This window comes from Lonchura striata, chromosome 19, assembly GCF_046129695.1.
Source record: "Lonchura striata isolate bLonStr1 chromosome 19, bLonStr1.mat, whole genome shotgun sequence".
Taxonomy (NCBI): Eukaryota; Metazoa; Chordata; class Aves; order Passeriformes; family Estrildidae; genus Lonchura; species Lonchura striata.
Window position 1 is genome coordinate 2240716 of NC_134621.1, and position 71034 is coordinate 2311749.

Here is a 71034-nt window from a genome sequence, read left to right on the forward strand (position 1 = left end):
CTTCTATAGCCGAGGCAGCAAAGAGGTTTTTCTGTAATCACTTTATTCCAGGAACTGGCACTCTAAAAAAAAAATCCCAAGCATCACAAAGCTTGGCATAAAACTGTACAAATTGGCAACACTACATTCAGAGTGAGGCAAGCTAAGGAAAGCCTAATCCAATCTTCTGCTTTAGAGTAACAGCATCGTGGCAGCAGACTGCCTGGGGTGGCTGGGAAAGAAGGGCTTGTCCCAGCATGGGATGTGTCCAGGTTCTCAGCAGAGCAGAAAGATTCACAGAAGAAGCCCCAGTGTTTGAACCTCTGCAGGCAGAGACATCTCCTGCCATGGCTGATTTGTCTGATCAAACAGAGCAAATCCCTCACTCTGATCCTGCTGATGGCTCTGAATTGCTTTAACCATTGTGAAATGAGCCACACAATACATTTCCAATGTAAGCAATTTTCTTTTTTCCTCCTTAACAGCTCTTTGGGCTGACTTCAGCAGGAGGCTCAGCTCCCTTGGAAGGTGCTGCTGGGGATTTGGGGTGTGTGAAGACTCACCTGAATTTCTTGCACTTGTTTTGTTTCCTCCTCTGGATTACTCAAATGCCTTCAATGACACAGCTCCAGCTGTTGCCAGGGATTTCTTGCTGTGGATGCTGCACACACTCACACGAAGGCACCTTTGTTTGGAAGGGTGTAATTACAGCCTCGTTAGGCAAGAGGGAAAAGGGTGACCTGAACGGGGTCGGATGCCACACTGGGGCTGGACACCTCTGAAAGCGTCTGCCTCTTCCCAAAAACAGGGTCCCCCTTGGGACCTGATGGAAAACATTGGGAGTTGTCACCCCTCCCATAAATCCTGGTTGTTGCAGCTCCTCCTTCTCTGCAGCATCACTTCTCCTCAATGGATACAAGCAACAAGAAGAGTTGTGTCTTGAACTGTGGGAAAACACCAGCACATGTTACTCTGAGTTTTCTTCACCCCTTCCAGTTTTCAGGATCCCTGTGCCCTTAGACATTACATTTTTTATGTTACTTTTAGAAATGGTAAAAATTTCAATACCAACACTTTGAGAAAAATTAAAATGGCAGCATTTGTCAACCACAATTAAATTTTTGCTGCTGGGAAAGATATTACTTGAAAGCCCAAAATTTCCTCGCAGTGTGAATTTTCCAGTCAAATGGCTCCCAATTCAAATTTTTCATGAAATGTAAAAAAAAATCCTAGCCATACATAGCTATATTTCCCTTAAAATGCTGAATGTTGCTGCTTTTCAAGTCAAATTTGAGGAAAGAATATCTGATTGGAAAATCCCAGAGGAATGTTCTACTGGAAAACAGTGTCCTCCCTGGCAGAGGAGCTTCCCAAAGGGACACCTCAGACTTCTCACAAGGCAAAGAACATTTCCCTGGGGAGCTGCTGTTGGTCTGATGTTGGACGCTGGGCATTTCTCAGGGGCTGGGTGTTGGGATGACCCCAGGAGTGTAAAAGTCCTTCCCTGTGCACTGCATGTCTGGAAGCAGCTCCATCCCATCACCTCCCAGTGGTTTTTCTTACACCATGAGGCTTTTGATGCCCAGCATGGGCTCCCAGAGCACCTGCAGCTCACCTTGAGCGTTTCTTCCTTCAAGGATCCTTGCAAAGCATCTGCTGGTGGCAGCAGCTTTCCTGGGAGAGCTGAGGCTGTGCCTGGGCACCTCTCTGGGCAGCCTGGATGCCAGGCCAGCTGCTATCACTGGCATCAGGACCTGGATCACATCGATTCGTGTGACATTGCCCAGCTGAAACCCTGCTCCCTGAGGGAGGCTCAGCTTCACTGGCTGTGGTTGTTGTTAATGTGTTGTTGGCAGCCAGATGGTCCAGAGACAGACAGTTTTCCTACATTTCACTGATATCCCTCAGTGGAGAATTATTTCCGCTTATCTTTCACCCTCACAGGCTTCAGCTGGAGCAAAGTGTTAGGAGCAGAACCCTCCACCACAGGCAGAGCCACCAGGAGGAAGAGCCTGGCTGGCAGACAGATGGGAAGAGGTGTCTGTGCTGGGTTCAATTGAAACAGCTCCGTGGGATGCCTGGGGAGCAGGAAGAGGTGGTGGCTCCTTCCTGCCCAGCCTGGAAACACCTGCAGTGGTACTGCTGGAAGGGCTTTGCTCCTTGCTCCTTTTGTCTCTCTGTTCCTGACTTCTGGAATGATGCTCAAAGAGCTCGCAGTGTTGGGTGCTCAAAACACAAAACCCCCAGAAGCATCACCAACAACTTCCCAGGTGAAGCCTCCTGGGAGCTACACAAGTTTCTGAGCCCATCAAAGTCTAAAGCTCATGGAAGTTTAGGTTAGACACCAGGAAAAAATTCTTCACTGAAAGAACAATTTGGACTGGAATAGTGGTGGAGTCACCATCCCTGGAGGTGTTAAAAAAGGCCTGGATGTGGCACTCAGGGCCATGGTTTAGTTGATGAGGAGGTGTTTGGTCAGATGATTTCAAAGTTCTCTTCCAGCTTGTGGAATTAGTGAATTAATTCTGTGATTCTGTGATAGTCCTGGGTAGAAAAAGTGAGAGGTTCTTCAGGGCAGTTTTTAACCAAAAGGTTTTCTGGCTCCCAGAGGAGATTCAATCAGATGGGTACCTCTCCGTAGGTCATTTCTCTTGATCCTAATTCTGCCATCACCTCCTACCCTTGAGATGCCAATGCTGGTTGAGATAAACAGAAAGAAGATCCTGGGTTTATATTGCCCTGGATGGTTCTGTGTGCCCTGGGCTGCCCTCATTGCAGCTCTCCAGAGCTGCTCTAAGCCCTGGCTCTGACACCAGCTCACCTGCTGGCCCTTGGCATTCCCTCAGTGCCACTGCCACCCCAGCCCCACCTCTGCCTCATCCACCTCCGAGGTGCTGGGGTCTGCCAGGACCTGCAGGAGAGCATCTCCCCGAGGTGTGGTGGGGACAGGGATAACTGGTGGCAGTCCAGGACCTGCAGGAGAGCAGCTCCCCGAGGCGTGGTGGGGACAGGGATAACTGGTGGCAGTCCAGGACTTGCAGGAGAGCATCTCCCCGAGGCGTGGTGGGGACAGGGATAACTGGTGGCAGTCCAGGACCTGCAGGAGAGCATCTCCCTGAGGTGTGGTGGGGACAGGGATAACTGGTGCCAGTCCAGCAGCTCCCTCAGAGCCCCAGCACACATCAGCTCTGTCATTAACTCCCTCCTCGTGAGCATTGCTGCTGGCAGCTCCAGCAGGACCTCAGAGGAGGTTTGGGGGTGGGCTGGGGGCTCCAGGGTGTCAGGAAAAAGTGTTGGTGGCACCAAGAGCTGTGGGGAAGGAGCTGCACTCAGACCCATGGCGTTACAGAAATGTAAAAAATGTAATGTCTCTGCTGTTCCTGTGCCAACTGCAGCTTCAGCCCAGCCTCTGGCAGTGGCAAGGGGGAAACCTGGGGGATTTGCCAGGCTTTAGGGCACCCGTGTGCCCAGCCATCCTCCCTGCTGGGCAGCCTTCAGCTCTGGGAGCTCTTGGAGCACTCCTCCTGCCCCTCCAGCCTCCCCCTGTGCCCTGCTTCCCTCCCTGAAACACAGATGAGGATGGGGACAGGACCACGGGGGGATCCTGCCAGCCCAAAGTGGGCAGGTGCCACTCATCTCCTGCTGGCCAGGCCACCAGAGCCTGGGGGAAGCCTCTGAACAGACATCAGGTCTCTAACATCAACAGATGCTTTGGATCCTACTCAGCATTGCTGGGGTTTGTGGTGCCCTGGGGAAGTTTTGGGAAGAAATCTCCCCAAAGAGAAATGGGCATTTCTGAAATGTTCACCCTGCCTCGGGCACAGCTTTAGCAAACAAAAAAATTGCAAATTGCTCAGTGCAGGCAGCAGGGCAAGGCCAGGACGAGGAATGCCTGTTCAGGGACCTCAGCAAAGTGCTTACAACTCTTCAAGGTGTTCTCAAAAGATTCATTCACAAGGTGAGCTGAATCCTCTCTGAGTGATAGCTCTCAGAACAGCATGATGGCATTTTTGGGACATTGGATGACTCAAGGCATTTTGTGATTTGCTGTGGAGGCTTTCACTCCACGCCCAGTGCAGTGATTTGGCTGAGCTCAGCAGAGGGGTCCTGTTTCCCCCACAGCCCTTTTCAGCCTGTGCTGTTCCAGACCCCACAGTCACAGGCTCCAAGCACCCCCTGCCCTTCCCAAGCCACCACACATGGGGACATGGGGCACATCTTTGTGTCAGCACCATAACTCTCTCCTGGCACAAACACTTTAGGGCTTGGCCATCATATTTCACTGCTTTGCCCAAGCCTCAAGTAGCTCATCCTTCCTATATTTGCCTCTTGGATAAAGTTTCCCCTCCTCCTGGGACCAGCTGGTGAGGAGAGCTGGTACAGAGCAGGTTTCTGTGCAAGAAACCAGCCCCAGGTTCAGCTGAAACCTTGGTAAACCCAGCTTTAAGTCCTGCTTAGCCTCAGACAGCTCATCCTGGGTGAGGCTCCTCATGTGTCTGGACCAGCCCAGGGCCATGCTGCCAGGCAGCAGCTGGGACCTGCTCGAGGATGGAGCAGCTGAGCCCTGGTTTATTTTATTTTATTTTATTTTATTTTATTTTATTTTATTTTATTTTATTTTATTTTATTTTATTTTATTTTATTTTATATTTTATTTTATTTTATAATTTATTTTATAATTTATTTTATAATTTATTTTATTTTATTTTCCTGCTGACCCACCAGTGAGAGCCTCACTGCCACAAGCAGCATGTGCTCCCCAGGTCAGCCACTCACCGGGAACATCACCAGCAAAATAGCAAACAGATGTCATCCAAGATCATTCATAAATATTTTATAGCAGCCTGTGAGCCCTTTGGTGAAAGACAGAGACCTCAGCCCTGCTCCAAGCTAATTACTGAATGCCAACAAATGCTTCTAATTGGGTCGGTGGCAGTGACAATGTTATTGACAGCGACAGAGAGAACAGCCTGCTGGTGCTGATTTGCTTTGCTGTGGGTACCCGTGGTGATAAAATGGAAATTGAGGGTGATGCACAAGACTTGGGCACTTCTGTCTGCCTGAATGAACACAGAAAGCTAAGGAGAGAGGAGAGGTGAGGGGACACAGGCAGGAGCCACTTTGCATTGGGTGTTTCCAGCCAGCTGAACCCCAACAGGCACCGTGGAGGGAGGAAAGGGAGATTTTCCAGCAGTTTAACCAGTTTGCTGTCAGACTGAGCATCCTGAAACCACCGTGCTGCAGGGTGTTTTCCAAAAGGGATCTTGCTGCAATCAGAGCAAAAATCCCATTTTCTCAGCTCCTTCCCAGTGACAGAGATGTCAGCAAAGAGGAGTTATGAGATGAAGGGGGAGAGGGGGCAGGATTCAAAGAGGCTTCTGTGCTGGGCTGCCATGTATTTGCCACACACCACTCGTTTCTCAGAGGCTGCAGAGCTGTCCCCATGTCACCAGGGATGATGTGACACTTGATTTGTTGCTGTTTCCAGAGCATTTTGAGCTCTTTGTTTGAAAGGAGCTTTTATTAAACTTCCTGCATGCTAAGAATCGCCTGGAACTAATAAACAGGGTTTAAAGAAAGTGATTTGGGGACATGACAGCAGCTTGGTTCTGCGTGCTCTTGGGGGTGTGTGTGTGTACAAGTGCCTGCAGTTCCCAAATTCTCTTGAGAACCCCCTCCTTTTGGAAGCAAAAGACTCCTCTATGAACATAAGAGTTGAAATGGCAATATTTGATATGCGAGCATTAATTCCCTCTTCAAGCAGCCCGTTTATTAAAGCTCGGCAAGTTTCATTTTTGAAGCCGGCTTCTCAAGATGTCATTATCCTCCTGCTGCAGCAGATTAGCGGATTGCTGGGAGGATGCAATTTGAGCTCAATTAATTCTGCTTCAAGTCCCAATTCAGTGGTGCTAAATAGCTCTCAAGGCCTCTCATCAGCCTCTCCAGCACTGCACTGCCCCAGGAATGCTGCCCTGGGACTGGGCTGGCACCCCATGCCAGCCACTGTTTCACCATCACTCCCTCTTCTCTAGAGGACTTTTTGGCTTAATTACTCAACCTTATGTTCAGGGAGCAAACATCGACCTGAAATTGCAAAATACCAACCTCAGCATTCAGTTTTTTCTTTTTTTTTTCCTTTTGGTATCACTGGTTGGCACAGTGATTTCCATGTCTGCTCGCACACAGCAGAGAGGGAATGGCAGAGCTAAGCAGATAAACTGTAAAGAAGTGAAATAAAAGTCACTTCACAAGCAGGGTTTGGTTTGTTGTTTTTTATTCCTTGGGTTGATAGTAAAAGGGTTTAAAATCATGAGGATTCAGGGCTAAAAGGAAAATTAAGCTTAGTAGGCCCTGAAAAGAAAATAAATACCCCAAGTACACAAAGACTTTGTACCTTGCTAGAACTGCACCTGTGTAGCTAGTACATGATAAATGATATAATTGTTAGATGTGATGATTATTTAGTAATTAAATATAATTACTGTTTAATCTTAAGAATAATCATGACAAAGTGTGGTCAGAGGCCTAAGAAAGATCACGAGAAACTCATGTCTATGTATACAATAGAACAATATAAGTTTAATAATTAATATGTAAGTTATATAAGGATAGAATATAAAATATGTTCAGCTCGAAAGCCACATTGGAGTCAGATTTGGGGCTGTACCCCTGATTCCCAGAGCTCCCAAAAAATCACCTGCAGATAATCATGTTCTGTGATTCTGTGTGTTCCTGAACGCTGACAGGGTAAGACTTTTCTTGACTGACATAAGCAGGATTAAACCAGAGCACTGACTTAACCTGCCATGCCCAGAGCCTGCAAATCCTCGCCCGTGTGCTCGGGTTTGTGAGAGTAAAATTGGGGTCCTGGCACATGTGAAGTGAAGACTGTGTAAATCACAGCTCATTCTTCCAGGCAGCAATTGTCATTTCTTTATATGTCTTTGCAAAACATGTCAGACTGGGCCTGGAGCCAAGACTACCTAAATCATTATTAATCCTGACCTAGTTTACAAACAGGTATCAAGTCTGTTTCCTCTGCTCCTGTCCTTCCTCTCTCCTTCCTTGCTCTCCCTCTTGTGCTCACAAATACATACTGCACATCCTCTCTCCTGCTTCCAGACAGCATCTCTTACAACGAGCCCACCTTATATATTTATTTGTTTAATATGAATTCAGACCTTACCAGGACATTCAGCAGCCTCCCAGTCTGACGTATCTGTTTTCACTGGATGCTCAAGAGAGGAGAGTTTGGGTACCAGAATGCCACTTAAAGCATCACCATCAGCATGAGTATGGAGAAGGTGACTCTTGGAGCTGCTTTGTTTTCGAGCAGGGAGGATTTTGAGATGCAGGCTCTCTGAAGGGGAAGGAGCTGGGGCAGGTGGAGGGGATGGAGCTGTTTCCAGACATGCAGTGCACAGGGAAGGATTCCAGCTGCAGACTCATCACCCTCAGCCTCCTCTCCCCAAATGCCCAAACTGCACTGTGACAAATTCAAAGTGCTAAAACACTGGCACTGGTTGCCTACAGAAGCTGTGGCTGCCCCATTGCTGGAAGAATCCAAGGCCAGGGTGGACTCGGAGCAGCCTGGTCTAAGGGAAGGTGTCTCTGCCCATGGCAGGGGGTGGATCTTTAAAAGCTCTTTCAACTCAAACTATTCTGTGATTGTATAGAAATAAACTCTGAATTGTCAGATGGGACCAGAGAGCCCAAACAACAAAAGTACTTGCCCTGAGCTCAAAGGCACCAGATGAAATGCCTGTGTTGCTCTCTTCTTCCTTGCAGGATATCTCAGGGCTTTGCTTCTCTGCTGCCACACACCTGCCCACGTCCTGTGGCATCACAAAATCCTGTGGCGGGCACAGAGGTGCAGATGCTGACACTTCCATGCCCTGAGCTTGATGCTGTCATTGGCAACTGTGCCCAGAACCCCTTGGAGCTGGTAATGCTTTGCGTGTGAGCCAAGGACTGTTATTAACAAGATTAGATATCAAAATGTTTCACGCAGAGGGTGGTCAGGCACTGGAACAGGCTCCCCAGGGCAGCAGTCACAACACGGTGCCTGACAGATTTCAGAAGCATTTGGACAACAAATTCAGGCACATGGTGTGTCCTACACAGGGCCAGGAGTTGGGATTGATGGTGTCTTCCAGCTCAGCATTTTCTGTGATTCTGTGCCTGTTCAAAGCACTGGCGTTGCTGACGAGCCTTTCTGAACACAACTCTCCAGCAAAAGGCAGAAAATGCATCTTGGTGAGAAAGGCAGCTTCAAAGGGATTCCCCTGGCACATTCCAGACCTTTAGCCCATCAGACAGCAGCCTGAAACAACACTGGGTCCCTGAAGGTCAGCGTTTGTCCCAGCTGGGGAGTGAAGGGCACAGCTGAGGGATGTGGCACAGGTGCCACAAACCAGCAGCCTCCCAGAACACCTCTGCTGCTCAGTGTCCTCTGCTCTCCCTGCCCTTTGGGCTTGAGCTGGGACAGAAAGCCTTGTCCTTGTCCCCGCTGCACACCCAGAGCTGCCACAGAGACCCTGCGGAGCAGAGCGGGTGTCAGGCTCCGAGTCTGTCAAAGAGAGAAACTGAGAGTTTCTAACCAGGCAGAAGCCTAGGAAAGAGCTGGAGAATAATGTAAATAACCTTTTATCTCTCTTGTTTTCACACTGTTTATAGTGAAGCTCTATCACTGAGCATCAAGCACTCTGCACCAATGCTGTGGCTTGTTTTCACTTCAGGACCAATGGAGTTGGTCTGCGCAAAGCTCTGTATAAAGAGCGGTGCATTTTGAATAAAATCAGAGTTTTACTCTCACAGCCTTTGGAGTCAGAATCTTTTAATTCCCATCCTGCCCAACAGCATCAAGTGGGAGTGCTGATGGCAGTGAGACCATCGAGTGAAGGGCCTGGATCAATACACAGTCTGTCAATACACAATCTGTCAATACACAATCTGTCTCGCCTTTGTGGCTGGGAATCCTTCAAAAAACACTTAAATGCTCGGACAGGCCCACAGGAGGATGTTGCAGCTGGGGTTCGTGACCCTGGCAGATGCCTGCTCCTCTGAGGCCACCCTGCCTTTCCCAGAGAACCCCACGGGGTGATTCCCAGCTGGTGGGAGGATGGAAGGACACAGGCAGGGCTGGAATGCCAGCACAGGAATATCAGCTTACCATCCTGAGGCTACCACCTGGAATAACCTTCCTTCTGCAGCGTGATCCCAGCCCTGAGCCCTTCAGATGCACCCAGCAGAGATGAGAGAGCCAAAGCATCCAACATCCTCCATGGCAGGGCTGCACAGAGCTGCTGGGAGCTCACAGACACAGCCTCTACTCTGAGAGGCTCCATGATGTTTTAAAACATTTCTTTATATGTGAGTTCTCCTAGGAGAGCCCTGTGGCTTGGAAAATTCATCCACCAAATGGGGAGGAGAGTGGCACAGATGGGTTTCAGTGCCACAGATGCCTGCTGGAATTTCCAAGGCATTTTGGTCAGCTTATGTGGACAGCTGAAGCCTTTCAGCCCTTCTTGTGTCAGACAGCCTGCAGCTCACAATGCCCAGCCTGAGAGAGGAGAAGAAACTTCCAAAAATTGGAGCTCTGAGTCTCACTGCCAGCTCGGGGCAAGGACAAGAGCTGAAGAGACTCAGAGAAAGAGCAGGGGATGGGATACAGGGGGAGAGCAGGTGGGGAGGAAGATGCTTTTGGCAAGGAGAAAAAGACCAGAATAATGGAATTTTTTCCTGTGGTTATTTGGTTTTTGTTGGTTTTTTGTTTTGTTCTTTTTTTTTTTAAATGGGAACTCCCTGTGAAACATGGGCATACTCTTTGAGGATCTTTGCCAGTGGTGCCAGCATCACTGGAGATGTTCTTTAAATCATTAAAGATGATCATTAAAATGATCATTACTGATCTACTAAACAAATGATCATTACTGATCTACTAAACAAACCACACCCTTGCCTCAAGCCTGGCTGGCGCACCAACCTTCCCCTCATGGTGCTGAACACCACCAAACCCCTTAAACAGGAGGTTCCAAAGGGTTCATCCAAGAGTGAGCATCATCCAGAAAGAAGAATTAACCTGGCACATCTCTGGAGTGATTAGACCCCAAAAACTAGGTGATTTCCTAATGCTGTGGGTCTCTGTTTTGTGCAGAGCTCAGACATCTGGCAGAAGCTCCAGGGGCCAGTGGTGGCCAGCTCTGTCCCCATTGCTGGCCAGTGAGCTGTGCTCAGTGAAACCCTGGCCATGATTCTCATGCAAATGGCCAGACTGCCAGAACAGATGTGAAACGTTTGTTTCTGTTCTTGCTGGCTTGTAAAGAAATAATGCAACTGGAATGGGGTTAAAAAGGGGGCCAAGCAGGGTGTGGGGGAGAAAGTTTATAACAATGGCTCTCCCTTGGTGGCCCAAAGTGATGGAGTTTATGGCAGGCTGTGCCAAATTCCTATCTCTAAGTGAATTGGACCAGCCCAGTCAGGCTTTGAGGTAGGGGCAACACACAAATATTATAAATATAGGGAAGTGTAGAAGCTGTGTCGTGTCCAGCGTGGAGCCATCAATCATCCCCTTCCCGTCCTCAGTTTATAAAGTGGTTTTTGATGGTACTTAGGCAGTTTACAGCAGCTGTGTGGACGGGCTGGAAAAGCTGACTGCATGCTCCAAGTATGTCGTGTCTGCTCTTGGGGAGCAGCAGTGATGAGGTGCCCTGGCAGGTTTTGTTGATACTAGCAGCCAGAAAGAAGGAAAATCCATTGAGGCAAAGAGACAGGCAGCTGGAAAGCAGAGCTGACCTGATGGCACGGGGTGCCCATCACCTCCCTCCCACTGCATTGTTCACAGAATCACAGAATAATGAGATTGAAGAGACCTCCAAGATCATCAAGTCCAACCCATGCCCTAACACCTCAACCAGACCATAGCACCACGTGCCATGTCCAGTCTTTTTTTAAACCCATCCAGAGATGGTGATTCCACCACCTCCCTGGGAAGACAATTCCAGTATTTTATTATTATTTTTTATTATTTTTTTATTATTTTTTATTATTTATTTTTATTTATTATTTATTATTATTTTTTTTTTTTTTTCCTAATATCCAACCTGAACCTTCCCTGATGTAGCTGACGCTGTGTCCTCTTGTCCTGTCAGTGCTGCCCGGTGGGAGAGTGCAGGGGATGGGGAATCCTGGCAGGAGAGAAATCCCAGAGTGACACAGTGGTGGTGCTCCATCCTCTCTGAGATGTTCCGCATCATGGCTCTGGAGCTGTAGTCACTGAGATGCCCATTCAGATAGAAATGTGTTTTAAAGGAGTGTGAGGCTCTTTTTCTGGGAATATCCATGCAGAGAAACCCTTGAAGAAACAGAGCCCTGCATGAGAACGTGCTGAGGTGCAGATGCTCAGAGCTCACCCAGCATAGCCATGTGGGTGTCCCCCACAGCAAAACACACACCCACACCTCTGCCTGTGCTCCTGAGTGCATTGGAACACAAATATTTACACAGAGACAGGAGCAGAGCTTGGCAGCACACACACAGGGATCCTGAGCTTCACTTTTCCCTTCTGTAGCTGTGTGGATGCCTCTGAGCTGGGACACAAGCTCAGACAGTGAAGGGGAACCTCAAAGCTGAGGTTGTCCCACCTCCAGTAGTGCCTGAGCCCTCCCACCGTACTTCTGGCAGCTCCCAAGAGGGAGAGAAAGGCTCCTGGGATTCTGGAGGCCAGAAGGGAATAGAGAGAGTGGGAAGGAGCACCCTGATGACTGGGGTGGGACAAAGAGGGCACATCCAATTAATGCATGGTAGATGCCAAGCCCTGAATCCCAGAATCACAGAATGAGCCAGGCTGGAACAGATCTTTGATGCCATCAAGTCCAACCCATGACCTCCTCATCAACTGAACCATGGCCCTGAGTGCCAACGGCTCCACTCCTCCCTGGGCAGACAACTCCAGTGCCCAATCACTGTCAAGATTTTTTTTCTGACAGCTAACCTAAACTTCCCCTGGCAACTTAAGAGGAGACACTGCTGATAAGAACAAGTCTGACCTGGCCTGTCCTGCTCTCAGCCCTCGTCCCCACGTGGAGGAGGTGGCCACATCCTCAGTGAGCTGAGGGGTTTTTAGATGTGCTTGGCATGGCCCTTATCACTCTTCAGCCATCCTCATCCTCATCCTCATTCTCAGTGAGCTGAGGGTATTTTGGTGTGTTTGACATGGCCCTTGGCACTGTCCAGCCATCCTCATCCTCAGTGAGCTGATGGATTTTTAGGTGTGTTTGGCAGGGCCCTTGGCACTCTTCAGCCTTCCTCATCCTCATCCTCAGTGAGCTGATGGATTTTTAGGTGTGTTTGGCAGGGCCCTTGGCACTCTTCAGCCCCAGTGCCCCTTCACCCTCTGCTGCAGCCCCAGCACCTCGGGGCTGGCAGTGCTGCCCCACAGGAGCCGGGGCTGGCTGAGGTGGGTGTAAGAACACAGAATCCAGCCCAAACCCTCAGGGCCATGCAAGAAGGCCAAATTTCCCATACAAGGCAGGAATGTGCATCTCTTGTTCCCTCTCCCAGCAAGAACTGAGGCTGTGCTGCTGCTCTGCTTCCTTTTAAAGTGCTCTCCTGAGCCCAGCGAAGCCCGTCAGCAGAGCTGTCACAGCTCAGGGCTGGAACAGGGGGAGCCCCAAAGAGGGGGCACCCAGGGATTTGCCAGCTCTGCTGCAGTGCTGGGGCTGCATCATCACTGCCCCTCTCTCTGTGCCTGCCCCATAGGGTTGGTGTTTTCTGGGTGTTAAAACGCCCCAGGAGCTCTGTGGTGCTGTTTGGCCAGGCCAGATGTTTCCAGCTGTGGGTTCATCCTTCCTGAGGGGAGTGGGGTGTTCCAAAGGTGTTGGATAAAAAGAGCAAGGCATGAGTGCCTCCACATTCAACCTCCACGTGTGCCATTGGTGCACAAAGGGCAGATTACCCCTAAAACCTGCTGGGAAGGGTTTTACACCCAAGCTGGGAAGGGTTTTACACCCAAGCTGGGAAGGGTTTTACACCCAAGCCCTCCTTGGTGCATCCCTGGCTGGTTTTTTCCAGCCTTTTGGAAGGCTGGTTCCACCCCCAGTGCTCTGCAAGCACTGCCTGATACCCAATTAAGTCCATTTAAAAACTACCCTTAATTCAAAGCTGCTTGGTTGAGGCTTCACAGAGAGACAAAGCATTTTATAGAGGAGCAAAATGGAGCTGGAAGTGTGCAACTCTCACCCCCATGTAGGGCACACCTTTTCCCCAGTCCAGTTGTTGGGGTCATTTTTTCCAGCTGGAATGTCCATCCTGGACTGGGAAACCTTACCAGGTATATATCTTCATCCAAGCCAACCCCACTCCACAAAACACACCACTTTCCCCAAAAGCACATTTTTAACAGAGCCAAAATATTTTAGCAACAGTTAGCAGCCAGCCTTCCCTGTGTGTTTAATGAACAACTATAAATGCAGATTTAGAGTTTAATTTTCCCTGTATTATTTTCATTGCCTGACTTGGGTTTTTTTTTTTTGGTTTTTTGGGGGGTTTTTTTCTGGTTGGTTTTTTTTTTCTTTTTTTTAATGGAGAATAATATTAAAAAGCACAAAAGGCCTGGAAGGTATTTATTGTTGTTCCAACCCATAGCCACTCAAAACTGTAGCACGCTCAGCACAAGGAAGCACGCAGAGCACAAATAAAAGGAGACACAAACAAAGGTAATAAAAGAGACAAGTATCTGTTTCAAAAGCACTGGAAGAGCAGCAGGAGTGTAACTACTTCATGTTCCAGCTAATATAGCTGTCTGGAGTGATCCTCAGGCAGCTACACCAGGCAGCAGTTGATGGGTTCCCCTTGGAGAGCTCTTGTGAATATTGGCCTGCAGGGGCTGAGGAACATCCCGGGCTGCCAGCCCCACAGCACCCCACAGCACCCCGTGGGCATGGAGGGGCAGCCAGGGCACCACAGATGTGCTGGGTTATTCCAGGAGAGGGTTTTCCAGGATGGGAGCTGCCATGGAGGAGCACTGGGGTGGAACAGGTTGTTTCAGATGTGGGGTGTGCTCAGCGCAGCCTCCCCAGCCCTGCTGCCTGTCCTGGCTCTCCAGCTGGCAATCCATTGCTCCCCACTGTGGCAAGCACATTGCTCTCCCTCTCAGGATTTTTTATAGAGGTGCACAGAGAGAAATAAAAGATTTCTATTTCTGCTCCTTGTTTTTCCCATGTGGAATGTGTTTGGAGAATTGTTTACCTGGGGTGAGTGCTTGGTTGGATTCTGGTGAGGATTGCTTGAGCCTGGTGGCCAATCCAACCGACCTGGGGCTGGAATCTCAGAGAGGGTCACAAGTTGTGTTAAAGTAGTATGTAGTTTTAGTATCCTCCTTTTATATATTATATTAATGTATTTTACCATAGTTATAATAAAGAAATAATTCAGCCTTCTGAATTGACTCAGACATTGTCATTTCTTCCCATTGGGTTTACCTGCATTTACAATACCCCACAGCCCAGGGACGGGTGGATGTCATCCCAGCCAGCACAGGGTGACAGGATGCCTTTTCCTGTGGGAATCCAGAGCTTCCCCCTGGCTGCCCTGGCAGGTCTGGGACCCTGGCAGGGGTCAGGAACCCCCTGGACAGAGCCCCCAGAGACACTGGCTGTGATCTCTGGCCATGGAAAAGAGTTTTCAATCTTACAGGATCAATTACAAGCTCTCAGTGTTTGATATAAGCAATAATTAAGTGTGGCACGGGTGCAAAAGTAAAATTTTAGGATTCTAGATGAGGGGTCCAAAGGGGACAAGGTGGAGGAAATTGGGTGTGCCTTGTCCTTTTCCTCCTTCTTCATGCCCTCCATGTTTCACTGTGGTGTTGGCATTTTTCTGTTGGTTCAGGCTGGGGACACACTGTCCAACGGAGGTGACAGATATTGGCACGTTCTTGTAAATCCAGCCCAGGGAGTTTCTGGTATTTAATGTTTGTCACATCCCACTGAGGGCAGAGCCCCACACGCTGCCCTGCAGGACAGAGCTGGGCAGGGCAGCAGAACATGTGAGAGATAAACAGAATAAACAACCTGGAAACCAGCACAGACCAATTCTGGCTTCTGCTTTGGCAGGGGGCTGACAGACAGAGACTTTCTACAATCTCAGAATCATCAATAGCTCAGATTCCAACACCCACCTTGGGAAGGGCAGGGGCAGAGGTCAGGACCCCATTTACCCCATTACAGGCACTGTGGCTGGCAGCGTGGAGCTCCTGCCATGGCTCTGAGTCCAAGCCAGTCTCCTCCTCTTGCTGGTTCTTATTAATTCATGCTCCTGATCTGAGGCCTCCCAGATGTCCCCGTGCCCCGTGCCAGCTCTCTAATCAAGTTGGCCCCATCCCAGCTGGGCAGGAGGTACGGGAGCAAGGTGCATTCACTCAGTGCCATGGGCAGGCATCAGGTACAGAGATCTGTGGCCTCCAGCCCCAGCCAAAGCAGGACTCAGATTTCACTGCCTTTCTGCTCACAGCTCTGCTTGCTTTTGGGCACAGGCATTGCAAATTATACAACAGACCAAGTCGTTTTGCCAGGTTAAGAGAGTGCAGAGTGAAAACAGTCTCTCAAAACTTGTATTTCTTTTCTTTTTTCCCTGGTCTACATGGTATTTCCTGTGGATACTTTTGTCCTCCCAAAAGAAAAAAAAAATTAAAAACCAAAGTAAAATCCTATCCCTACATTTTTAGTGTCTTTGGCTCGATATTTCAAGATACCTTTTCAACAAAACTACCAGGACTGGATCTGATGATCAGCTCTAACACCTCTCCATCACCTGTCCCATCTGCTTGGACGCTGTTGATGCTCCATGGGGATGCAGCTCCTAATTCCCAGTGCCCTCATGGCTCTGCTGCTGCCCTGAACACCCTCAGCACGTGCTGTGCCTGAGGACATCCTGCTGGTGCCCTAGTAGAAACACCACAATTCTTTTTTTTTCTTTAAATAATTTGACAGCATTTGACTCTGCCAGTCTCTGGGCATCCACACATACTCTGCCCCAAAAATCTCAGTGGGTTTGGAAGCCCCTTGGGAGGCAGTGAGAGCTGGGATGAGGGCGGTGGGCACGGTGCTCCTGCCAGCAGTGCCAGCCCAGGGCTGGGGACACCCCAGGGGACAGCAGCAGCTCCTGCCAGGGCTGGGGACATCCCAGGGCACAGCAGCAGCTCCTGCCAGGGCTGGGGACACCCCAGGGCACAGCAGCAGCTCCTGCCTGGCCTCTCAGCCTGCCCCAGTACCCCTCAGTGGCTCTCCAGAACAATGCGTGTTCCTGCAATAGAAAAGCAAAAAGTCCTTGAACTTTCTGTCTGGTTTCAAGGGGGGGAAAGCCCAGGAGATTGTTGAGATCAATCGAGGATTTGGGTAGAACAGGAGCTGTCATTGCCTCCTCCCTCTCCCCTGGCTCTCAGATCCTTGGCCACTGCTGGCCTGTCCCCATTAGCCATTGTTCCTATTCACTGTAGATGAAGGGGCTTTTGTTGGAGGAGCCTATGTGGGGTCACATCACCCCTTGGTTATCAATCTGTTTCGCTCTGCTCTGTCCCATTCTCCATCTCCCCGGCACAAAGGGATGTTTTCTTCAGCAGCAGCTTCCTGACAGGCAGGGCTTCCCTTTCCCGTAGACCTTATAATCACTTGTTAAATCGCACTAGCCCCGGGCTCCTGGTCCCTTTTCCACCATACTCCCAGTTTAACCCCTGATCCCATCTGTGCCACGGGTCACTGGGAAAGGGGAAAAAATACAGCAATCCCAGCGGGGCTGGCACGGGCTGTGCATGCACAGAGCCTCCCCCCTTCCCAGCTGGATGGAAACACCTGGAAATGTCAGACGGTGGAAGCAAAGCCTGCAGCTCTAGTTGGCCAAGGGGAAGAAGATTTTGCTTGCTTGGTTTAAGCCAAAGTTCTCTCCTGGCAAGCAGGTGTGGTTTTTTTCAGTGAGAGGCATCCCAAATCAGCCTATTTGGAGTAGGAAGCCTTGCTGGAAGATTTTGGCACCAGCCATGCCAGGAGAGGAGCCCCACTCACCCTCAACACCCGAAATGACAGGAGCAGCGGAGCATTCCTGGGGGGAGGCAGGAGTGCAGCGAGAAATAAAACTGTAAATTGCTAAAAGGAGAAAGGAAGAGCTCAAAGTAAGGAGGAGCAAGTGCAAACAGGAGCACGGAGGAGACAGAGCCTGCCAGCACCATCCCAGGGCTGAGCCCATGCCAGCAGCAGGATTGGTGCCAGGGAGCTGTGAGTCACAGCCGTGGGGCACAGCCCTGGGGGTGGCCAGGCTGCCCCAACCCTGCCAGCACTCTGGGACAGTGCCCAGTGCCCATGGGGACAGCCCTGGGGGTGGCCAGGCTGCCCCAACCCTGCCAGCACTCTGGGACAGTGCCCAGTGCCCATGGGGACAGCCCTGGGGGTGGCCACACTCCCCCCATCCACAGTGCCCAGTGCCCAGTGCCCATGGGGCCAGCCTGGTGTGCAGAGCTGCCCTGGGATCCCCCCCAGGGACCCAAACACCTTCTGCTGTGGGAGAGCCAAGCTGGGTCTGTGATGGGTGCAATGAAAGGCTCTGAGATGGGCAGACAGAAATTTAAGGGGCAAAGAAAGAGGCTGCACTGAAAATGTTAAGTCAGTCGTGCAAGAGACTGAGTAAAATGAAAAGCAACTTTTGCTGCAAGCTCTAAGTCGTTAAAAACCCTTAAGTTATCCCTGAGAAGGGTTCTTTTTGCAGCAGGGCTAAAATAGATAAGACGAGTAAGTTCTCAGCACTTGATGCCATGATCTCAGCCACATAATTTTTCTGGCTTTATAGTACAGCCGTCATCAAATGGTCTCTGTAGCAAGAAAAACTCATCCAAAAATAAGGTCCAAAGCAGTCTGCTGCTAATAAAGAATCTCAGATTTGCAGCTGTACTAACAGAGTCCACAGCAATACGGGTGAAACTATTTCCCTATATTGCCCTTTCTAAAGCATTAAGACACCTTCCTTCTTGGAGAGCTGTTCCTGGCTGCAGAATTACTGGTGCCTTCAGCCCCAGGAGGCAGAAACCATGAGTCAGGGTCTGTAAAAATATCACAAGTTTGCCTTAAATATCGTAGGGCTCTTTTAAATATAGATATATTTAGCTTATTGCTTTCTAGACACTGAAACTTTTTATACAGGCTCTGGTCATATTTTCCCTAGTCAGCTAGTGACTCTTGAAAGGAAAGCTGAGTTTCACACAAATATTTCCAGGAAAAATGCTGCAAACATAAGTCTTGCAATGCAATCCCAGCAGATACATGCTCTACGCTCGTTCACACATATTTCACTTCTCTTTTCTGTTTTTCTCCATGTGAAACGACTTTTTTTTTTTTTTTTTTACAAACAGAAAGTGTAGCACTGTTTTAAGTGTCTAGGAAAAAGGTATCATAATGAGAATAATAAGAAGTCAAACCACTTTTGCCCTTCTGCAGGGCCCAGTCCAAAGCCCATTGATGTCAGCAAAGTCTTTTCATTGGCTTCAATGAGCTGGATCAGAGCACAGATTTATAAAGGCATTTAGGTTCCTAATGATGTAAGTAGTTGCCTAGAGGTGTTGGTGGCCTAACCTGCTTATAGCATTTTGTAAATCTACTTATTTATTGCAGCACTGAAATACCTGAAACGCTACAGTATCTTGAAGTCACCAAACACACTGAGATGTCGTAGAGTAATTCATTGCAAATAGCATTTGTTATTAATTTTGGTCTGTTTACTATTTGGAAACACATTTTTATTAGCCAGCCAGCTCTGCAGATGGCTGATTAGAATTCAATGCAATTTTTCTCCCCTCTTTTCATTGCATAATTTGCAGATACACCAGCTTTATTTCCAAGTAGTTGAAGTTTAAGTCCTCAGCTAGGTCCACACCAAACAGAAGGAGAAAAAAAGATCTAAGTCAAGTGTTTCATGTGCAAGTTTGTTTGAAAATTCTATAATCTATGACAAACATTTCGAATTAAGAGGGCATTCCCACAGGCAATGAAATAGCGAAGCCCTTAGAATCAGGCAGCCGAGCCACGAAGCTGAGAGCTATTTCCACATTTTATGTACTCTCTAAGGAGAAGAGCAAATTCCAAGAGCAATATCGTGTTGCATTTGCAGATATTTCTTACCAACCGTGGGCCAGATTCTGCAGCCAGCCTAGGAGGGGCAGATTGTGCAAATTAGAGGGGGAAAGTCTGATTTGGGGTGTTCCTCTTGGTTGTGATACCGTGAGCGTGTTTTACACCCAGCAGTGGCTTCGCTGAGCTTAAGGGGGGCTGTTCTTCCATGCAAAGGGATTTGTGTCTGTCAGGGTGGATTATTTGGCATATCAGGAATTGTTCTCAGGTCCGGAGGGATGCAGGGGGGGTTGTTTTAAAAACCTGAGTGGCCGGACAGGCAGGTGGCCAGCGCGGTCAGCCAAACCCCACCAGGGTCTCACCGCACCGCCCGTGCTGGACACAAAAGTCCTGCGGAGTTGGGCTGCCCAAGCAGGCTGCCCGTGGGCAGCAGGGCGTCCCACTGAGGCTGGAGAGCAGTCAGCACCGAGAGGAAAACTAGGCAACAGTTCCCAGATCTCCTCCCTGCCCCGCGGGATAGTCTCAGGGCATCCTTGCGACAGCTTCTGGGGCACCCCCGCAGCTCCCGGGGCAGCCTGCGGGGCATCCTTGCATCTGTCTACCTCCGGGACAACCTCCTGGCCACCCACACATCCCCCGGGGCATCCCCGCATCCTCCGGGACAATCTCCCGGACACCCACACATCCCCCGGAGCATCCCCACATCCTCCGGGACAACCTCCCGAACACCCCCGCATCCCGTGGCACATCCCCCGGGGCATCTCCGCATCCTTCGGGACAATCTCCCGGACACCCACACATCCCCCGGGGCATCTCCGCATCCTTCGGGACAATCTCCCGGACACCCACACATCCCCCGGAGCATCCCCGCATCCTTCGGGACAATCTCCCAGACACCCCCGCATCCTCCGGAGCATCCCCGCATCCTCCGGGACAACCTCCCGGACACCCCCGCATCCCATGGCACATCCCCCAGGGCATCCCCGCATCCTTTGGGACAGCCTCCCGGACACCCCCGCATCCCCCCGAGCATCCCCGCATCCTCCGGGACAACCTCCCGGACACCCCCGCTCCCCCTAAAGCGCTCGGCCGCGGTTTCCCAGCGGGGTCCGCCCGCTCCGGGGGCGGCCTTGCCCCCCGCCCCCGCCGCCCCATTGGCCCCGCGGCCGGCAGCGCTCCGCCCCGCGCCCGGCGATGCCTCGGCCGAAGTTTTCCGCGGCGGGCTCCGCACGTGGGAGCCCCGCGTCGAGCCCCGGTGCCGCAGCCGCGCCGAGCCCGCCGGAGCGGCAGCGGGGGCGGCCCCGCGCTCCCCCCGGGCCCGCGGGGGATGCCCCCCTGAAGCGCCGCCGGGGATGCGGCAGCGCGCAGCCCCCCGGCCCCGCGGAGCGCAGCGCGGACGGGCCGCGCCGGGGGGCGGCCGCGGAGCATGGCCAGGGCGCCCGGCCGCGCTCTCGGGCTAGCATGGCCGTGAGCGCGGCGGCCGCCCCCGCCGCCGAGCCGCTGCCCCGCAGCATCTTCAAGAAGTTCCTGGTGATGCTCTGCTCCCTCCTCATGTCCCTCTACGTCTTCTACTGCCTGGCCGACCGCTGCCAGACGCTGCCCGGACCCATCATCGCCGCCGGCGCCGCATCCGAGGAGGACGAGGGCGGCGGCGGAGAGTTGCTGGGCGGCTCGGCCGAGCTGCCCCCCTGGCAGGCGGCGGCGGCGCGGCGCAAGCGGCTCCTGCAGCGGCTGAAGCAGCGGCGGCGGCGGCAGGAGGCGGCGCCGGGCGCGGAGCTGCCGGCCGGGGGCGGCGGCGGCCGGGCGGGCACGGCGGGCACCGCCGGCACCCTGGCTCTGCTGCTGGGCGAGGGCAGCAAGCGGCTGCCGCAGGCCATCATCATCGGCGTCAAGAAGGGGGGGACGCGGGCGCTGCTGGAGTTCCTGCGGGTGCACCCCGACGTGCGCGCCGTCGGCGCCGAGCCTCACTTCTTCGACCGCAACTACGAGCGGGGACTCGCCTGGTACAGGTACGGGACGGCTGGCGGGACGCGGCCGGGGATGGGGATGGGGATGGGGATGGGGATGGGGATGGGGATGGGGATGGGGATGGGGCCGGGGATGGGGATGGGGATGGGGATGGGGATGCAGCGGTGGCCGAGCCGCCAGTGCCCTCCGCTGGCCGCCGCTCCCGGCAGCCCCGTCCTCGCTCCCCAAACCCGCCGATCCTCTCCTCCGCCAGCCCCGTGTTCGTTCCTCCGTTCATCCAGCACTCTTCCCCGCAGCCCCTCGTTCCACCCGTTCTTCCGTCCCTGCTCCCGAACCCTCCAGCCCGCTTCTCCCGCTGTCCCCGTTCCAGGTCCCCCTGTCCCCAGCGCTCCCGGGGTCCCCCCGGCGCTGCCCGCTCCAGCCCGGCTCTTGTGTTGCCGGACACGCACAAAGGGAGAAGCGGTGGGTTCCCCGCTGCCCTGAGGACTGCGCGGGAATGCTGAGGCACAGCTAAACCCTGGCATCAGAAGCACGGGCCCCCAATATCTTTAAAATCCCCCAACTCTTTGCAAAACCTGTGGCTGAGCGCAGATTCTCAGCCGATCCATCCCGCAGCCTCGCCAGCGGATCAGCGCAGCTCCCAGCCCAGCAGCCGCTAGAAGCCACTTTTCCTGTCGCCAGTGTGGACAAAAAAACCCTGTTTCCCACGTAAATACTTCAGCATCCCAGTAGTGACTAAAAACGCGACCAAAAATGTCACTTCCAGGAGCATGCCCCACATGCTCACCTTGCCTGCGGAATACCAGCAAAAGGCTGGTCGGGTGTTTCTTTCAATGAATGTTTTGTTGAACAAGCCAGTAAACGTTAAAGCCAAGAGGGTTCTCACTGAAGTCGTTCAGGTCTTTTTTTTGTTGTGTGTTTTAACGTTAGTAGAGGAGCGTCTTTCCGGCAGATTCCTATAGGAGGGCTTGGTTAGGGTGAGAGTGAAACTGCTGTCTCGAGAAGCCCGTCTTGTGTTCGTGGCTTTCTTGAATGAACAGGAGAACAGGAGAGGATTTTGGGTACCCCTGGAGTTTGTTTTACTTTCGCATAAAGCCCGGCTATTAGCAGAGAGAAGAGGATTTTGGCTCAGCTTGTGGTGACAGTAGTGAAATGTGGAGTAGGGTAGTACTGACAGTCCGAGTGTTTATGTAAAAGTCTTAACACGTGGAAAGGGTGAGTTTCCTTGTGTATCTGCCGCTGTCAGAAACACGCTGGGTTTCTGCAGGCTGCAAAGTGTGGGTTCTCTTGAGAAGAAAGATTTCCTTTCGTGTGGGCTGAAGCTGTCTACAAAATTATATTTTTAGTCTGCGCTTATCCAATTTCCACATGCTGACCCTGTAGCGGAAAGGAAACGTTAAAAATCAATCTGAAAAACCTCAAGAACTCTAATCAAAGTCTTGACTTTGAAAAATAAACACATGGCTGTGGGGTGGCATCTACTGAAATTTATGGTGGATATGCAGAAGAGCTCATTTATCAGAGATGCTCTGGGAGCTTTGAGGAGCAGATGGCAGTGGGACAGACCTGCTTCTGGAAGCAGGAGTGCAGACCTAGACAGAGGAGGAGCCACAGGCATTTAGGGCATAGTGCAGTGTCGGGGATATAATTTTCCAGAGGTTTGGTCTTGATCTTGCAGCTCTTACTCACTGGCCATGCTGTCCCGTGAGCTGTTTGTGTACTCATTAAGTTTTAGCAGTTGGCACATGAACTCTCCCATCAATTACTGCAGTTTGTTTGTTCTGGTATTTGATGTGCTGAGTTGAGTTTAATCTTTTTTTTTTCCCCTTTCCTTTTTTTTTTTTTTTTTTTTTATTAGCCCTGTGGAGGCTGAGGTACAGTGAATTCTTTGTACGGGATTATTCCTTTGAGACCTAATCTTGCTGGCTCTGCTTGTGTGAGTAATCTTTGCTAGCACGCCGTGGCAGAGCTGTGGTGCCAGCGTGCTGGTCACCGGTGACAAATGCCCATTTAAAAACCTACCTGTCTCTCTCTGCAGGCTTTGTTGTAATCTTTGAGGAGGGTTCATTGCTGGGGAAATGGCCAGATGTTTGCCAGAGGTCGGGATTCCTTATCTTTGGCATCAGAGGCTTAGGTTTCATGCACGCTGCTGTTTCCCAGCAGTCAGACTAAACAGGTTTAGGGTCATTACAAGGTATAAACACTTGGGTTTGTTTTCAGCCCCTGCAGGAAGCCTCCACAAGCAGCCAGTGCCCAGGGAACAAAACAAATTGGTGGCTGTTGCAGAGGTTGAAGAGGCAGCCAGCCTGTGTAGCTGATGCTGCTGTCACCGGAGCACGAAGGTGGGCTGCCACAGGCACAGGGTGGCTGTGGGGTTTTGGATGTGAGGAGAACCCTGATTTTCCCTGGAAATAAAAGAGCTGCTCCCCGAGCAGCTGCTGTGAGCAGGGGGAATGGCTGGGCTGTGGCTGCAGCCGTGGGGTGATGCTCCTGGAGCAGCCAGCCAGGTGTACCTGTGGGGCACGGGCTTGGTGACATGCAGGTCACCTGCTGGAGTGCATGGAAACATCATCCTGGGAATAAATGGAGTAACAGAGCAGACCCTGGTTCCCTGGAGAAGCCAGGGAGAACCATCTGTGGGATCGAGTTTGGTGAGTGTGACACCTCCGTGTGGGCCCGTGTGTGGGTTGGATATCAAGGGCAGCTGTGTGCCCAGAGGAGCTTTTTCTCTTTTGGGTTTGAGTCCCCTCATCCAGTGGGGATAAAAGGAGGGAGGGGGCAGCCCACAATGCTCGCATTGACTTCAGTGCTGAGATTGCTGCTCCAGCCCTGAACAAGGCTATTGAGCTAACAGGGTTCAATAGCAGGTGAGCATGGGCTTTAATAGAGTTCAACTGCCAACCCCCACCCGAGAATGGCTCTACAGCCTGGGGAAAACTCCCAAGAACAGGGGCTGAGCCAGTCATGTAAAAAAAAAAAGAAAAAAAAAGCCAGGATTAAAAGAAAATATCTGTGTTTGTGGGTGATACTGCGAATCTGGCTCTTTCCCTCTGATCTTTTGTTAGTCTCGCACTGATTGAGCTGCCTGTTGGAATGCCATTATACTGTCAGTCACCCTGGGAACATTTATTTCATATGTTTTAATCTCCCTGCCTCTCTAGCACCAATGCCACTTTCACTAGAGTGAAGCCAAGTTAATGTCATTAGAATACATCTGATGCAGGGGAAGATGAAAGATAATTCAAAGTTACTCCGTCAGGTTGGGAGTTTAAATATTGCTCCTCCTCGATGCTTCAGAGCTGGGGAGTTCTGACTCCTGATTAATGTCCTCTTGGGATTTTTTTCCAGGTTTTTTTTTTTTTTTTCTTTGCTTCTTTGTAATCTAGGCAAGCACTGATATTCTGAGTCAAAGGGAACAGAGAACATCTCAGATGCTGAAGAGGTCTGGGATGGAGGAAGAGGAGGATTGTTGGGAGGGGAGATGCTCACAGCAGCTGTGAGCAGCTGCATCCCACCTCGAGCTGTGTCCCATCCTCTGTGCCTCAAACCAGGGTGAAATCAGAGCCCTGGGGATGGAGGAGTCAGGCTGCTCCTGGGGCAGGGCTTTCAGGTCTCTGTAATCCAGCAGAGCATTCTGTGAGTGAATAAGTGTGGGAGTGTTGGTGTGGGGGGCAGGAGTGTGTGGAGATGTCACGGGGACATCAGGACAGTGAATTCAATTTATAGAAGGTGGAGCAGGACCAGGTGGCCTTCAGGAGGAAAGACCTTGTTGCAAACCCTCTGTGTGAGGGTTCTGCAAGAAGCACCAGCTCTTTGGCTGTGTTCAGGGTGTGCCCAGCACAGAGCATGGCTTGTGTTGTTGGACACTGAGCTCAAACCAGTTTGGGTTTTCCACTCCCTGCTGCACATAGGAAGGGCAGGTTTAGCAGTACCTTCCCCTTGTCCTGGGAACATCTCATCTCCCAAACACATTTGACTCACTAATAGCATCACAAGCACAGCCTGGAGCAGTTTCCCTGGAAATTGCAGCCTTGGACAGCCTCATGCTGAAGAGGATCAAGGTCCTTGTTTATTTATTAGCTGTGTAATCAAACACCTCCTGTACCGAGCTGGCAGGGCCAGGTACTGTATAAAAAGGAAACAAAAGGTGGTCATGGCCCCAGAGTGCAGCTAATTCACTGTAAACAGCAGATGGAGATGGGCTGGGCCTGGCACAGCAGTGCAGAGTGCCTGTGCTGGCTGGGCAGCAGGTCTCCTGGGCAAGGAGTCCTGCAGATGAGGATGAGGTGGGTCTGTGGGTGGCTGGAGGGACCTTTCTTTGCTGGGGAGAGGAGCTGGAAATGCTGGGGAAATCAGGGCTGGAGTTGAGTCTGTGTAAGACAGTTACTGGTTCTGGTGCTCATGTGTTTTGTCACTGCCTGGACTGGGATGTTCCAAGGATTTTCAGCAAAAATCTGAAGCAGTTTGGAAGTTGGCACTTGGCTGCTGGGGAGATGTGGTGGTGTGCCTCAGTTTGCCCATCACTGCCCTGTGCTGCAGGGATGGAACCAGCAGGGCTGTGCTGTGACACCTCTCTCCAGCACAGACACGAGGAGTTACATGGATTCTGATGGGTTAAATACCACCCAAAGCAGGTGATGCCCACCAGAGCTGCTGGCAGAGCAGCTGGAGCCTTGACCCAGCTTTGACTGGCTGTCCTCTTGCAGCTGGATGGGCTATCCAGGGATGGCACTGTACAGACACTCCTTATGAGATCTTCCTGCAGAGAATCACAGAATCACAGAATCAATCACAGAATCACAGAATCAATCACAGAATCACAGAATCGTGAGGGTGGAAGAGACCTCCAAGATCATCAAGTCCAACCCATGCCTTAACACCACATGCCATGTCCAGTCTTATTTTAAACACATCCAGAGATGGTGATTCCACCACCTCCCTGGGAAGAAAATGCCAGTACTTTATTATTCTTTCAGTGAAAATTCTTTCCTAATATCCACCCTGTACCTTCCCTGACATAGCTGAAGCTGTGTCCTCTTGTCCTGTCAGTTCTGTCCGACCCCACCTGTCTGAACCTCCCTTCAGGAGCTGTGGAGAGCAATGAGGGCACCTCTGAGCCTCCTCTTCTCCAGAATGAACAGCCCCAGCTCCTTCAAATGTTCCTCACAGGGTTTGTGTTCCCAGCCCCTCTCCAGACTCGCTGCCTCCTCTGGACATTCTCCAGCATCTCAATGTCCTTCCCAAACTGAGGGGCCAGACCTGGACACAGCACTCAAGAGAACTGGGGCTGGGCTCATTCCCATCTTAAATAGATCCCAAAGGGTTACTGTTTTTCGGTGTTTTTTTCCAAGCATTTTGTGTCTCTACATATCCCTTCTGTTTTCTGTTACTGGAGAAGTTCATATCTGGGGTTTGTGTCTGTTCCAGATGATGGAGTGAGCTCTTGAGTTGGCATATTAGGAGAAGAAATCAACCACATTCCTATCAGAAAGCATCAAAATAAATTCTTCAGATTTTACTGGGCTCTTTTTTTCCAGATGCTGTGGTATGCACTGGGGAGGTTCAGAAGTCTATAGCCCATCCTCCTCTTCTGTACTGCTTCACACCCAAATCCTGGAGAGAACAGCACCTTCCTCACAGGGCACAGCTCTGCCTCTGCCCAAGCTGTTTGCAAATAGAGCTCCCCTGGCCCTGTCTGCTGGTGCTGAGCAATTGGGAAAACATGGCCTTGGCTGTCCAAGAAGTTGTCAGTAAAATTCTCAGAGCCAGCTCTCGTGGAGAGCAGCACAAAGCTGCAGCTGGCTGGGGGGAGAGCTCGTTTATGGCAAAAATTGGGATAGACTTTAGAGAAGCAGCAGATTCACCTGCTTTAGCCACTCTGGTTGGGTTTTGTGAGTCCCCAGCTGTGCTCGTAGCCTGTCCTGCTGCTCAGCTCTGCTGCCTTTGGGGGGGCTCCTGGCAGTCACTCCATGGAGTCTGGGGTCCACACCATCACCACCAGGATGTCTTTACCACAGCCCAGCTTGGATTTCACCTTTTGAAGTTTATAATAGGAGCAGTGAGGTCTGGGGAGGGGGAAGGGAGCTGGTGCACTTCCAAAGAGTTCAGGGCAAACAACCAGTGATCAGAAAACCTGAGAACAGCCCCCCAGGAGCCCCTGTGTGAGGCAGCCATTGAAACTCCTGAGCTGCTAATGATGCTTTTTTCCCTGGAAGAAACACTCAGAGCTGGTAATTCATCCTGTAAGATTGAAAACTCTTTTGCATGGCCAGAGATCACAGCCAGTGTCTCTGGGGGCTCTGTCCAGGGGGGTTCCTGACCCCTGCCAGGGTCCCAGGGCAGCCAGAGGGAAGCCCTGGATTCCAGCACCCCACCACAGGGCTTGGGGTGCTCTGCTTTTGATTGCTGTGGGATGGTTGTTGTGAAAGACAGTTTGGGGTTTTCTGCATGCAAAAGCTGCGTGTCACAGCAAGGCATGAAGTGAATATTGTGCAATAATCCCGTCCTCCTGCACTGCTGAACTCTGCTGTGTGAATGTGAATATTTGCCCGTGAATGTTTGCCTGGTGTTCAGCATTCTTGTATGTGTGTGGCAAAGGTTGTCATAGCCTTCATCACCTCCAAAGGAGGATAAAAACACAAAAGGAAAATCAGATTGCCTGCAGCAAGCAGAGCACAGGCAGTGACATGCAGAGCTGTGCTTTGGGGTTGACAGCTGGCACAGCCACCCCCTGTGCAGGGCTGGGGAGCCCTGGCTGGTCCATGCTCACTGCAGAGCCTCTGGCAGGAGCTTTCATGGGCTGTCCCTCCTCCCCCTCTCATGTCTCCATCTGTACTATCAGCAACAGGTTGGAAAGAAGCAGAATTGGAGACTTTCTCAAACAGTGTGAGATTAAGCTGTGAAACTGGCTGCCACGGGAGGTTTTTAGCTGAAGGAGTCTAAAAAGCACCCTGGAAGTGCTTGGGAAGGAACAGTACATCAGGAGCTGCTAAATCCAGCTTTGCTTCTGGTCCAGGTCTCACCTGGGAGGGACCCAGGGCTCTGCTCCTGCTGCTGGCACAGGAATTATCTTGTGGATCACAGGGGGCTCACCCTCCCATAACTGCTGCTGGAGGGGAATTATGGTTGGTGTTGTTTGGTTCAAAATCCAGCTGCTGTGCAGGGAGGAGTTTTCCAGTTGGCATCACGTGGTTGGTAGCAAGGAAAGGAGCATTTCCACCACTTTGCATTGCCACCACTTTCTTTGCACCATGGTCTGGGTAATTTGGGTGGAAGTGACCATCAAACCCCTGCTCCCTGTCAGCTCCTGTGCTACCTGGAGGTCATCAGCCCAACTCCTCTGCCCCATGCAAGCCTGCCAGGGCTGAAGGGCTGCCAGAGGTTTCTGAGCAAGCACAAAAAACCCCAGAACAGTCCGTGGGTGGGTGCGAATGGCTGGTGATGCTCCTGCTGGAGGGGATGATAACAGATACAGATCTACCTGCACCCCAGCTGTGGAGCAAAGCAAGGACAGGGACAGTGGGGACATCCCCTGACCCTGCTCTGCAGAAGGACTTTGAGGCACCAGCCTTGGGTCACCCTGATGTTGCTGATTCAGCCACGGGCCCTTCCCTCTGCAGAGATTTCCAGGAATGCTGTCCTTAACATCTCCCACTAGGCAAATCATAGCCAGCATATGGTTAGGGAGAAATTGGATTTCCCCTGTAATCTAATCAATGTTAAATAACAGTAATTCTAACTCCGAGCTCAAAGTGTTCAAAGTGCTGTTGGTCTCTGGGGCTCACTGGAGTTATTTAATCTAATGAAATCCCATTACTGTCTCCTGAGGGTGCACCGTGGGGATGGCTTTCCTAGGAAGGAAGGCAATGGTTAAAGAATTGGGACAAACACCCAGGGACAAATATCCAGTAGGGGTAAGGGGCTGAGTGCAGTAAGTTGAGGGTTTCACCTGGCAGGAGCTCAGAGCATTTTGGCTGCATCATTGCAGTGGTGGCTGTCATTGCTCAGGACGTGGTGGTGGGGACTGTGTGCCCAGGTGCCTCCTGTCACCTCCCTGGGCAGGCTGTACCACCTGGTGCCAGCTTTTCCTGGCCCTGGCAGGAGCTGTGTTTCTTAGCCCATCTCAGTGCTCCACCCAGCATCACACTTGCTGTGCTTCCTGCCCTGGGGGGTTCTCAGTGCTGGCTCTCCCTGGGCTGCTCCTGCCTGCTGGACTTTGACAGAATCAGAGAATCACCAATGTTTTGGTTGGACTGGGCCTCACAGAGCAGCTCATTCCAAGCCCCCCTGCTGCAGGCAGGTCTCGGGGTCTGGGTGTCGGGGTGACCCCAGGAGTGTAAAATCCTCATTTCCAGCCCTGCAGCCAAAGGAGGAGTCTGAAGGCACAGTATCAGCTTCTCAAGGCTGGTTATTTTCCCTTATCCAGAAGATTCTTTCTCTGCCCTGCTGAGCTCTGTCCAGCAGGTTATCCATGGCTTCTGTCTGCCCTCAGGGGGTGTTTGCATTTTATACCAAAAACTGCCTGTGCTGTGTTTGCAATAACGTGCCAATATCTGTCATTTATGTTGGACAGTTTGTCTGTGCCTTAAACCAACAGAAAAGTGTCACCAGCACAGCAAGACATGGAGGGCAAGGAGAAGGAGAAGGAGGTCAGGACATGCCCAATACATCTTGTCCCATCAAACCCCATTCTAAAAACCCCAAAATTCCACTTTTTCACCCTGTGTTAACTCAACTATCTCACTACTCAAACCCTTGTGGCTTGTAATTCCTCACACAAAGTTGCCAGCTTTTTCCACGGGCTAAAATCAAAGCCACAGGTATTTGTGACTTTGTGCCAAGGTCTCTGAGCCCCTGGCAGGGTCTGAGCCAGCCAGGGCAGCCAGAGGGATGTGCTGGGCTCCCACAGGAAGGGACACCTCCCACCAGCCCAGGATGCTCCAAGCCCCATCCAACCTAACCTTGAACACATCCAGGGCTTTAAGATGTTTTCCCCCAAACCTGCTGTACTTTTCCCATTTGCACCAAGCAATTTTCCCTAATCTGCTTTGCAGAGGGAGAGAGGAGCTCTTGCAGGTCACATTTCCCACGCTGCCTTTGTGACAGTTTCTGAGCCTTCAATCAATTACATCACAACAGAGTCAAGCCGAGCCTATTGCACCAGTTGCTCTCCTACATGCTGAGCTTATTGTATTCAAATATCTTGGAATTCTCTCAGCAGAAGGCAGGGACTCTGCTGCTGTCAAATACCAGCTGGGCTGCATCCTGTGTACTGAGGGAGTGTTCCTTTCCCTGTAGCACGTGCACCAGTTTCCCATTATTACTTCTTTAATAACACTGATACTTCCTCTGCATTGCCCATTTGCTGCCAAAATTGGAACCATTGAGCAGTAAGTGAATTATCTTGTGAGCAGTGTGGGGTAGGAGCCCAGTGGGGTGCTGCCCCAAAGGAGAGGGATCAAACCTGCCTTTGGGGTGTAAATTCCTGTCTCACCCTGGACCAGCTGCCTGGGGACAGTTGGGATGACTGTCAGGGGTGTCCAGCATCCTCTAGAGGAAGGATTGCACCCATAGGTGCTGGGAGAGGGCATTTAAAGACACTGGCTCAGTGTCAGTGCATGGGATGGGAATGAGGGGTTGTGGCTCTGTGCTGCTGGATTATCTTGGGACATCCTTGGAGCTGCCCATCCCCAGGGAACAGCTTGTTTCCTTGAAAATGTCTTCATGCTGAAAAAAACCCTAAAACATTAAAAAGGAACATGTCTGGTAATTTAATCACATTAAGTGCTCCTAAAATCATGTCTGTGCTGCACAGCAGCAATGCCAGAGCTCTCTGGAGGGGCAGATGTGGCTGGGTGAGGTGCAGAGGGATGGCGCTGATGCCTCAGGTTTTGGCTTTTATATTTTTCACATTCTGTGCTGCTTTAGTGTGTGGGTCTGGGCTTCATATCAGGGAATGGTGAACTCTGCACAGAGCAGGGAGACAAAACAATTCCTGCTCCAGCTGGGCACCAAGGACAAATGATCCAAACCTCAGCCCAGGAGCACAAACAGCGTGGGCTGGAGAGAGAAAAACAAGCAGGGTGGGACTGCCTGGGCTGGAGCTGGAATGGGACAATGAACTCCAAGGTGCCAATGGAGCAGAACTGATCCCAGGGAGAGCCCCGGGAGCGCTCGTGCATTTTGGGACCATTTTGGGTCATTTAGGTGCAGCCATGGCTGGGCTCTGGTGCTGCCCGAGGTGGATCCATAGAGGAGATTGTTTAATAAATCCCTATTTATTCTTTAGCTCTGTCTGGCTCTGCTCTGGGTCAGCCTGTACAAGGCACCAGGGCACAGGAGGGATTTCGGGAGGAGGGAGGGTGTGCCCTGTGCTCTGGCAAGCACTGCAGGAGCAGCCCGTGCCCCTGGGGGGTGGCACCGTGTCCCCAGCAGTGGTCTGGGTGAGCTGGCAGGGTCCCTGGGGTGGCGTGGGAGCAGTGGCAGGGCTGGCTGTGCTGAGGAGGAGCCCGGGTCCCCGCGGGCAGCGATGCCTGTGCTCATTATGCACGTCCCTTTCACACTGCCTTCATTATTCCCCTGCTATCTAGTGTCATTAAGATATCAAGTTCATTTAGGTACATCCACATTGGCAGTTTAATTATGTCTGGGTACTACTCTGTATTTTATTCATGGACTATCTGGGGGCGGTTGTCAAACACAAGACCAGGAGATAAAGGTTTGGTGGCTGCAGAATGCTAATGTCCTGCTGGTTCCCTTTTGACAAATACACATGCCAGTTATTGCCAAACTGATTATTTCATTCATTAACACCACATACATCAGCTCCCTTCACCAGCTATTATTGTATACATTCATCTTTTCATAAACAATTACCTGACAAAGTTGAGAAAGGCAAGATTTGGGGAATTAATGCTGTGCTGGGAGGTTCCTGGTGTGGGTTAGTAACAAGGTGCTGGGGGTGTGTAGAACGCTCCGTTAGCGTGATGGCTTCATTAATCAAATTAGGGACAATAGCATGTCACATGTGTGCCATGCTTCCAACAGCCCATTTGTGCTGTGCTCCCTCTTTGCCACCCTGACCAGTTTGTGCTGATGAGCTGGGTGAAGTGAAACCCAGGGGACCCCGTGGGAAGGTTTGGAAAGCAGCCAGACCATGATCCGCATTTCTTATCATTATTATTATTTTTAATAGTATTATTAGCATTATTATGATGAGGAATATTTGCGTGAAGATGGGTTCTTTGTTTATTGTTTCTATCTTTTTTCCAGCTTCCTCATACTGCTTTTTCCCAAGTTGGAGCCCTGTGCAATAGGATTAGAAATGTTGGTAGAATTATTAGGATATCACAAGTGTGTAACCAGCTGGGGAGCAAAGCCTCCCACCATTTCTTCTTTCTACACATTTTGACTGTAAAAACTGGAGATGGAGAAAAAAAACTGCAGGGAGATGTGAGCAGAGCAACCAAAGTCATGAAATAAGTGATTCCTGCAGCTTTCCTAGAGATGGTGGTGAGACCCACCAGGAAGGACTTGCCCAGGAGGAGATAACTCATATCTCCAGCTCCCCAAGTCCAGCACAAACCCTTGTGGAAGGGTGTTGGAATCTGAACTATTGATGATTCTGAGATTGTAAAAGTCTCTGTTTTTCTGCCCCGCTGCCAAAGAAGCCATAATTAGTCTGTGCTGGTTTCCAGGTTGTTTATTCTGTTGATCTCTCACATGTTCTGCTGCCCTGCCCAGCTCTGTCCTGCAGGGCAGCGTGTGGGGCTCTGCCCTCAGTGGGATGTGACAAATATTAAATACCAGAAACTCCCTGGGCTGCATTTACAAGAACGTGCCAATATCTGTCACCTACGTTGGACAGTGTGTCCCCAGCCTGAACCAACAGAAAAATGCCAACACCACAGTGAGACATGGAGGGCATGAAGAAGGAGAAAAAGGACAAGACACACCCAATTTCCTTCATCTTGTCCCCTTTGGGCCCCTCATCTAGAATCCTAAAATTTTACTTTTGCACCCGTGCCACACTTAATTATTACTTCTATCAAACACTCAGAGCTGGTAATTCATGCTGTAAGATTGAAAACTCTTTTCCATGGCCAGAGATCACAGCCAGTGTCTCTGGGGGCTCTGTCCAGGGGGGTTCCTGAGCCCTGCCAGGGTCCCAGGGCAGCCAGGGCAGGCAGAGGGAAGCCCTGCATTCCCACAGAAGGGATCAGACCTGGATGATGCTCTCAGCTTCCCCTCGAACACACAGTCCTCATGCTTTCAGTGTGGTGTCTTGTTTAATTTCTTCAGATGCTTTGTGCCCTCAGCTGTTTCTGCAGGCAGACTCCTGGGTGTGGAGAAGGAGCAGCTGCAGGAGGCCACCAATACAGGCAGGATCAATTCAGCTTTTCACTCAGGCAGACACGCTCGAAAAGTAATGCTTCAGGGGTCACACTGCTGCACTGCTCCAGTGCACGATTTGCAAACTAAATAAAGGATCTGAGTGAGTTTTAAGTGCCTAACTCCCTTAGGCCCCTTTGGAGAAAACCCCACTGGAGTAACTAAGAAGCTTTCACCGTGTGTTTGCAGAAACATTAATCCTCCTCACAATGTCAGGTCTCTTTGATCACACATCAAAATCTTCATCTCCAGGGGTCCTGGCTGGGCTTTCCAAAGTGGCTTAAGAGCAGAAGACCTGAGCTCCCAAGGCTCAGAATCCTTTTGGAAATTCCTTGTGGCTTTCTGTGTTGGAATGGAGAGATCCCACCATGCCGGGGGTCCCCGTGGTTCCCTGCAGGGTGGGACCCACCGTGGGGTGCTGGGTGACTGTTCTGGTGGGCTCTGGGTTTTCCAATCCCTGGTGATCTCCAGAGTGTCAGCGTGGCCTTAGTCAGTTCTCCCTTACATGTATATAAGGAAGAATATGTAAGGAAACAGAATATGTTTCCTTACACATTCCCAGGAAGCATGATGGAAGAGGGTTTTGTCTCTGGATGCTGAGGAATTAATGGTGAAGGAGGGTTGGTCTTGCTAAGCAGGGCAGCCCTGGAACAGGAGAGGCTGGATCCATCTTCAGGAGCTGATCTGAAGCCTCCAGCCCACGTTCAGAGCTGGGTGAGGAAGAGCAGTGTTTATTGACCTGCATCCAAATGGTTCAAGTTGACTTATGAACTTGAGGTCAATAATTGTTTTTTTTTCATCCATCTGTATCCTGGAGAACACTTCATCTTTCTTTCTTTTTAGTTCTTTTTTCTTTTCACATTACTGAGCTGTATTCACTCTGAACAGCCTCAGTGTCACAGCACTGCCCAAGCCTGAGCCTGCTGCCCTGATTTTTAAGTGTTAAGTTTTCTTTTATAGTTCTTTTGAAAGTTTTAAAGTTCTTACAATACTTTTTTAGCCTTCTGATGATGTTTACATATTTCTACTAAAGTTCTCATGCACTGTTCATGTAAATAATGACTGGTTTGCATCCTCCTTTGTGAGAAGAGAGAATTAATAGAGTGTTAGTTTGACCAGTGTGGTTGGAGAAGTGACAATTTCATCCTCCAATCCACTGTCGCTTTTAGAATTCTATATATTGCAAAGTCAAAATTAAAATTAGCTGTTTTTCTCTTTTAAACTTACCAAGCTTCTGTGTATTCAGTTTGTGTCCAATAATGACAAGAGCCTCCACATCCCTCCCTGTGACACGAAGCAGAGCATGGCACAGACCCACAGCTCAGCCAGAGCTGGGCTGGCTGCTGTGCCCCCTACTCTTGAAATTTAGATCTGCTGCAAACTAAAACTTCCTGAAGCTTGTCAGAGCACTCTGATACTGGATCAGACAGCGATGCACTCCCTGGGGGAAGGGGGAATTGCTGAGCTCAGGGAAGAGCTCTTGCTCCATCATCTTGTGAGTAGTGCCTAAACTCCTTGCCTTGACTGTGGGGCTGGAGACACCAGTGTCCATCTCTGTGCAGCTTCCTCAGAAGCCAGAATTTGCAGATTAGGCCAGGAAGAATATTTTTCAGCTTTCTGGAGACTTTTGCCCCCTTTTCACTTGACTGCTTTGCTCTGGGAATGAAAATACAGAGCCCTTTCCCAGCCATTAAAGTTTCATCTAGCAAAAGGACAAAGAATTGGCACAGGAAGGATGAAGAGCTGCAAGAGTAAACTTGTGTGACTCTATGTATTTTAGATCATAGCCTGAGGTCAGGCTCCCTTTTTTGTAATACAAATAAAGGTTTTTTTGGCCATGCAGCAGCAGGAGATGTGTAGTGGTACATAAAAAAGTCACTTCTCAGCATAATTTAAGGAACAATCTCTGTTCTGCACAGTGAGGGCCTTTGAGGTGTCTGGGTGTTTCCTAAAACCCTCTGCAGGCACAGAGACACACACAGATGTACACACAGCATCTCCAGCAGTCCAGACCATGCCACAGGGATTTCCCAAACTTTGCCATAATCTCTGCTGAACTGTTAAGGACTCCACAACAATATTCTGGCTGGCAAATCCTTGTACCTGTGCAGAGGGAGGAGAAAATCCATCTCCTTGCTCCCAGAGCCCCAGCAGCCAGTTCATACCCTGCAGAGACACAGGTGTGTCCAGCACTCCCCAGGTGTGGCTGTATAACCCACTGGGTCCCAGCCTGCTGCATCCCCTGCCTATTTCCAATATTATTTCTCTACCTCCAGTTTCTACTGCCTTAATTTAGCGAGTTTGGTCCCTGCACTCACCAGGTCCTGATTTACAGTCTCTGAGATTTGGTGGCATTTCTTCAGAGGGAAGGAGAATGAAGGAACATTGGGGGTTTTTTTCCACAAATCACCTCCATTTAGTGGTTTTTCTGTGTCCTTCCAACATTCAGACAACATTTTATTCCCCTTTAGGTTGCCTGCAGCTTCTCAACCACCACCCCTCTCTCCAGCTCCAGGTCCCACCCTGCTCCCCTCCCATCCTGCTGCTTTTCCTCGGGAGGAGCACATGCACTGAGTGTGCATGGCCTGCACTTGTACTGAGGAGCAGTGAGGCAGGCATGGAGAAAAGCAAATTGCATTATGTATTGCAGGCAATAATGCAGCTCCCAGGGGACACAGATAATGTAGTCAGAGACAAAGGAACAATAGTTTTTGCTGGCCTGAGCACTCACTTGATTGTGGCCTTTCTGGAATTATTCCTGACTTCTTCTGGGTGATTGTGTCACTCTATTGACTTTTCGCTTCTGTCTGCTTGAATCGAGCCCCAGAGCTGATGAGGGATCAGGATGTGGGCAGAGGCACCCCCAGCACCAGGGTTGGGGGTTATTTTCAAGCTGGCTGTGATTTTTGGGGGTTTGTTTGTCTGGGGCACTTTTTCTGGAGAACTGGTGGTTTGGGTTCCCATTTTCTGGTGGGGGCAGATGTGCCATTGGTAGTGGGAGGGAAGCAGTGGAGATTCCCTGAGTTTTGGGTGCAGAAAGAGGCATGAGGATGGAACTGCTGGCATCAGCCAGGCTGTGTGTGTGTCCCCAGGCCACATCTGGGCTTGGGGTTCTTGCAGGACACAGTGGGGCTGGTGATCCATGAGTCTGCAGGACACTGAACTGTGCCAGTGATGGGGATGGATTTCCTCAGCAGCCTAGGTGGTGAGAAACTGTCCAAATCAAAGCTCCAGCAGCTTTTGGAAAAATCCCATCAGGGATGTTTGCCTGGGGGCTCCCCAGAAATCACCCTGCAGAGACAGCCAAGGCTCTAAGATGTGCTTTGGACTCCTCTTCTCTTCTCTTCTCTTCTCTTCTCTTCTCTTCTCTTCTCTTCTCTTCTCTTCTCTTCTCTTCTCTTCTCTTCTCTTCTCTTCTCTTCTCTTCTCTTCTCTTCTCTTCTCTTCTCTTCTCTTCTCTTCTCTTCTCTTCTCTTCTCTTCTCTTCTCTTCTCTTCTCTTCTCTTCTCTTCTCTTCTCTTCTCTTCTCTTCTCTTCTCTTCTCTTCTCTTCTCTTCTCTTCTCTTCTCTTCTCTTCTCTTCTCTTCTCTTCTCTTCTCTTCTCTTCTCTTCTCTTCTCTTCTCTTCTCTTCTCTTCTTTATCCCTTCTGCTTTTTCTGTCTTGTCTTTCCACCTTTCTGAGACGTAAGCAAATTCCAGGAAGGCATCAGTTGTCTTTAACACCCAGAGGAAAAATCGAAGGGAAGGGTTCAATTACCCACATGAAAAATGACTCTCCTAACAGAGGTCTATCCATTTGCTAGTTGTGCTTGTTTTAAAACTGAATTATAGAGACTGCACATTTTTCCAGAGACAAATGCATTAATTTTTCTCCAAACAGACAAGAGAGAAGCAGAGGGAAAATAAGATAATAAGAGTTTCCACAGTGATTTATATGCCTTTGTGAGAAATAATGGGGGCAGACAGCAGTGTGCTCCAGCAGCTGGGAGGAAGGGGCAGGGGGGTGGCAGGGACGACTGCACGGAAAACTGCCAGAAGTCCAAGTCTGATTGTTGCTTTTAGATGATATAAGATCACTTTATGTCTCTGACTGGCTTGAAAAATCTCTCTTTCTCTCTCTCTCTATATATATATATATACACATATAAAATATAGACCATATGATGCACTTAAAGCCAGCACAGACTGTGGTGTTTATACAGGAAAGGATTGTGTTTCTGGCCAACCTCTCCCCAGCCTCCTCCTCCTGACAAAGGATAAACTGGGACCTTTCGAAAACAAAGTGGTGGCTGCAATTTTTAACAGATTTGCTCTTGTATATATTTATACAGGGCAGGCGAGCCCTTCCCCAGGGCTGTCTGCTCCTGCCTGTGGGCAGGCACCAGGGGGGTTGAGTTTATTTTTTTTTTTATCTGTTCGCTTTGGTTTGATTTATATGGTAAAAGAGATATTTTTATTATAGTGCATAGTAAATTGGGTTTCTTTATTGCTCATGAGAGCTGTTTCCCAAAATTGGACTATTTATATAGTACACTGATTGCAATGTATTTCTGATCTTGGTGTCTAACTGTAGGGAATAAAAAAAAATTACAGAAAATCAGTTTTTTTTAAGAAAACCTGCAACCTCTTGAGATGATGATGTGGCACTCAGCAGCTCCCAGGAAATCATCTTGGTTTGGTGACTAAAGACTCTTGGTGGGAACTGGAGGCTCTGGGAGGTTTTAAAGCAGTTTTGTGGTTTGTCCATTGGTGTAATCCACAGGAAACACATCCGTGAGGCCAAAGGCCACCAGGGCTGTGGTACCTCCAGTGATGTTTCTCTGCAATTATAGGAATGATTCAATGCATTAATTCCCACTTGGTTTCCCAGCAGAAAATCCTGCAGCCTTCAGATGGATGTGAGAGTGAAGGGAGGCTGGAAGTGATGCTCTCAAGCAAAACTTAAATCTGTTCCAGGGCAGATGGTTAATTGTGTAGTTCAATTTATTTGCCTAATGCAAATCACGTCCCATTTGCCCGTGGCGCCAGGAGAACCAGATTCCTGTTTGTTTTGCTAAAAGCTGATGTTTCAGGGGATATTCTGCAGCTCCCACGTGAACCTCCCCCTCTGGCCCCAGAGGAGGATGAGTTGCACACAGGACAAGCTGTGCTTCCCATGGCAAGGAGCTGCCAGCACCACCTTGGTTTGCAGGATTCAGCCTCTCCTGCTCGTGGCTCCAGAGCTGAGGAGGTGCTTCAGCATCCTCTTTTCTTTTCCCATTCCCAAAGCAGGCACCAGGAAATGTCTGTGGGGCTGGATTCCTGCCTTGGGCCACCAGGCTGCTTCTCAGGGAACTTCCCAACTTCCCAAAAGGGCCTAATTGAAGCCTGTAGAGATTTTTTTTTTTTTTTCCCACAGATTCATGGCTTTTCAAAGGAGAAATTTGCATATTAATAAGAAGCTGTTCAGACTGATTGGCTTAATGTGTTTGGTGTAAGTATAATTAAATGTCAGGGGAAATATATCATGAAGTAATGAAGCTGAAGTTAATTTATCAAAAAAAAACCCTAAACCTAAAGAGGGAGACACTTCCAATAACAAACAGTTCTTTAACCTTCCTCCTTAAGATGATTTGCTTAGTCAGGGCTGAAATGTGTCATCTTGGAGATCTTGAGTGAGAGAGACGTGAGGTGGTTGCTGGTTTGGGGATGGAGGTTTTTCCATGCTCTCCCAATTGCTGAGCCTCCTGTCCTGGCTGAGCCAGAGGGTTCCCCCAGGTCCAGGTGCAGTCCTGGTCCCTCCAAACCCAGCAGCAGCTCCAGTGAGGATGTCTGGGAGGATGTGCCCATGTAGGACTTCAGAATGAGATTGAGATTTATTGATATCAGGTGCTGGGCCATCTGTACCCATTTTTTTTCTCACCCCTCAGTCTTTACTCTTTGAACTTTTCAGAACACGTGCCATCTCCTGCTCTGTTCACATCCTAGCTGGTCACAAACCCCAGCCCACACAGGCACATCTCTAAAACAAATAAAAATTGCAATGCAGGTGCCAAAACTGGATGGTTTAAGATTATAATTGAGGAAGGTGAGGTCCAGGCTGAAGGCTGTCAAGGCTGTGGCTCCTGGCATCCTTCTGATGGAAAGAGCCTGGGAGCTCCCTCTCCATGGTGCAGACATGCAGTGGACAAACAGGCAAGGACTTCCCAGCAAAACTCTGCTTTAGGGGAGTGCTGGGTTCGTGGAATTCCTGTCCAGCCACGTCCTCTGCTGTCCTCTTCCAGCAGTGGCTGACCCTCCTGCGTGCTGGGATGCCAAAAGGGAGCTCTTGATTTGCACTTGTAAAAGGATCGTGTCCATTGTCTCAGCTGGAAAATCCTCCTTTGGCAGGACATGGCAGAGAGGGGAGTCAGCAGGTTGTAATAAAGGATCCCTTTGCATTTGGGAATGGGATTGGAAATGTGGTGAAATCACTGTGAGCCTGATTTTCTCCCTTGTAAGAATCAGCTGGTGCTGCAAGAATTTGGCAAAGCTCCTTACGTGTGGAGCTCTGGCCACTGCTGGGGTTAAGCTGCCCCTGGGGGAGGTAACGTGGTGCTGGAGAGACCAGAGGTGATGAGTGCTGGGTCCAGGTCTGATGGGGCAGGAGGAGTTTGTCCTTCCCAGTGCAGGAGTTACCCCTTCACTGGAGCTGCTGGGAGTACTGGGAGTACTGGGAGAGGGGCTCTAAGGCTGGGTTAAAGAGCTTAAAGAGGGGAAGCACTGCAGCCATGGCTGATGAACTCAGCCCCAGCCACAACCCTGGCAGAGAAAGATCCTTCAGAAGATGCCTGCTGGTGCCTCCATTCCCATACAAAGGATGGACACACGTTGAAGGGGCTGTGACCAACAGCCCTGGGGCTCTTCATCTCTTCCTAGTAGCAGAGGGCTGGGATTTACCAGCAATTAGCCACTGGAAAGAAAACAAACCCAAAACACTCCTTTTGCAAACGCAGCTGGACAGCCCAGAGGAGCTGGTAGTGCCACCTGTGATTGCCTCAGCTCCGATGAGCTCCTTGTTCCAGCAGAGAAAATCAATGGCTTGCAGGGCTAAGGACGCCAGGGAGTTTCTGCTTGTCGATAGCACTTAGGCACTGCTGGGCTCCAGATGTGCTTGCCAGCAGGGTGGGTTTTTTGGGAACCTCTCGGCCCAGTTTCCTCTCCCAGCCTGTTCAGGGGGTGCTGGCACAGCGGGATCACTGCTCAGCACGAGGTGGCCCCGGGCACCTGGGTGAGCTCGGCGCTGCCCACTCCTGCCGCCCTCAGAGCAGCCGCTCGGCCCGTCAGTAATTCAGCAGAGCAATTAGACAGAGGCTTTGCGTGCTGTAATTAGCTGTGACCCACACACTCTCCATGCCCAGGAGAGGAGGAGGACATGAGCTGGGCACGGGGCTGGCGAGCAGAGCCCCATCTTTGTGTGCAGATTCTGCCCCTCAGTGCACAGCGCCGTGGCTCTGCAGGCAGGGCAGGGACACCAGGGACAGGGACACCAGGGACAGGGACACCAGGGACAGGGACATGAGGGACAGGGACACCAGGGACACCAGGGCAGGGACACCAGGGACAGGGACATGAGGGACAGGGACATGAGGGACAGGGACACCAGGGCAAGGACACGAGGGACAGGGACACCAGGGACAGGGACACCAGGGACAGGGACATGAGGGACAGGGACACCAGGGACAAGGACACCAGGGCACCCTCCAAAACCACCAGAATTTCCCTGAGCATTGTCTTTATGCAGACAGAATGCCTCTACAGCAGGATGGGTAAGGACAGCAGAGACCCAGAGCTCCTTGTCCTCTCCTAGGACTGTTCCTGGATCTTGTTTTACTCCAAGCTCAGCTTAATCCACCCTCATTAAAATCAGTGGCAAGGGTGTCCTTTTGCTGTTAATGCCAGTTGGGTTTGATTTTACATCCAACACAATGAGTGATTCTTTTTTCCTTACAGACCTCTCTGATCTTTTGCCCCTCTCCTTTCAGCTTCCTCAGTCTCACAGCTTTTCTTGGACGTTTTTTTTTCTTTTAAATCTTTCTCAGTTTCCTGAAATGCATCTTTCCGTGTATCGATTTCACCTGAGATCTGAGGGAAGGCAGAGCAGGAGGCTCAGCTGACTCCCATGCACACTCACAGCTCATCAAAGCAAATACAGAGCCTCGTGAGAGCTGCTGGGGCAGCACAGCCCCTGGGCTCAGCAGCTGGCCTCATGGGAGGGAGGAATTAATCTCTTTAGGCAGCATTTTGGAATTTATGTATCCATACACACTCCTGGTTACATCAAGTTATCACTCTTGCTAGAGCATCTTTCTTTTCAATCATCTCCTGAACATGCTGTAATGGCACTTCTGGGAGTGTGGGCTGGAGGTGGGGGAAGGGGAGTGCTCCTGAGAGCGAGTTTTGGGTTTTTTATAAATTCCTCTTGCAGAGTCACTGCTTAAAATGACTTGGAAGGAAAAGAGAGATGGTGGGGGAAGAAGAAGACGAGGTGCTGGTGGCCCAGGGAGCAGCACACACCCCTCTGGGGCTGTGAGGTGGACCGAGCCACGATGCTGGCTGTGCCTCAGTTTCTCTGCCCTGCTTGTTTGATAGCTCCATGATGGAGAAGGCTCTGTGTTTCCCCCGGGGCTGCCAGCCCTGCCACATGCCTGTCACCACCGTGTCTGGCTCCTTCCTGGAGGCAGAATTCTGGCACTGTTTCTGTGGAGAAGTCAGAGATGAAATAAGCCCCCTCAGACAGTTCATTTTCCCTCTCTGCCCTGCTACCCCACCCTATCTAGAGGGTCTCATCCTTCCTAGGACTGTGTTGCATTTCTGGGAGCAGATTTCTTCCTTACCTTTTTCCACAGGACCCAAGGCTGATTGCAGAGCTGTGGGGCTCTTTCAGAAAGGGCAGCAATTTTTTTTTTATTTATTATTTATTGCATTTCCCTGCAGTGACCCCTTCAGTGGCACCTCCTTAAAAACAGCACTTGCCACCATGCCAGACTTCCTTTCCCACCACTGCTGGGGTGCTCCAGATCCCAGCCAGACCCTGGACATTTCTGGGGAGGAAAATCGAGCTGCAGCAAAGCTGCTGAGCAGGGAAAAGCTGACAGAGGGCAGATTTCCCCTTTGCAGCTTGCTTTAAGGTGTTTGTTCTCAAATCCATTGGCAGCTCATCCCAAGCCATGAACGCAGGGAGGGCCCTTGGGTGCTCTAACACCACATTGTTGTCAGTGGTGACTCCCTTTGCCTTCACATCTTCAGGATGCATGAGAGATCTTTCATCCTCCTCAGATTGCTTATTCCTCAGTCCCAAAGTCTTGGAGTTTCCCCCAGACAGAAACCCTCAGCAAAGGTTTGATTCTCTGGAGATGTCTTTGCTCAGCCCCTGCGTAACGTGGTTGCAGAGGGAATTCCTTTAGGAAGGGCCATTCCTTGCTCTCTCATTTGAAACATAACAGCCTGGGGTTTGGTTATTATTGCTGTTTTTAGCTGCTGTTGGTTTTTCTTTGTTGCTTTTTTTGATAGATGGCTTCAATTTTGCTGGCATATTGCACGGGTTTGCAAGCCAGATGCTGCTGCAGGATGGTTGCAGGGAGGAGGGCAGGGAGCTCATCTCACACATGGGGTCAAAGCCAAGGGCTCAGGGTGTGGGGGGCTGCAGCTGCCATCAGAGCTGCTGGGGGCATGGGGGTGAACCCCAGTGGGGCTGCAGGCACCCCCCATCCATCCCCCATTCCCCTGGGAAGGACGGGACCATGGGAGGATCAGCTGTGGAGAGGGAGAGTGCTGAGGGATGGATTGGTGTGCCACCAAGGATGGGGGTGGGAGTCTGGAGTTTTGTAGAAGCCTTGTGAAGGCCTAGAGCAGAGGCTGGACACAGCTAAAGAATAAAGCAGGGATTTATTCAAAGGATCTCCTCCATGGATCCACCTTGGGCAGCACCAGGGCTGCAGCCAAGATGAACCAAAATGGTCCCAAAATGCACGAGCGCTCCCGGGGGCTCTCCCTGGGATCAGTTCTGCTCCATGGGCACCTTGGAGCTCATTGTCCCATTCCAGCTCCAGCCCAGGCAGTCCCACCCTGCTTGTTTTTCTCTCTCCAGCCCACGCTGTTTGTGCTCCTGGGCTGAAATTTGGATCATTTGTCCTTGGTGCCCAGCTGGAGCAGGAATTGTTTTGTCTCCCTGCTCTGTGCAGAGAGCTCAGCATCCCCTGATATAAAGCCCAGACCCACACACTAAAGCAGCACAGAATGTGAAAAATATAAAAGCCAAAACCTGAGACATCCTACTGTGTTGTAGGAGTGATGTGTGGGGGGGATGCAAGTGGGATGAGCAGGAGAGGGAGAAGAACTGGGAGTCACCTGCTCCAAAGGCTCCTCCACCTTCCTGCTGTGCCTTGTTTAACATGAAGGAGCTCAGGGTGTCCAGCCACCAAATCCTGTGGCTCTTTAGCAAATCACACCCAATCCTGGCCCAGGAGAAACTCTCGGGACCACGGAGCAGGATGGACCCTGGCCTGAGCCCCAAGCCCCTTCCCACTTCACTCTAGGAGAGCTTCCCAAAGCAGCTGCCGTGGGATGTCTTTGGGTGAAAGAAGGAAATTGCTGAGGTCAGGAGGCTGAAGTTGCACATTTTTATGTGTCACCAACTTGCTGCCTCCTTGGAAATCCTAAAAAATAAAGTCTTGCATCCTGGACCTTGAAAATTCCCCTGTCCAACAGGAAGGGAGTGTTGTTACTCCAGGAATTCACTGTTATTCCAGGGAATGTAAGCCTCTGTGCAGGAAACCCCAGTGTGGGCAGGGAGGAATTTAAAGGGGTAGGGCATTAGGATGGTTGAGATGCTGCTGTGTTCCTGCCACTGCAAGAAGGGAGGTGGGATCCCATCCAGAGGGCAGGGCTTGAACAGGCAAAATGAATCTGGGCTTGGAGCACAAGCCCTGTGAGGAATGACTGAGGGAGCTGGGGGTGCTCAGCCTGGAGAAACGGAGACTCAGGGGTGACCTCATCACTCTCTACAGCTCCTGAAAGGTGGCTGAGCTCAGGTGGGGTTGGGCTCTTTCTCCAGGAACTGACAGAACCAGAGCACACAGCCTCAAGCTGCACCAAGGGAAATACAGGTTGGATATTAGGAAGTGTTACAGAAAACTGATAAAGTTCTGGAATGGCTGCCCAGGGAGGTGGTGGAGTCACCATCCCTGGGTGTGTTTAAACCAGCCTGGATGTGGCACTGGGTGCCAGGGTTGAGTTGAGGTGTTGGGGCTGGGTTGGACTTGATCTTGCAGGTCTCTTCCAACCCAGTGATTCTGTGAATTCTGTGTGAATTATTCTGTGAATTCAGGTCTAATTCCAGGTAGATGGGCAGCGAGAGGAAGTGGGAAATCAAGGGCAAGCTCAGGTGTTTGCAGAATCAGAGCATTGTGGCCTCCTGACTGTAAATGCAAGGAGGGAAGGGCTGGGCCAGGGGCAGGGGGCTCAGGACCATCCTGCCCTCGATCCCCAGGACACCCCCAGAGCTCTGCCCACCTCCAGCTCCCCTGCCCAGGGCACTTTGGCACTGACCTGTCCCTCGTTCCCCCTCTGGCAGGGACCTGATGCCCAGGACGCTGGAGGGGCAGATCACCATGGAGAAGACGCCCAGCTACTTCGTCACCAAGGAGGCCCCGGCCCGCATCTCCTCCATGTGCAAGGGCACCAAGCTGATCGTGGTGGTGCGGGACCCCGTCACCAGAGCCATCTCGGACTACACCCAGACGCTCTCCAAGAAGCCTGACATCCCCACCTTTGAGAGCCTGACCTTCAAAAACAGGACTACGGGCCTGATTGACACCTCGTGGAGTGCCATCCAGATTGGCATCTACGCCAAGCACCTGGAGAACTGGCTGCTCCACTTCCCCCTGGGGCAGATCCTCTTCGTCAGCGGGGAGAGGCTGATCAGCGACCCTGCGGGGGAGCTGGGCAGGGTCCAGGACTTTCTGGGCCTCAAGAGGATCATCACGGACAAACACTTCTACTTCAACAAAACCAAGGGCTTCCCGTGCCTGAAGAAGGCGGAGGGCAGCAGCAAACCCCACTGCCTGGGGAAGACGAAAGGCAGGACCCACCCTGACATCGACCAGGAGGTGGTGCAGAGGCTGAGGGACTTCTACCGACCCTTCAACATGAAGTTCTACCAGATGACAGGGCAGGACTTCGGCTGGGACTGAGGCTGAAAGAAATAATTTAAGAAAAGGAAAATATAATATAATATATATATTTTTTTTACGTATCAGTAGAGAAGCGGGGGGGAAATACGGAAAAAAAAAATAATAGCTGTGCTGAAACATGATTTGTTCTGATTGGATTTTCTTTTCCTTTTTTTTTTTAAACACTGCTTCGTTTCCTTTCTTCTCTCAGAGAAGAGGTGCTGTGTACATCCAAAAAAGGAGGCTGTGAACAACAGCCTGATCCTACTGACATGAGCCTGAGGTTTAGCCCTGCCTCTGAAAAAAACACAGGTGCAAAGTTTTTTGCAGTGACACGAGTGCTTGGGGTAGCTCAGAGTCTTCCTGAAAGTTCAGCCAGGTTTTGGCTAGCAAGGGCCATTTTGGCCAGACCTCACCACTTTTGACAATAAAACAAAGGTGGCTTAATACCTAATTTGGCTTTCCAAACGTTCCCTTAGGGGATTTTTTTATTGCATGAAACATTTGGTGAATTTTGCTTCCACTTACCCAATTTTTTGTTTTATTTTTACCCCCTTTAAATCAAGCTCTTTCATCAGCCAAGCTTATTTTTCCTCTTAAGGAAGCCAAAACCAATAATCCTTTGTTTTGTTTTGAGAGAAAATAATTTTGGTAGCCAAAAGTGAAAGAACACAAATGATTCTTTTGACTCTATAATGAAAATTGCCAGGTAGTCAAAAGGCCTCATTCACAGGAGCTGGCTCTAGACCAGTGCTCCCTATTGCATCCCTTTTGCTACTCTGACAGCAAAATGCTTTTCTAAGGGTTTTTTTTCCTAAGGCGGGCTCATCTGAAGGGATTTTGGGGATGGGAAGGAAGGTCCATGCTGAGATGATGCTGGTGGCACATCCTGAAGGTGTTGGGGGACCCACCATCCCACCAGGTGTATGCAAGAAACTTCTTGGTGTCCAGTGCACGTGGTTGAAGCCATAAGGATGAATGCTTTAAGTTGGGCCAGTCTTAAATAGACTGGAGGAAGGGTTGGTTGGGAAAAAGTGAACGATAATCATGTCCAGAAAGAGGAATGAGAAAACAATAGTTCTTTCCTAAAGGAGAGCTGATGGCGGGAGCTGGAAGGTTGTGAAGGGCTTTAAAAACTGTCAGGCAAAACCTTTACCTCGTTTTTTTTTAGCTGGTGGAAATGTTTCAGTGATAGAAATCTGTTAGTGAAGCAGTCTTTTATTACCATGGGCTCATTTATCTGCTGGCTCTTGATTTTCAGCATTTCTGAGCTGTGGGAGTGCCCAGTTACACCTCGGTGCTGCACAAACCACATGGCAGTGCTCCTCTCCTGAGCCCAGCTTTGGAGAGTACCTGAGGGGGTAAAACAAACCTGTGGGGATCCCCCAGGAATATGGTTGGGAAGGAAGCTGGGGATGAAGTTCACTGGCTGCCTGCATACCAGGAAGGACATTAATAAAATCCCAGCAGAGCAGAGATTTCAGAGTCCAAAGAGAATTGGATCAAAAGTTACAATTCCACCTGAGGGGGAAACATTTCCACCTTGGCAAGTCAGGAGAAGGGTTTGGTGACCCACTCAGCCTCATGGCATGTGCTGAGCTGCAGCTTCTCCTGGCTGCCCTAAACCACCTTTCTTCCCAGCCCTACAGGTCTCCTTGTGTTCCCAAAGATCCTGGAACCTTCCTATCCCCTCAAGACACAAACCCTCAGGGTTTTGCATGCCAGGCCCATTTCCCAAGGGAAAATTCAGCTCGTGAGGCCCCAGGAGCTTCTCCCACAGCTGTCACTGCAGAAATGCCCCAGCTGGTAGAGAAGTGGTGATGGGCTGGTGGCACCAAAGCCAGACTGTGCTCAGCCCTCTGTCCTGGTGTGGCACAGCTCAGTGCCATGTTCACTACCTCCTCTCCCCCATTTCTGTCCCATTTTAAGGCCTTTTGTGGCAATATCCCATGCCACATCTGCATTAACACCTTTCAGCAGGAAGGAGGAGGAGGCACCACACACACCCCCAGCAGTCCCTCTCCTTGCCTGCCTCCCCTCAGCCCCTCAAAATTCACTAAGACATGACAGGAGCAGATCAGAGATGGTCACAGAGCTTTGGCTCCATGAGGCCACGGTCCCTCCCAGCATCTGCAGCTCAAATCAGAAGCTGGGAGAACGTCGGGCTCTTGGCAGTGGTGTCACATCACCCTCCCCAGTGTGTCACAGGAGGGGAGGGGAGCAATCTGCCTGTGCTGCTCAGAATGGGCATGAGGTGTAGCCAAAAGGATGGCAGGTAATTATTGGGACAGATATTCTAAGAGCAAGTTTTTTGGGGTAGGAATGAGGGATGGATAGCCGCCCATGCTGTGCTCTTCAATTCAAAGGGAAAAACCAAGGTGCTAGTGAGGATGAGGCATCACTCACTCACCCAGCAGGCACAAAATATGAGGTCTTCCTAGCTGAAAAGAAGATTTTAACATGCTATTTCTTTGGTATTTCAAGGAGAATTAAGGTTGGGATAATACAGACAAGTATTGTGGTCTGACAAGTTATTGTGGTTTAAGCCCAGCTGGGATCTCAGCCCCACTCACTCACTCCACAGGTGAGATGGGGGGAGAATTGGAAGAGTAAATCTAAGGAAACCTGTGGGTTGAGATAAAGACAATTTAATAGGTAAAGCAAAAGCTACACACACAAGCAAAGCAAATGAAGTCATTAATTTCAGGCTTCCCGTGGGTGCTCAGATGCTCATCCCCAGGACAGCAGGGCTCCTCACATTTGGAATGGTGACTTGAGAACACAAACACCATCGCTCCAAAAGTTTCCTGCTTCATTCTTTGCCCACTTTGATATGCTGAGCATGATGCCATGTGGTCTGGAATATCCAGAGCCATATTGCTCCCATCAGGCTCAGCTGTCCTGGCTGTGTCCCCTCCCAGCTCCTTGTGCATCCCCAGCCTCCTCACTGGAGGAGAAGCAAAAGCCTTGATGCTCGTGCAAGAACTGCTCAGCCACAGTGAAAACATCCCTGGGTTATCAGGACTGTTCCCAGCACAAATCCAAACCACAGTCCTAGGAACAGAATGAACTCCACCCCAGCCAAAACCAGCAGACAAATATAAACATCACTTACGAGTGTGATGTTTTAAAAAATCAATATAATTATATTGCTATTTTCTCCCATACAGTCACATTTGCACTACCATAAAGCAGCTTTATAGGGCCACAGACTGGTCTCCCCATATTGCACAAGCTGCAGCAATACCAAGCATTTTTTACAGCTGAATATCTGCACCTGCCACCAAATCCCTGCCATTAAATCAGGAGAGCCCTGATATGTGCACAAGCCCATCAAATGTGCCTTTAAAAACTCTTCCCAGCACATCAAGCTCAGCCACTTAGGAATACTTTCCCCTAAATGCTTCAGTGTTTTACCCCCTCTCATTTCCAGGGGTTTGAATACCTTGTTGCACACCTTGTAAAGCTATTTAGGGATCTGGGACTGTGATTGATTGGTTTTGATCTGGCCCATAAGTAGTTCTGAAAATCCCTCCACATATGAACAATGGCTTTTAAAAAGAGGTCAGGCAACCAAATTGCTTTGAACTCTAATAGCATTTAAGCCTCTAAACTCTTTAGGCTTATTTGAAAATCCAGCCATGAAGTTTAGATTATTTTAACCTAAGAAGAATTGGAGGTAAACTATTGAAAACCACATCCCTTCTGGGCCTGCAGCGCTGAGCACGTGTATTGGAGGGGAAATCAAGAGTAGCTATAAATAAAAGAGTGTTTTTATTTAAAAAGAAAGAGGAAGAAAAATCAAAACATTAACTATGAGAAAATAATTAGGTCATTAAAATGCTTCTGGTCTCAATAATCAAATCTGCCATGAGACATTGATGAAGTTCAGGCTTATATGCGATGCAACATTTGGATTTTAGAACAAATCCAAATTTTGGATTTAAGAACCCACACCAACCTTTACAAGGCATCCTGTCAGCATCAAGCGCCAAATTGATCATAAAGAAATTTCATACAATGAGGGAGGTGAGGCCTGGGCTGCCCAAGGTGGTGGATTCCCCATCCCTGGAAGTGTCCAAGGACAGACTGGACTTGCAGCAACCTGGGATGGTGGAAGGTTTCCCTGGAATGAGATCAGCTTCGTGGTGCCTTCCAATCCAAACCATCCCATGGTTCCATGATCTTTGAGGAGACACACAGCCACAAATGGCACCAGAGCTCTCCTGGACCACCAGGAGCATGGCCTTGGGTGTGCTGAGCACCAGGATTGCCCCACAGTCCTCAAAAATAATTTTTCCCCCATTGCTCTTGACATGCTTTGGCACAGGCTCGAGGAGTTCAGAAAGTCACAGAAGGTGAGATCTCCCTTTAACCCATCAGCAACAGCTTTCAGCCAAACCTGGAGGATGGGGAAGCTCTTTGCTCTCTGTTTCAACTGAAAAACACAGAGAAATGGGGTTTTCTTTACCAGTGCAGTTTGGCAAGGCAATACCAGGTCTTTGTGCTGCCGTGAAATCCATCACTGCCATTCCTGGAAGGGCTGGGATGGGGCTGCTGTGCCCCTGGTATCCTTGGTGCTGATTTTGTGCCGTGGGGAATTTTATCAGCTGCTGTGGAACTGCTGCCACTCAATGATCTGCACAGCTAAAAGGAGTTTATTCACCAGGGTGCCCTGGAGATCAGTGTGTGACACTCCTCTGCCTGGTGTCAGGGTGGCCTTTGGGTGCGGCACTAAGAATTTTCCAGCAATATTTTGGCCTTTCCTACCCTGAAAGGTGATTCTTGCACTGATTCCAGGGTGATTCTTGCACTGATTCTCAGTTCTCCCACATACACACTTCACACTTCACAGCATCAAGTCTCCAGATGAAGGGGAAATATTGCCCATTTTCCTAACCATTGAAACATTCCTTGGTTGTAGACAGCAGTTTCTGGGTTTTCTCTCCTCCCTCCCCTTCACTTGGTGATACTGTCATCCTTCTTCCTTTGGTGCTATTTCAGTATGAAAAAAAAAAAAATTAATTTAAGAATGAAAAAGCACACATTTAATAAAGTTTACGGGTACTGAGAGGCTGTGCTCTCTTTTTGCTGGTGGCAGCAACCTGGAACGAGGGGGAAGGTTTATGAAAAAAGGGGGATACCACAAAGTTACCCATTTGTGTCTGATTTTAGTCTCCTAAACCTAACTCACTCCATGGCTCTGCCTTCTGTGAACTCCCCAGTGGCATCACTGGCATTGTTCCCATGACCTCTTGTTTTCCACCACATCAAGGTCAATGCTTGAAATTGAAAAAATTCCTTTCTTTAAATTGCAAAAATCCTCAAAATTTCAGGTCTCCCTGTCTCCCCCAATGTTCACCCCTCTGCTGTCCCTGGCCCTGCCACGTCCCCAGCATTTCTCCACTGAGATGGAAGAATTCCTGCTTCCCCTGACCTGGGTAGCTCAGGAATGGTCCCAGCTCACAGCGTGTGAAACCCGAGGGGAAAGGAATTCCTCAAGAAATATATACAGTGGAGAAGCCCCCCTGTATCAGGTTTGCTGTGTGGTCAAGTAAAATGATATTCTATTTACTTTTTTAGATGTATAAACAGATTAAGTCCCAGGGAAAATATGCTCCCAAACTTCATAATATTTTATTAAACCACTGAAGTTTAATATAATCTTTGGGCTTCCACAGAAAAATTTTCCATTTCTTTTCTGAGCACCTTTGATTTTATTTTCTTTTAATTATGGTTATCCGGAGTTAACAATCTGGGGTTTGCACTCCACCCAGAAAGGACTTTCCAGATTAGAAGTGGGGAATTTTGCTGAAATACAGAAATATCGATGTGGTGGTAAGAAGTCATCGACACCTGGGCAGAAAACTCTGGAGAAGGCAATGTGCAGAATTAATTCTGCTCAGTAACAAGGCTGCATTCCTCAGTTCACAGCATTTATTACCTAAAATATTGGCCAGCCATGGCTTTTGTGAAGAGTTATACCTTCTTCATGTTCTGCCTGTCTCCAGCACTGCCCTCGGGCTCAGCACTCATGGACACAGCTCTGGATCCTCACCCATCGGGGTGTGAAGCTGCAGGAGAAATCCAACATCACACCAACACACACAGCCTGGCCCCTGACCTGGCCTGGCTCGTGGGGAAAGCTGCTGGAAGCCAAGCAAAACCCCTCAGGAAAGACCCAGCACCTGCATTTCCACATGGCTAATTAGGAATAATAATGGCCATCGTGGTGTCGTGGTTCTTCAGACAGCTGTGTGACTTCTGGAGGCCAAATTCGCTGGTGTGAGCGTTCCCCAGGGTCCTCAGTGCAGCACAGGAACTGCAAATGTTGCTTGTCAGCCCCACAAATGTGTCCCTGCAGCTCAGATCAGCTCCCAGGAAATGGAGATCAGCCCTGGAAGTGGAGATCAGCCCTGGAAATGGAGATCAGCTTCTGGAAATGGAGATCAGCCCTGGAAGTGGAGATCAGCCCTGGAAATGGAGATCAGCCCTGGAAATAGAGATCAGCTCCTGGAAATGGAGATCAGCTCCTGGAAATTAAGATCAGCACCCTGGAAATGGAGATCAGCTCCTGGAAAAGCAGATCAGCTGCTGGAAATGGAGATCAGCTCCTGGAAATGGAGATCAGCCCTGGAAAAGGAAGGTCCTTCCTCGCAGGCACGCCAGCCTCTCTGAGTTTCTCCATGAATGCTGAGGCAGTGGTGAGGCTGTAGGTTAGACTTGCTTGGCCAGAGTTTCTCCAGCTGATTTCTTTTGTTCTCCCACCACCTGCTGTGCTTTAGGGCGTGTGAGCAGCAATCTGAAGGAAATGAGATGTGCTGGCTGGAGAGCTCTTACCTTCCCTGGTACAGGCTGATGGAAGAGAATCAATAGATTTTCCATCCAGCTCGCTGCTGGGCACACAGGAGATGGCAGTGGAGTGAGAACGTTCTGAGCAGGACAGGTTTCAGAGCACAGAGGGAAGAGGCCAAATGCATCCTATTGACAGGGCAAACACAGTCACCAATTGAATTATTCACCTTTCTGCTCACTCTCCAGGGCTCTGCCAATGCTTTCCTGGGATCCACGGCTTTGGGATGTGCAGTGCTGTCTGTGCCCTGAGCAGGGGCAGGCTGGGGGAGGCAGAGAGAACATCCCACCAGGGCTCCCAGCAGCATCACCAGACCTGAGGGAATGCCAGCAGCCATTTCCCTACTGGGTTTTCATCAGCTCTGTTAAGTTCTGACAGGGCTGTTGGCCCTACAGTCCAAGAACTGCAATTTAGGGGCACATCCCCACCCACCATAGGAATGGTAAAAAGACAAAGGAATAATAGGAATTATAAAAGATAAAACCATGGGAATTATAAAAGCAAAACCAATAGCAATGATACACCATGACTTAGAAACCCCCTCACTGCTCCCCTTTCCTTTGACTCAAACCCAGTATTGTCCAGAGACCAAACTCCATTTTTCCACAACGGGAAGATTCAAGGTGAAATGAAGAAATTATTTGTATGACATCTCCTGGGAGCTGCTGGGGCTCAGGGCACGGCCAGCTCTGCCTGTATAAATTGGATATTAACCCTGTACATCTGAGTGAGCAAGATGTGAGCTCTCCCTGACCTGCAGTGACCCCCGTGTCTGGAAGATGCTGCTGATGTAGTGAAGGACTGCACATACCCATCTGGGATCAGAGCTGGGCTCTCACCAGCTTAGAAAAGCTTGTAAATGGCAGAACTGATCTTTTCCCAGCAGAGCTTTGTCCCGGATGCAGCATTCCACAACAGATCCCAGAATGGTTTGGGTGGGAAGGGACCTTAAAGCCCATCTCATTCCACCCCCTGCCATGGGCAGGGACACCTTCCACCATCCCTGGCTGCTCCAAGTCCTGGCCTTGGACATTTCCAGGGATGGGGCAGCCACAGGGATTTGGGATTGCAGGGAATGGGCATCCAAAGTCAGAGTGTGATGTCAGAACCACCTGAACCCCTGTCAGACACGATGTGCCCTGGATGGGGAGGGCAGGGGGGCAGGAGGGGCTCGTGGTGCTTGTTGTACCCTGGGCATTGTCACTCCAGAGGGCAATGCCACCAAGGAGCCTGCAACCACTGCCTGGACAGCCAAACATCCCACTAGCCTGGGAAATTCATCCTGCTCTGACACCCCATATTTTACCAGCTTCACTGAGGAGAAAATTGTCATATGCTTCCACTTTTCGAGGAGCTGAGCTGTCCTTTTGATAGCAGCTGCCAGCATAAATATACATGAGAAACAGGTTTTCAGTTCCTGAAAAATGTCTAAAAATTGTAAACAATCCTCAAAGTCATGTGGGGATAAACAGTCAGAATTTTAATATTGTTTATAGTTTAAAAAAGCAACAGTTGTCTGAGTCGAGTCAAGCCAAGTCCTTTTGAATAGATAATTTTCAAACATTTGGTTTCAATTCTCCCAAACCTTCAGCAGAGAAGTCCCATTCATGGAATATTTAGCTTACAATTCAAAATGAAAAGTATTACGGAGTAGAAAACTGGATTTTCTATTTCAAAAAATAAATGGCCTCAGATACTGAACCATCTTGAAAACCCTTTTTAGAAAAAAAAAAAAAAAAAAAAAAAAGAAACAAAACCACTCAGCCAAGTTTATCCAGGCTGTTCTTCTGCAGAAAATCCCAGTTTTGCTGAGTTAGTTGTTTGTTTCACTTAACAAACAAGAATGTTCCATCAGAATATTCCATCAGTCCTGCTTGTCAGGCTGAGAGCAGACTTGTCCCTCCCTGTCCCCCACTCCAGCCCTCACTCCAGCACAGAGGTTCTGAACTGGGCAGAGTGGAAAAGAGAGTTCTTCCATTTCCTCTTTGCATTAGAGCTCATTAGGAAAAATCCAGAGGCCCCTCATTGTGCCTGCATTTGCATGTCTTCTGTGGATGTTTAAATTATATTTTCCTGTTGTTGTTTTTGGTTTTTTTCCCCCCTGTTTCATGTGTCTTTCCTGTATCACTGACACTGCATTGCTTCCCTGCTCACAATTAATTCCTGAAATAATTTATTTCACTTCTGTCACTGTTTCTCATCTGGATGGCTCACACAAAGGGAATTTGCTAGTTGTGTTGGTAGGAAATTATTTATTTAATCTATTTGTTGGTGTTAGGGAATAATTAGTCAAGTTACATGGCAGGACTCCTTTTCCCAGGCTGGATAAGACATTTTTCAGGAAGAAATGAAAAGTTTCTAAAAAGCTTTACTGAATGCATTTTGGATGCTTCACTCCCCCTCCTAAAATCATAGAATAATTAAGTTTGGAAAAGCCTTCTAAGATCACAAAATCCAACCATTAACCCAGAACTGCCAGGTCCACCACTAAACCATGTCCCCAAGGGCCACATTTGCACATTTTTTTTAACAATTCCAGGGATGGTGATTCCACCATTTCCCTGGGCAAAAATGCAGCAGATCTGATGGTTTTTTGAACCAGAATTTAGTTCTTTACTCAGAGGGTGCCCAGAGCAGCTGGGGCTGCCCCTGGATCCCTGGAAAACCAGGTTGGACAGGGCTTGGAGCAGCCTGGGACAGTGGAAGGTGTCCCTGCCATGGCAGGGGGGGAACTAGATGGGCTTTAAGGTCCTTTTCAACAAAAACCATTCTGTAATTCTAACAAAAGCCATTCTGTGATTCTAACAAATCAGTTGACATTTTGGTTTGGATTTTTGTTGCTGTTCTCTGACCCAGATTTCCTAGATGCACACGGAGGGGTGTTCGTGTGGGAGCATTTGGAGCTCTGGCAAACCCTCTGTGCAGAGGATCAGAGAGTTCCTGCCCTGAAACCCAGTGGAGGCAGCAGAAAGAAATTTAAAAAAAAGAAAGAAAAAAGAAAAAAAAAAAAGAGCTCCCAGATGTTTCACTTGACTTTCTATCAGGCTCCTTGCTACCTGTGTGGCCTTGGCAGAGCGCTGGGGTTTGGTGGATGTGAGCTCCCATGCTCCTGTTGGATCCATCCCAAGGCAGGGAGCTGCCAAGCTGCAGCTATTTCCTCCTTCCTCTCCCAGCCCGTAGGCTGTGCTCCAGTGTCTCTGCTGAGTGAAGAATTTTTTGTTAATCAGATGAAATAAAGATGGGAGGGACGGAAGGGAAGGTTCCAGGGAGCTGCAGGTGGGGAGAGCCCACTGGAGGAACTGGGGTGCAGCAGCTGTCTCTGCAGGGCTCAGTCCTGCACAATTGTCATTTGTGCTTCACCCCCTTCTCTGCTCCATCTCCAGCCTGGCCTTGGAGCAGTGAGGCTTCTCCACCTCCCTTCCTTCCTCCCTCCCAGCCCTCCTCCTCCTCACACACACAGGCACCCACTGTGGGTTTGGCACTGCCTGAGGCTGGGCACACCGCTCATCCAGAGCTGCCCATGCACTGCTGGAGAAAACTGTGAGTAAAGAGTGAGCAAACAGTGAGTAATTCTGTCAGATACAGGGTCTGGGGATTTCCATGCCCAGCCTTTGGCCCTCATCCTTTCACGTGCCAACCACCCAAACCCAGAATGAAGCCTATGAATGAGCTCCAGGGCGTAAAAATTACTCTCTGCTTTAGTAATCTCAGTTCCAATTTACTGGCACATAAATTCCTTTGGTTCCTCCCTGTTGGAAATTCCTTTTCCAAGCTCTCCTTCCTTTCCAGCACCACCACACCCATGTCCAACCAGACATGACACCAAGAACTCCTGCAAATCTCCATACAAACAGGGTGTAGCTCCATCCTCAGGCTTAGATTCAAGCACTTGGAACCAGGGACACTCAATCATCCTCCTTTTCATTTTAGAAGACATCCTGCAAGCACTGAAATCCAGCCAGGTTTGGGAGGTTTTGGTAGATGGGTGGACAGCTGATCTCTGCAAAGTGATCTGTGAGCCAGCTCAGGAGGATTTTGCATTCCAAGACAACTGGAGAAAATTTCTGCTTTTACATCAAATTCCTGGCTGCCTTTTGGTAGGAGGCTCCCACACATGAGGAGCATAAGGTCTTGGTTGAAGATTCCTGCACTTGGCATCCTTGCACTCAGGTTAGGCACTGCAGAACATCCACCCCATCAAGGTCCTGGTCCTTCTTCTCCCTCTCCTTGCTGCCAGTCAAGAGTTGAGCTGGTGTCCTGCAGCTGGTGGGTCCAGCAGTCACTGCAGCTGGTTCAAGCTGCAAAGTTCAGTCTCCAAAGAGCCACAGGAGGCTGTGGATGGAGCTGGCTGGGACTTGGAGGCAGGGAACCTCTCCTGCCAGGGCCCTGCGCTGTGTTTCCACATCCAGTCAGCTCTAATGGGAAATGACAGCTGATGAAAGCTGCTATTCATGGCCCTCTGAAGAGCTCATTACCCCCTGCTCATCCCAGCCCCTCTGTCAGATTCACTCTGGCTTGACTCCAAGCCCAGAGCCAGAAGTGTCTGGAGAATCCGTGGCAGCCCCAGGAGCTGGAGCTGCACCAGGGTTTTCCAACAGTGCATGCCAGCACAGCCACAAGCTGGGTCCTGCCCCACTGCACAGCCAAGGCCCATCCCAGCTCTCCTGTCCAGCTCTTGATGTGGTTTTGGTGGGACTCTGATGGTCACCAAGACCTGTCTGTGCAAGTTTCTTCAGTATCTTAGTACCTCCATGAGTCACTCCAGATGTGTTCCTGCCTTGGGACACACACAGAGCAGGCACAGCATCTACCACTCTGCTGTTTATCTGGCCACTCTTGTCCCTCCAAGTCCTAAATGCCTTCTCCAAGCCCAGACATCCCCCTTTTATCAACACTGCCAGCTCTAAAAAACTCTTAGTTAAAAGATTTTTCATTTCAAAGACTTTCAGTTTTCACCACTAACCATTGGGGTGGCTGCTAGCACAAAGGACCTGGAATTTAGGTAGGATTCTCTCTGTAAGATCCTGGAATGTCGGCAGAGAAGCTGCAGAAGGATTTAAAAAAGACCCAGGAGATTGGGTGAAGCCCTGGAAAACCCTGGAAATCCTGCCCTGAATGAAGGAGCCAAGCAAAATCTATCTTGCTTAACAGTAACCATTTCTCAGTCTGTAGGAGAAGAGATCCAAGACTACAACAAGCTGAGCTTGGACTTTGGTCACTCATTTTGGTGCTAAGTTTGATCCTCTAGGTCTGCATTTAATCAAGCTGGCCAGCTGTGCTATGGAGTGGGAATTAATTCTATTTATACCTCACAGTTCTGAGACTTAATGGATGTAAATGACTTTCCTCTGCAGAAACACACCACGTAACTACCAGGAAAAGAATTCCTCCTCACAGGCCCTAAGACTGTGAGGCAGGCAGTCAAATGAAAGGGTAAATACAGCTTTTAGAAAAGAAATCTCAAAGAAATCAATGCTTACCTCCAGAACCCTGACTGTGGCATCATTTGACAAGGGAGGGGTTCCTGCACAGGATACTGAAAGAGATTCCAGCAAGGATGACTTGGTGGATAATGAGAGGGTGGCAGGGTGAGCTCTCCTCACAGAGTCTGTGATAGTGGCACAGCTGTGACCAGCAGGAAAGGACAGAATTCCTTCACCACAATCTAACATTCCTGGGCTTGTCCATCTCCTGGGACAAGCCCTCCCCACCTTTGCACTCCCTGGAAATGCTGCCCATCACTCTGGAGCTGACCCAGCACTAGTGAGCTGCTGTCTGCAGGGATGCTCCTGCTCCATCAGCTCTCAAAGCCTGAGATGCACCAAATGAGTGTCCTCAGCCTCCCAAAGCCAGGTGCCAAAACTGAGCCAGCCACCAACCTGAGGAGAAGCACTATGTAAAGGTGCCTGGGGATACCACTCCCAGGACAGCATCAATTCCATCCCTGAGATCCTGCAGCCCAACAAAGCTGCTTTTTGTGTCTGGCTGTCAAACAAGACCAATCCAACACTTCTGGCACACAGTAACACTCTGTCCTCCCTTGTGGGGGCAGAGGAAGGGGTTCCAAAGAGCCATCACTAATATATTTAGCCAAATACTGCCTCATTGTTTTCGTACCTGCCCATATCCATCACCTACTCATCTTCCCTTCAGCTTCTTGCTAAGGAAACAAGTAGATTTTATAGAAAGTAGATTTTAACCAGTCCTCTTTGGTGTTGTCACAGTGGAAAACTTCACATCCAGAGGAGCTCAGTGTTCAGCTTTTCCATGAGAGTGGGACACTGTGGAAAAGTGGGCTGGGGAGGACCTTGAGCTGCTGCTGCTGGCTCTGAAGAGGAAGGACCAAGGGATCTGTGTCTCCCTGGAAGGATTTACATTCCCACAGCAGACTTTCAGCAGCATTAACAGCCAAATCCTGCGAAGAAAAATATCTGTTTGTAGGTAATAAAGGCAGACAGATGCCCCCTGCGTGCAAACTGCCAGTGCCTCTGAGACAAGAGGCTCTAAATTAATAATAACAAATCCTAGAGCTGAATGCACAGTTACTATTTGCATCATAAATAAATGAGAGGGCTTTTATTTACTCGTTCTGGGGGCAGAGCACAAACCAGAGGGAATCCTCAGAGCTTCCACAGCAGAGACTGTCATTAGCTCAGCACAAATGCTCGGTCCCCTTCAGCTGCCTGCCCCAGGAGAGGCACTCAGTGCTCCTCAGTGAGAGGGAGAACCACGCAGGGCCTCCCTGAGGATGGAGAGCTGCTGAAAAGCAGAGAAAGTGGCCTGGCTATCCTGGCCAGTGGCAAGCTGAACATGAGCCAGCAGTGCCCTGGCAGCCAGGAGGGCCAACTTTGTCCTGGGGGCATCAGGCCCAGCATTGCTGGCCAGGCAAGGGAGGGGATTGTCCTGCTCTGCTCTGCACTGGAACAGCCTCAGCTCCAGTCCTGTGTGCCATTTTGGGCACCACAATAATAAAATAAAGATATTAAACCCTTAGGAAGCATCCAAAGGAGGCAATGAAGATGCTGAAGGGCCTCGAGGAGAAGCTGAGTGAGGAACAGCTTGGTCTGCTCAGCTGGAGAATGGCTGCCATGAGGATGGGTGACTGCTCAGCCAAAGCAAACTGGTTTGGTTTTCCAGTAAAACATTCCTTTTTAGCTCAAAATAAGGTTGGTTTACCTTCTGGGACATGCACATTGGTGTATGGCCTCTTGCTGCAGAAGGAGGATAGGTTTCCTATGGGCCCTGGTGGGTCATTTATCCATAGAACTGCAGAATGATTTGGTTTGGAAGGGACTCCAAAGAAGAATTCCACTCTCCTGCCATGGGCAGGGACACCTTTCACTATCCCAGGTTGCTCCAAGCCCCTTCCAGCCTGGCCTGGGACACTTCCAGGGATCCAGGGGCAGCCGCAGCTGCTCTGGGCACTCTGACACACCGTATCATCCTTCCTCCTAACTTACCATGCTCAAAAATGGTTTTATTGTTCTGTAAAGTGTGACCACCTCCAGCTTGTCCCTCAGCTACTGCTTAGCAGAGGAGATGCAACATGGTCCCTGTGCACCCCCTGCCCAGCCCCAAGCAGCTCTCAGAGCATGGCAGGGCTGAGACCATCCTTAGGATATTCCTCCCTTCCTTCCCCACCCAGGGAGATGCTGTAAATGCAAAGGGAGTCTCCATCTCTAACCCAGCCACCCCTCAACCCCAGGCAGGACCAGCCAGCCCCTGGGGCAGACTCATGCACATCCACTGCTGATGTTTCATGTCCATGTTCCATCCCTGGGGATGATGACCAGGACCATGTTCTATCCCTGGGGATGATCACCAGGACTATGTTCCATCCCTGGGGATGATGACCAGGACCATGTTTTGTCCCTGGGGATGATGGCAACAAGGAACCCTGCAGTGACCACTACAAACATGCCTCTGGCAGCGTGGGCTGTGTTATACCAGTGTCAAAATTTTCAGCTTCACAGGAAGAAAGCCAACACTGTGTGGAAAGTGGGAGAGCTCTCAGAGAAATCCCCTCAGCCTGGTGTTTCTTTTGCTCTGCCAGACAGCCCTGGGATTTTCCTTATGAGCGTTGATTTTGGAAGTTTCCCCTCGCTGAATCATTACTTATTATGGCACTGAACGACAGTTCTGCCTGGCTCTGTGCCACCACCATGGCAGTGGCCACGTTCTGTAATGCTTTGGGTTTCCCCATTAGAGGAGAGCAAGCCTGCCCATGTTTCCTTGGCAGAAAAGCAGGCTATGACATGAGAACTGTGGCCAAAAATCACCATAAACCCAATGCTATTTCATTTTAAACGACAGCTCCATTTACACTGCGGTGGGAATGAAGAAAGGCCTTCCCCTGCAATCCTATTTGTTTATTTTTCCATGCTCATTACTAACGAGCACAACAGCAAGTTTTTAACACTGGCCATGGCAACCCATCCCATTATAGTCAAACTCCTGTGTTGCATGAGTAGCTAGACACATGAATAATTTAACCATGGTTTAAACAACATTAAACTAAAAGTTTAATCAAGACCAACTATGGCATCTTTCCCTAAAAGAATTACAGGCCGAGGCTCTGGCTCTGGTTTCAGTGCACTGGAAGGACAGACATATCCTCAGTGAGGTTTCAAACAGACCAGGAGGAGCAAGGGAAGAGCCAGGCTTGGTGCTCCTGTGCTGTGCTTGCTACAAAGATGGAAATACCATGGAAAGTGCAAGGAAGAGGGGCAGAGTAGCTCAGCTAGTGGATGTGAAAAGAGCAAAAACACTTGGGCTAAGCAGAGACCACTGGGAGGAGCAACCACGTGCAGGAGGCAGGAAAATCACAGCCCAGGCAGTGGGAGAAACCTGGCGAATCAAAGAGTGCAGGGAGGAGCATCCATGAGCAAACAGGGAAAGGATCATCCATGAGCAAAAACAGAGGGTCATCCATGAGCAAAAACAGAGAGGGTCATCCATGAACAGAGAGATGGAAATATCATGGAAAGATGGAAACAAACACAGATGAACAAATGCAGAGAGGACCATCCATGAACAAACACAGAAAGGATCATCCATGAACAAACAGAGAAAGGACTATCCATGAAAAAACACAGAGATGATCATCCATGAACACAGAGATGGAAATACCGTGGAAAGATGGAAACAAACACAGATGAACAAACACAGAGAAGACCATCCATGAACAAACAGAGAAAGGATCATAACAAACACAAAAAGGATTATCCGTGAAAAAAACACAGAGAGGGTCATCCATGAACGCAGAGAGGATCATCCATGAACACAAAGAGGGTCATCCATAAGCAAACACAGAGAGTCATCCCTGAACACAAAAGGACCAGAGAACCACATTCCTTTCCTTCTGTGTGGCAGTCCTCAGACACCTGAGGTCAAAATCTGTGGCACACACTGGCACATTTCTAATGCCAGCAACAACAGGAAAGCAGATGTCGACATCCAGCGCCGCTCAAGCAGCATCAGCCTCTTCAGCATCCACATTTCACCAGACAATTCTGAAGGAGAAATATTCACCAGTTACAAGCTGAAACTCAATGGCAGCCAGGCAAATCCTCCCTCTCTGGACCTTTCAAAACACTTTCTGAAGCCCTTGTGCAGCCCAGGCCTCACTCTGCCCACGACCTCTGATTTATTGACTGTTTTAAAGGAGTTTATGGCTGTTTCTGCAGTGGGGGATCACCACAAAGGCTCAGGCCACACTGCTGGCTCAGGGCTGCATGTTTGTGCCTCTCCAAAATTCACAGCCACGCTGATTTTATTCCAAGCACCCAGGGCATCCTACAGTCCAAATGGTTCATTATCTCAGGCTTTCTTTAAAAGGTCAAGAAATACTCTCTGCTTGGCAGATGGACTAGGGTAGGAGTCGTGGAGTCTCAGGATTTGTAGCATAACAAGGTTATTAAATTGCAAACCCCAAGCAGAGGCAACACCAAAAATTTGCCTGAAGTTTTTAAAGAAAAAAAGTTATATTTTAAGAACATTTTTTCCTTTCTTTACCAAAAAAAAAAAAAAAAAAAAAAAGAAAAAGTTGGCTCTCAAAGCAAATAACTCTGTTTTCCAAATAACTTGATTTCTTATTCTTTCTTTATTTCTCATTCTATATTTATTATTTCTTATTCTTTATTATTATTATTATTGTTAGTTAGTTAGTTAGTTAGTTTGTTTGTGTTTGTTTGTTTGTTTGTTTCTGACCTGTTGCCTCCAGGCCCTTTTTCCCTTTTGATATATTTTTTTTTCCCTGCTGGAGCTACTGGAGAAAAGAAGGAAAATACAAGAAAAGACTAGGAAATCCCTCTCCCAAAAGTTATCTATTCAACAGCTCTTCAGCTCTCACTGCCTTTGTGTCAGATTGAAAAGTTCAAAGCTCATAAGGACCAGGTACAACCACCAGCTGCAGCTGCAGGAGAAGCTCCTGGTGCTGCAAGTGAGCATCTTTGGGTCCAGGGCTATTTTGGGATGGATTGGCACCCACACCCTGTGCTAATGTCCCACCTGGGCACCAGAAATGTGGTGACAAAAATAGAAATAACAGCCCAGCATTAATAATCCACCTCTTTGCCACTGAGTCTTGCTGACTGTTTAAACTGGAAGAGACCAAATGAAGACAAATGCACTTAATAGCAATGAGTCCCCAGAAACCTCAGGGAGTTAGTGGTGCTTTCCTACTGCTGTCAAATCCAGCAGCAAAACTCCTTGGCTGGCAAAGGAGTTTGGCTCCATCTTCCCTGGGCTGGGATGCTCAGGAGCTGCTCCTGTACAACCCTGAGTCCTCATTACCCTTTGTGCCCCCCCAGCTCTCCATGGAGCACTGGCCAGGAACCAGGAATGCCAGCCCCAAATTCCCAGCCTGGCAACACTGAGCAGAACTCAGACTTTAACTCTACAGAGCTTTATGGAGCCCAAACTGAGTTTTATTGACTCCAGTAGCTGCCTGCACAAAGCATTCTTTGTAAACCCCATTAAGCTCCTGCTTTCAGCAAACACTTTTCCCTTCCACGTTGCAATTCTCTGCCAACAAAGCAGAAACCAGGATCCACTCCTAGGGCTTGTAACGCCCATTTCTGTGGCACAGGTACCTTGTCACTGTGGCACAACTGGTTTATTTTTGCAGTCATAGGAGGAGCAGAGGGAAGGTGGGTGCAGGAGGAGGTTGTAGGCTGGAGGAAGAGGGGCAGGGGAAGAGATGATCTCTGGGATGAAGTTCTTGCCCAGATTCTCTGCTTCACCTGCTGCTGAAGCAGCACAAAGGGTGAAGCCAGTGGCTGCAGATGTGGAGGAGCTGCTGCAGGCAGGGAAGGATAACTGGGTTTTCCTTGGCAGCTCTGTGCCTGTCTGCAAAGAGCTCTCATGCCACGGGTCCAGCTGCAATCCCAGCTGGGCAATTCAGCCTCAGCTTGCAGTTCCCAAAATGATGAGAGCTGGTCAGGGACAAGAACCACAGCTGGAGAATTTTTACAGCATGAGAATCTGCACAGCAGGAGTGCACGTCCTGCCAAGCTCCAGGGCATCCTGGGCTTCAGGTGGCTCCAGGAATGGAAGCTTCTTCTTGAACAAAGAAGTGATGCTCCAGAGGGTCCCCAAGCCCCACTGATCCACTCCAAATCCCTACACACATTCCTGACCACTGCCATTCACAGACCTGTATTGTCCCAGGAACAGAAACACACACAGACTGTACAATTCCCTGTGGGAAAAGCCTCTGGGATGGATCCCAGTGGATCCCAGCTGCCAGGGTGGCTGGGGCTTGCAGAGGTGGCAGCAGGTCTCTCCAGGCTTTGCCTGTCCTGGGGACTGAAGTCTGGCCATGGGTACAAATGCCTTCCCTTCTTCTCAGCTGAGTCAGGACCTCTGAGGTGGGAGATGTTAGTTTGTCTTCCACAGCTCAAAAGCTCAGCTGTGCCCAAACTCAGTGGTGTCCTCGAGGCTCCCACCTTGCTGTGAGGACCTGGGCAGGGCCACACCAGCCTGCAAGCCCTGCACTCACCACTTTGGTGTTGTAGGATCTCCCCAGGCACGGTGCTGTTCTCCTCTCAAGAGAGCACATGCCCTCCTCCTGCCCAGGTGTCCATCCTCCCTCTGCCTCAATGCCAGAATGAATCAATCTGCTCTCAGCCCTCCATCACCTCCAAAAAGCCACACAACTCCATCAATTGCTCGGAGCAATATTGCCTGAACTCCCCAAAAAATTCATTTCTAGGTGGCACAAATATTTTGACACGCTTCTGAGCAGTTGTCCCTGGGACCTGGCACCCTTGTTCCCGTCACCCTGTGGAATTTGCCCTCCTGTATTTGCCCCTCAGACCCCCTGGCACCACACACAGAGCCCAGTGCTGGCTGCTCCTGTCCTGCTGGCTCGGGTGGGGATGCAGCTCTTCACCCCCACGCTGACCCCAAAGCACCTGTGCCCTTTCCACTGCCCTCATTCATCTCCAAGGTGGGAGTCTGTGCCCCCCATCAGCTCACAGAAGATTTTCCCCCGGGAGCAAGGGCTGGTGGGATCCAGGGAAGCAACCCTGGGAAGGTCCAACCTTGCTCAGGGTACCCTGGCTCCTTTAAACAGCTCTTAAATATCCTCTTCTTGCTCTTCTTGCTCCCTGCTCACTTTCTTTTTGTCACCTGCAAATTTAGATTAACAAGGAGGTTTGACAAAGTGCTCCTGTATATGTTAATAAACCCATTAGTGTCGGCCTGCCTGACATATAACCTGCAGAGCCTCCAGTGTTTACTAACATGATTGTCAAAGCAGAGGAACATTACTTTTTAATGACATTTCATATCACTTCAGTTGAAGTAATATCCTGGGACATGATAATCAGAAAGCCATTTAGCCACAAAACTATGTGCTGAATCGAGGCTGGTGCATGAAAAAATGCTCATTTTGTCAGAATTAAAACATTTGTGCTTGCTTCATAAGTTGTAAGTGCACTTGTGGAGGAGAAACATGTTGTGAAATATTTATTGGAAGCAGCCAGGCTCAGGTAAATGGGGCTTCAAAATGAAATGCTGGGAAGGGTTATTACTCTAGTCGCTGTCTCTTTTGCATGTGATACATCAACTGACAATTCAAATGTATGAAATGCTTAATAAAGCAACAAGATTTTAGAGCTTCTCTTTAAAGAACAGTTCTGAAGCAGTATGAGTGGCCATAACCAGCCCAGCTGAATTTATTGCTGCTTTCAGAGTCAGCTGCAAGACAGACTGAGAGGGAGTTTGATTTTATAGTGCACCTCACATGCTCCAGGTGATTCCAAAGTGCTTTTTACAGCAATGAGTGTGGTGCACAGACAGCAGTGGCACAGGGACTGCAGCCCTGCTGCTCTTCATAGTGGTTCTCTCCCCAGCCTGGCTGTCCAGGGCCGTCTCTGAGCTTTGCACTGAGCTTTAGAGGCAGCAGATTGAGGAGCAAAGGATGCTCATCCAGGGGAAAGCAAACTGGGAAACTCCCTGAAACACCCTCAGAGCTGCACTGGAGTCATTGAATAAAACAAAGAAATTATCCTGGTTTAGAGAAAGATATATAAATTAACAATAAATTAATAGTTTCTCCTTGTTTTGAAATAAAGAACCAAGGGGATCACTCTTTCAGTCTGGTCAGAACAACCCTTCTGATAGAAATCAGCAATTGATTTCGTTCAAGTCTCCTGTTGGATGGTGGAGAGAGCTGATTAAAGCTATGCATGTACTCCTAATAGGAGCAGGATGCCTTTCTGTCATTATTATTAATTATGCTACTGTGATTACTATATGCTCATCCATCCACTCATTCCCCTTTCTAGCATCCCAGCACTGGCCACATATATATGAATACAGATTTTTTACTGTCTTTTTGTTTCAGGTTTTCCAGGGAGGAAAAAGCAAACAAGCAAAACAAACAAAAAAAAACACCAAAAAAAAAAAGAAAAAATAAAAAATAAAAAATAAAACAACCCCCCCCCAGAAAAAAATAAAATAAAAACAAATCAAAAGGTAAAATAAAAGGAAAAAACCAAACCAAACCAAAAATAAAAAAACAAGACCAAAGCCCAGAATTGACAAGATTTCTTAATAGGATGTGTGAGAAAGTGGTGGGAGATGTGTGGGTGTGATGTACATGGGGGCGTTTGGCTTTGACAAATGCACAAAGGGAAGGTTAAGCCAACAAAAAAGAGACTTTGTGTTTCATGTTGGACCCACTGGGCTCTTACAACCTCCCCCTGTCACAGAAGCTTCTGGGTCTGAGCCCTGGGAACCTCTCTCCCACTCTCACATCCCTACCTGGGGGCCAGGTTTTCCTGAACTCTTGGCCACTGGCCCCAAGATAGCCAGAAATTTTCTTTTACCAAATAATTAGACTGTGATAAGAGGATACAAAGGGAGCAGCGAGGGCTGCAATAAGAGATGAATTATTAGGCCAAGATGGAAATCTCTGTTGATAAATGACTGGCCCCAAGCAAGGAAGAACTCAGCAAAACACAACGACATCCTTGCTGTGACACAAGGAAGGGGAAGGAACAACATTAAAAGACACAGCAAAGACCCTGTGCAGCCACCTTGACCAGTTGATTAATCAAGTGATATTGATATTTCCCCCTCTTTTTTTTTCCTGCTGTGCAAGATGCTGTGTCCAGTTCTGGACCTGCTTTCAAAGCATGTCCCTGACAAGTACCACCACGGGGAAGGAGGGGAGAGTGAAGCTGCCAACACATCCCAAGGATTGGTGCCAAAATCCAGTGGATCCTCACAGCACTTCAAAGTTAACACTCCAGCACTGAGCCACAGCAGTCTGGGAACAAAAAAAGGAGAGAGAACCAGGTTTTTCCCTTTTTCTCCTCAGTAGGTTGGCCCCTGAGTTTAGGAAGGACGTTGAGATGCTCGAGCACGTCCAGAGGAGGCAACGAGGCTGGAGAGGGGCTTGGAGCACAAGCCCTGTGAGGAACCACTGAGGGAGCTGGGGATGCTCAGCCTGGAGAAAAGGAGACTCAGGGGTGACCTCAGCACTCCCCACAGCTCCTGAAAGGTGGTTTTAGTCAGATGAGGGTTGGGCTCTTTCTTCAGGAACTGACAGAACCAGAGCACACAGCCTCGAGGTGTGCCGAGGGAAATTCAGGTTGGATATCAGGAAAAAGTTTTCACAGAAAGGTGATAAAGTTCTGGAATGGCTGCTGGGGAGGTGGTGGAGTCCCCATCCCTGGGTGTGTTTAAACCAGCCTGGATGTGGCACTGGGTGCCAGCGTTGAGTTGAGGTGTTGGGGCTGAGCTGGACTGGATGATCTTGAAGGTCTCTTCCAACCCAGGGATTCTGTGAATTCTGTGATACCTTGTGCTCCAAGTGGAAGAGCTGCCATTTATTAATGCCCAATTCCTGGGATTTTTAAATCCTAGTTCAGAGCTGGGGAAACATCTACTGGTGTCACTGAAAATAAACCTGACAGTGAGGCACTGGGTAAAGCACTGAAATCAGCAGGTTTTAACATTGCAGCTACTCCTGGGCTTTGAGAGGGGAGGCTCAGAATGTTTTTATGCCAACAAGGTGCAAGAAGAGCCCTGGGGCTGGTACCCAGCCATGATCAATGACACTCTTGGAGTTCCCTGTAGTTTGGAATGCAACTATCCCTGGGGGCTGGCACCTGGGGCCTCTGGTACCACTGGTTTTTGTGGAAGAATTAAGTAGAAACAACTAGCAGAATGTACATGTATGTGTATGTTTGTTGTGTATACCTGTATACTCATACCTTTAAAACACTGAAATGGCTTGATCTGGAATTGCTAAACCTCTTTCTTTCCTTATCCTCCTCCAGCAACCACCACCAAAATACACCTCTCCATTTAATGATTGTTAGCAAGGTACCATGCTATATCTTGATTAGTTAAAGCTGACCATGCTGCAGAATTTAGCCTGAATTGTAATGAAATGACTGCCAGAGTGAGGAGTGCAGCCACGAGCAGATTTATTCCAAATGGGTCTCTGCCTTAGGGAAGGTGCTTCCTTCTCTTTAACTCCCTGAAAACTGGTAGCCAAAGTTCAGCTCTCCTTGCCTGTGGTGCCACTGCTTCCTGCTCACACTGGCCTCACACAAGCTTAATTCCACTGCCATGGTGATTTGCATGAACACAAGGAAAGAGAGAAATGAATTTATCTGCTCTGATTGCTCACAGCAGGATTTAGCATTGAGGACAACTATACATGGCAAGTCCTGCCTTCTCTGCTTTACTTGACTGGCAAATTGGAGAGACCAAAATATCAAATATTAATACTGTTGGGTGTTGATATCAGCAGCACTTATTTTTACAGCCATCTTCTGCCCTCAGACAAGTTAGTTTGGATCCCAATGTTTTATTTAGTAAAATGGGGACAGGGAGAAAGAAGTGAGAGAGAGAAGTTCTGCTATCAAACAGTGCTGGCCAACCCTTAGATGCTGATGTGGCCATCAGAAATCTTTCAGGAGATCACATGGCTTTCCCAGGTCATGCCCAGAACTTTTAAGGGTCTCAGGAGGACCAGCACATGCCTTGGGGAAGGAGCAGAGGGCAAAGCATGGCCATGGATGAGCGAATGAGTTTCTTGCTTTGGAGCAGAAATGACAAGCATATGCAGAAGAGATCTGGTTTCCATCAGCCTGTTATTTATAGCACAGCTTTCACACCATGGATTATACCCATTCATGCTTGTTCTTTGGGGCTCTCTCTGCTGCACTGCCTCCTCACCTGAGCAATGAATCTGGGCTTTTCACCCTGCCATGACCAGGCTGTTCACGTCTCATTTAGTTGTGTGCTCACTAAATGTGCTCTGCAGAGCTTGGCTGCACCTGAAAAGGGGGTTTGCAAGCACAGGAGCTCCAAAACATCCTTCTGAGCCTTGGGCTGGGGTGGTGAAGGCAGGCTGGTTCATCAGCTGTGCACAAGGGAGAAATCTGCTGGAGCCTTTGATACCTGGACCCCAGAGGACAGACTGGGAGCATCCAACTCTGCAGCTGGATCCATTAAAATTGGCATGGAGGAGAATAGTCTGGTGGAGCAGCCTGCACCCTGCTCTGCTGCACCCTGACAAGGGCTTCACGTCAGGTCCCACCTTGGCTGGACACTGCAAACCCTCCTGCACTCAAACCACTGCAGACAGCAGGACTCTAGCTGGACCTGAAACAAGTTCCTGGGCACACAACTGGTGAGGGAATCTGCAGCCCATCCACATGCTGATTACTCACACAGAGCAGAGCGAGTGTGGTAGGTCCCATCTGCTGTGCCTGGAGTCATCCAGCACTGTTCTAAGCACCGAGGTTCAACAATGGCTGTTTGCTCTCTGCTGTTGATGGAATGGGATTTGTTGTCCACAATAAAACTCCTGGCACATGATCAGTCACTGTATATAAACCCAAATTCCACACCACCAACAGCCACAGTACTGTAGAACAACTCTAAAACACCATTAAAACAGGGGCCACCCCAAGTCCAGGCATTCTGAAGAGCCATGAGAAATCTGGCAGTGCTGTTCAGGTCCCCCTCAGGTAGACTTGCAGGTGGAGAATGTGGCTGATGGTTGTCCTGAACCCCAGCACAAAGGCTGGGACAAGTTCTTACATACCCAGAACCAAACAACAGAAGGTGACATGACGCTGTGTCCTTGGGGCCACGATAAACAGCATCAGACAGTTTAACTCTGCTGGATTTTAAAGCAGGGCACGGGCCTGCATCAGCAGTGTGTCTTCCTCCCAAACCCACAGAGATAAAGCTGAAGAAGCCCAGACCTCTCAGTCATACCAGTGGTTCCACAACCACAACAAATGCAGCACCACAGCCACCTTCTGGACACTGGCACCTTAAATCAGTGTGGATTTTAACACCAAAAAAACACTTAGGAGTTTTGTCTGAGCAAGATGTCCATGGGAGAGGAGGTGATAGGTTTGGTCTACTGCTACACCTGTCAGGGGTTCAGTTTAGGAGAGATGGATCTTATGGGGGTTCAGTTTAGGGGAGATGGATCTTATATCCTTTTTCTGGAATTTCAGGGCTTGATTCAGGTGCCGAAATCCACATAGCCTCATCCAGTGTCTCTGCAGATGTGGCAGATCTGCCAGTTCCACACAGAGGTCTCAGGGTGGCATGATGGGCTTAGTGGGCAACCAAGCAGCCTCCAAGCAGGAATTCAGGAGGAAAATGAAGGTAAAGATTGAGGGCTGTGGGGTGGAGCAGAACTTCTCACACTGAGATACTGCAGGTGCTTAATAATTTAACTTATCAAAAGGAGAGGAAGAAGTGTCTTATTAAAGATGAAGAGCACTTACTAAAGATGAGATATCTTGTTACAGAACTCTCTTTAATTTAACAGACAAAGCCATATCAATATCCAGTGGCTGGAACCAAAATTAGACAAATTCAGACTGCAAAGAAAGTGCCAGTTTGTAATTGAAAGAGTAATGAGCCATTGGAATTACTCACCCTGGGCTGTGATGAATTCCCCACCATCTGAGTGGATGCTCTTCTAAAAAGCACCACACTGCAGACACATATTTCTGTGTTGGGGAAATAATGGTAAAGCTTTTCCATCTTGCAT

The 71034-nt window shown here is 49.5% G+C and overlaps 1 protein-coding gene across 1 annotated transcript; it reads left to right on the forward strand.

Annotated features, from left to right (window-relative positions):
• Positions 1–20549: 20549 nt before the first annotated feature.
• LOC110474899 (heparan sulfate glucosamine 3-O-sulfotransferase 3A1) lies at positions 20550–45780 on the forward strand. Its single transcript, XM_021538693.3, has 2 exons — positions 20550–21097; positions 45040–45780. Exons 1-2 carry the CDS (start codon positions 20550–20552, stop codon positions 45656–45658), a joined length of 1167 nt encoding a protein of 388 aa, XP_021394368.1. The 3' UTR covers positions 45659–45780.
• Positions 45781–71034: the final 25254 nt, after the last annotated feature.

Coding starts and splice junctions, on each gene's coding strand:
- LOC110474899 (XM_021538693.3), top strand. CDS start 20,550: ATGGCCGTGAGCGCGGCGGCCGCCCCCGCCGCCGAGCCGCTGCCCCGC. Junction 21,098..45,039: donor CGGGGACTCGCCTGGTACAG/GTACGGGACGGC, acceptor CCCCTCTGGCAG/GGACCTGATGCCCAGGACGC.